This window comes from Globicephala melas, chromosome 17, assembly GCF_963455315.2.
Source record: "Globicephala melas chromosome 17, mGloMel1.2, whole genome shotgun sequence".
NCBI lineage: Eukaryota > Metazoa > Chordata > Mammalia > Artiodactyla > Delphinidae > Globicephala > Globicephala melas.
Window position 1 is genome coordinate 44,248,242 of NC_083330.1, and position 72,089 is coordinate 44,320,330.

Genomic DNA, 72,089 nt, shown 5'->3' on the forward strand with positions numbered 1-72,089 from the left:
TACAAAGGGAAAAATAGCTACTTTACAGGGTCAGATACCAACTTAATCAAGTGTTCAAAATAAACATCATCAGTCATGGGACAAATGGAAACTGTGGGCCACCTGACAGGATGTGATGAGAAGAAAGCACCCGTTCCGTGACCCACCAAAAATGTGTATACTCTCAACCTCATAATGAGGAGACATCAGACAAACCCAAACTGAAGGATATGCTACGGAAGAACTGGTCCATCATGCCCCACAGTGTCCAGCTCAGGAAGTTGAGAATAGACTGAGGATTGCCCCAAATCGAAGAAGACAAAAAGGCATGACAACTAAATGTAACACGTGCTTTTAAACTAGACCCTTTTGCTATAAAGGACATCACTGAAACAATTAGAGAAACTTACATGGGGTTCGAGGATGGTGGTATTATGGTTCTGCAGGAAAATGTCCTAAACTTTTAAGAAAACAGGCACTGAAGTATTTAGGGTAAGGGGCATCCGGTTGGCAACTAACTCTCAAATGGTTAAGAAAAAAAAAATTCTTTGTACTATATTTCCAACTTTTCTATAACTTGTGATTGTTTCAAAGTATAAAACATTTAAATTTGATTTAAAAAACAATATGCTCAGCAGTATAGCATACATTTCCTTCTAGCTACTCCATTGCAGGGCATATTTTGATTTGGAGGTTTTTCACGGACATGAGTGTTTTGATTTGGCCATGTCAATCTCTTGCTCAAAAATGTTAGAACCAGGGCTTCCCTGGTGGCGCAGTGGTTGAGAGTCCGCTTGCCGATGCAGCGGACTGCAAGCGTGTTCGTGCCCCGGTCCGGGAAGATCCCACGTGCCGCGGAGCGGCTGGGCCCGTGAGCCATGGCCACTGAGCCTGCGCTCCGCAAAGGGAGAGGCCACAACAGTGAGAGGCCCGTACAGGAAAAAAAAAAAAAAGTTAGAACCATTCTTTTAGGGTGTAAGAGACATTTTCGAAGTTTTCCTTCATAACTCCCCATCCCCAACACTCCTCCACCCCTCCTCCACCCAGTTATGAAAGGCTTTTACTTTCTGCTTTATTTTGAATAGTTTTTAAGAGGAGCTATTACTTTTAGAATAAGCAAAGGACAAAATAATACAGACACTTTTTAAAACACATACTATGGGCAAAGTGAGTGAATAGGATCAAAAGGTACAAATTTCCAGTTATAAAATAAGTCATGGGGATGTAATATACAGCATAGTGACTACAGTTAATAACAGTATATTGTATATTTGAAAGGGGCTAAGCGAGGAGATCTTAAAAGTTCTCTCCACAAGAAAAATTATAACTACCTGTGGTGATGGTTGTCAGCTAGACTTATTGTGATCAATTCATAGTACATACAAATGTTGAATCGTTGTACACTTGAAACTAATATGTTAATTACATCTCAATTTTTTAAATGCCGTAACTTATTGTCTTAGCCTCTAAGGTTTTGCCGCTTAGTGTCCCTCATCACCCTGCTCCAACAATCATACAGGAATTTAACAATATTAAGTATAATACCTTTACTGAGTATTGAGAGAGGACCTAAATAGGATGAAGCACATAAGAAAAAATTGATATACTGAACTTTATAAAAATTAAAACCTCTGATCATCAAAAGATACCACGAAAAGAAAGAATAGGCAAATCACAGAATGGGAAAAAATAATTGAGAGACACACACACACACACAAAGGACCTGTACTTAGAACATATAAGGAAACTTCTACATCTCAGTAATAAGGAGGAAAATAAGCCCAATTTTTAAAACTTGCGCAAAAGAGTTGAACAGATATTTCACAAAACAAGATATACATACAAGTGGCCAATAAGCAAGGAAAAAGTGCCTAGTATCACTAGTGCTCAGTAGGTAGGAACCTTTAAATCAAGAGAGGCTTAAGAGATATGTCAGAGACAAGTCAACCAAGACCAATAAATTGAACTTATTTAAATCCTGATTCAAACAGACAACCTGTTGCCAAACAAAACAAAACAAAACTGAAACAATTGGATAAATATGAACACTGACTAGATATTTTATGTATTAAAGAAATATTGTTAATTTCCTTTAGCTAGAATGATGGCATTGTGGTTATTTTAAGAGTTTTCTTTTATAGATACCCTCTGAAATAATTACAGATAAAGTGATATGCTGTTAGAAGTTTGCTTCAAAATAATCTGGGGGCATGTGGGTTCAGGGAAAGGTAGATGAAACAAAATTGACCAAGTGTTAGTAATTGTTGAAAGTGGGTGATGGGAACATTGGATTTATTATAATATTTTCTTTATTTTTGTATACATGTACAAATTTCCAAAGTAAAAATTAAAAAGGTCAAAATGACAAAAATTTAGAGAAGGGAAAGAGAAAAAAAAAGTAAAATAGGATAATTGACTGTAGGTGGCTAATACTTAGGAATCAAAGGATAGCCTTAAAAATTCAATTAAGGTAATCCATTACATCAATAGGCCAAAGAAAAATCACATGATCACATCATTAGATGCGGAAAAAGCATTTGACAAAATCCAACACGTATTCTTGATACAAAGCAAACTAGGAATAAAGGGGAACTACTTCAACTTGATAAAGCTTAATTACAAAAACCCTGTGGTTAACATATACTTACTGGTGAGACTCTCAAAGCTTTCCACCAGGTACAAGGCAAGGATGTCCCACCACTGCTTTTCAACATTATACTGGAATTCCTTGCTAACACAAGAAAGACAAGAAAAGGAAATAAAAGGTATACAGACTGAAAAGGAAGACATAAAACTGTCTTTGGTTGTAGATGACATGATTACCTATGTAGAAAAGAAAATTGACAAACTCCTGTAACTAATTAATTATAGCAAAGTTAAAGATACAAAGTTAACAGAAAAAACCAATTACTGGGACTTCCCTGGTGGCACGGTGGTTAAGAATCCACCTGCCAACGCAGGAGACCCACGTTTGATCCCGGGTGTGGGAAGATCCCATGTGTCGCAGAGCAACGAAGCCCATGTGCCACAGCTACTGAGCCCACACACCACAACTACTGAAGCTCATGCACCCTAGAGCCCACGCTCTGCAACAAGAGAAGCCACTGCAATGAGAAGCCTGCACCGCAACAGAGTAGCCCCTGCTCGCCGCAACTAGAGAAAGCCCATGCGCAGCAACGAAGACCCAATGCAGCCAAAAAAGAAAAAAACCAATTACTCTGCTGTACACCAATGATTAACAAGTGGAGTTTGAAATTAAAAACAGTACCATTTACATTAGAACAAAAAACTTAGGTACAAATCTAACAAAATATGTACAAAATATATGAGGAAAACTATAAAACTCTGAATTAAATCAGAGAACTAAATAATGGAAATTTCATGTTTATGGATAGGATGATATTGTCTATATCGTCAAAGGTGTCTGTTCTTCTCAACTTGGCTTATAGACTCAATGCAATCCCAATCAAATTCCCAGTGAGTATTTTGGGAATAACAACAAAATGATTGTGAAGATATGTGAAGAGACCAAAGACCCAAAATAGTCAATCCAATATTGAAGGAGAAAAGCAAAGTTAGAGGACTGATGCTATCTGACTTTAAGACTATGAAACTACAGTAATCGAGATAGTGTGGCACTGGTCAAAAGACAAATAGATCAATGGAACAGAATCAAGTACCCAGAAATAGACTCCCAGAAATATGGTCAGCTGTTCTTTGACAAAGAAGCAAAGGCAATAAAATGGAGCAAAATAGTCTCTTCAACAAATGGTGCTGGAACAGCTGAATATTTTCATGCAAAAGACAAAACAAAACAAAGCAAAAAGAACCTAGACACACAACTTACACCCTTCACAAAAATTAACTAAAAATGGATCACAGTCCTAAACGTAAAATGCAAAGCTATAAAACTTCTAGGAGATAACAGAGAGAACATAGGAGAAAACATAGATGACTTTGGATACGGTGGTGCCTTTAATTTTTTTTTAGTTCTATTTTTTTCTTCTTTGGGTTGCATTGCACAGCTTGTGGGATCTTTGTTCCCCAACCAGGGACTGAACATGGGCCCCTGGCAGTGGAAGCACTGAGTCCTAACCACTGGACTGCCAGGGAATTCCCTGGTGGTGCCTTTTGAGATACGACACCAAAGACACAATCCATGTAAAATAACTGGTAAGCTGGACTTCATGAAAATTAAAAAATCTGCTCTGTGAAAGACACTGTCCAAAGAATGCGAAGACAGGCCACACACTGGGAGAAAATATTTACAAAAGACATACCTGATAAAGGACTGTTACCAAAATGTACAAATAACTCTTTAAACCCAACAATAAGAAAACAAATAGTCTGATTTAAAAATGGGCAAAGATCTTAACAGACACTTCACCCAAGAAGATATACAGATGACAAGTGATTATATGGAAAGATGCTTACATCATATATAATCAGGGAAATGCAAAGTCAAACAACGAGATACCACTACACACCTATTAGAATGGCCAAAATCCAGAACACTGACACCACCAAATGCTGACGGAGATGTGGAGCAACAGGAGCTCTCATACATTATTGGGGATGTAAAATAGTTTGGTCATTTTGGAAGAGTTTGGTCATTTCTTACAAAATTAAACATATTCTTACCATATGATTCAGCAATCATGCTCATTGGTATTTACCCAAATGAGTTGTAAACTTATGTCCACACAAAAACCTGCACACGGATGTTTATAGCAGCTTTATTCACAATTGCCAAAACTTGTAACCAAGGTGTCCCTCAGTAGGTGAATGGATGAGTGAATTGTGGTACATCCAGACAATGGAATATGATTCAGTGATAAAAAGAAATGAGCTATCAAGCTATGAAAAGACATGGAGGAAAGTTACACGCATGTTACTAAGTGAAAGAAGTCAATGTGAGAAGCCTACATACTGTATGATTCCAACTGTGTGACATTCTAGAAAAGGCAAAACTATGGAGGCAGTAACAAGATTAATGGTTGCCAGGGATGTGTGTGTGGGGGGGAGAGATGAATAGGCAGAGCACAGTGGATTTTTAGGGCAGTGAAAATTCTCTGTATGACATTATAATGATGGATATACGTCCTTGTACATTTGTCCAAACCCATTGAATATAAACCCAAGAACATACCATGTGAATCCTAAGGTAAACTGTGGACTTCAGGTGATTATAATGTGTCAATATAGGTTTATCCTTGATTAAAAAGTGTACCATTCTGATGAGCAATGTTGGTAACGAGGGAGGCTGTGCATGTGTGAGGCCACAGCAATTTTGTTATAAACCTAAAACTGCTCTAAGACAAAAAATCTTTAAAAAAAAAAAAAGTAAATGAGGTAAAATATTAAATTTCAGTGAATATGAGTATGTGAAAATTCTCAATACTCTTCTTGCAACTTCTCTGTAAGTTTGGGATTATTTCAATGAAAAGTAAAAACTAAAAGTATGCCATCCTTCAAGTAATTAGTTTCTCATTTTAGAAAGTAATAACCTGAGAAGAAAGAGTATTTGATGTTTGAACCATTGATTCAGCAAGTATTTACTGAATACCCACTATGTGTCAGGCACTAAAGCTAGAGAGAACACTTGGTAAGGACCCTCCCCTTAAGTGCCCTAGCAGAGAGGGAAATCCAGCTCTGTTATCTACTTGTATCTATTTTGCTGAAGTCACCTTCATCCAGGATCTTAGCAGTAGGGTCGGATTTCAATGCAAATCCCTGAATCGTCATCATTGCCTTTGTTATTATCATCGTTGTTGCAGTCCACTTCTTCAAAGAGCAAAAGCCCTTCCCAACAGTTGAGAAAAGGGGAATAAAGAGAAAGGAAATTATATGTAGGTTTGTTTGAAAGTCATAACAGTAAATATACACTTCAAGACATCTCATTTTATTAAGACACTAATAGTACATATTTTAAGATTTGCTTTGATTTTGCAGCACCTTGAAGACATTTTTCCCTTTGTTTTGGGGATCACCATGTAAACAATGATTATATTGCAATGAACAATGAATTTATATTGTCTCTGGAGTTTGGGGCTTGTTCTAGAGCCCTAAATCAAGTTGTAGTTTGCTGGTGGCCTTAGCAGAGCAATTGTCACTACAGTGTATGATATCCCACTTGTTGGGTTTTCTGTAGTTCAAAGGCCTGGTCACAAGCTTGTTTTTTTGTAACAGCCAAAGACTGAAAACCCAAGTTTCCATCAACAATGGGATGAATAAATTACGGCATAATCATACAGTGGAATACTATACAGCAAAGTAAGCAAACTACTGCTACACACAATATGGATAAATCTCACAGACATAATGTTGGACAAAAGAAGCCAAGCACAAGAGTCCATTTTGTGTGAATTCCTTTCTATGAAGTTCAAAAGCAGCTAACACAAATATACGGTGAGAGAGGTAGGAAAAGTGTTTACCTTTGGAAAGGGTGTGGGGGTGAATATTAACCGAGTGGGGTTGCAGGGGACCCTCCTAGGGTATTGAAAGTGTTCTGTTTCCTGGTGTGGGTGGTGATTACACGGTGATTATAAACATTGGCTAAAAATCATAAAGCTGTACTCTTTAGATTTTTGCACCCAAATGAATATAAATACCTCAGTATAAAAAAACAGAATTCATGTAAAAATGAAATCTGGTTGTAGTAAAAACAAACAACAAAAACCCTCAAGGCAGGGCATGGGGTAATGTTCCCAAATTGCCATGTATCAGAGATGTTATTAGAAGGAAATACACCAAGGATACCTCGTTTACAGTATGCTAAAAGTCTCCTGGCTACACTCACACATGATAAATACACCATCTCTCCATAAATCCACTGGTTTGTTTCTTCATAGGGAGAGCTGGGATGAGATCTATGTTTTACACTCAAATGTCACAAAACATATATATTGGTCATCTATAAGTTTTTAAATTGAAATTTATTTGGCATATAACATTGTATAAATTTAAGGTGTACAATGTGTTAATTTAATACATTTATATATTATGATTGCCATTGTGATAATTAGCACCCCTATCATATTACATAATTACCATTTCTTTTTAGTGATTGGAAACATTAAGTTCTAGCCTCTTAGCAAGTTTTATGATTATAATACATTATTGTTGACTACGTTTGCTACCCTGTACATTAGATCTCTAGGACTTACTTACCTCTAGTTGCAAGTTTTTACCCTTAAACAATATCCGTCCTATCCCCCCAACCCCCAACCCCTGGTAACCACACCATTGGTGGCTACATGAGATTGGCTTTTTAAGAACATTATTTAATTTCATATTGATGTATAATTGGCATGTAACATTATATTAGTTCCAGATGGAGAACATAATCACTTGATATTTGTATCTATTTTGAAGTGATCATAAGTCTAGATAATATCCATCACCGCATATAGTTAAAAATTTTTTTCTTGTGATGAGAACTTTTAAGATCTACTCTCAGCAATGTTCAAATATGCAATATAGTATTACTAACAATAGTCGCCATGCTGTATATTACATCCTCAGAACTTATTTATTTTATAACTGGAAGTTTGTACCTTTTGATCCCCTTCATCCATTTCACCCACTCCACACCTGACTCTGGCACCTGCCACATGTTCTCAGAATCTGTGAGCTCAGGTTTTTTATTTGCTTTTGTTTTTTAGATTCCACATATAAGGTGAGATCCTATGGTATTTGTCTCTGTCTGACTTATTTCACTTGGCATAATGCCCTCAGGGTCCATCCACGTTGTTGCAAATGGCAGGATTTCCTTCTTTTTTATGGCTGAATAATTTCCCATTTTATATATGTGGGAAATTATATATATATGCATATTTATATTGAATATATACACATACACACAGTCAGACCTCCATATCTGCAGATTCCACATGCATGAATTCAACTGAGACAGAAAAAAAGTTTTTTTTTAATTCTAGAAGGTTTAAAAAAGCAAAACTTGAATTTGCTGCATGCTGGTTGCTATTTACAAAGCACTTACATTGTGTTAGGTATTGTAAGTAATCTAGAGACGATTTAAAGAATATGGGAGGATGTGCATGGGTTATAAGCAAATACTATGCCATTTTATATAAGGGGCTTGAGCATTGGAGCTTTTGGTATCTGTGGGGGGGTCCAGAAACCAATCCCCCTCAGGTAAGAGGGATGACTGTACTACATTTTCTTTATCCATTCATCCATATCTCAGCTACTGTAAATAATGCTGCAGCGAGCATGGGGGTACGTGTATCTATTCAAGTTAGCATTTTCATTTCTTTTGGATAAATAACCAGAAGTGGAATTGCTGGATCATATGGTAGTTGTATTTTTAATCTTTCAAGGAACTTCCATACTGTTTTCTGTGGTGGGAATGTAAATTGGTGCAGCCATTAACAGTGCACAAGTTTTTCCTTTTCTCTACATCCTTGTCAACACTTGTCATTTCTTGTTTTTTTGATAGTAGCCATTCTAACAGGAGTGAGGTGATATCTCATTGTGGTTTTGACTAGCATTTCCCTCATAATTGGTGATGAGCACCTTTTCATGTACCTGTTGGCCATCTATATGTCTGCTTTGGGTCTTTAAGATCCTCTGCCCAATAATTAATAGAATTGTTTATATTTTTACTATTGAGTTGTATGAGTTCTTTATATATTTTGAGTATTAACCCCTTATCAGATATATGATTTGCAAATATTCTCTCTCATTTTATAGGTTGCCTTTTCATTTTGTTAGTTATTTCCTTTGATGTACAGAAGGAAGACTAAAGTCAAGGAGCTTACCACTTGTTTTCCTTTAGGAGTTTTATGATTTCCGTCTTACATTTAAGTCTTTAACTCATTTTGTGTTAATTTGGGGGGTATGCTGTAAGATAGTTGTCCAGTTTTATTCTTTTGCATGGAGCTGTCCAGTTTTCTCAACACTATTTATTGAAGAGACTGTCCTTTCCCCCACTGTATATTCTTGACTCCATTGTCCTAAATTAATTGGTCATATATGCATGAGTGTATTTCTGGGCTCTCAGTTCTGTTCTGTTGATCTCTGGTTTTGGCATAAAGAGAAACACATACTGTTTTGATTATAGACCTTTGTGATATAGTTTGAAATCAGAGTACATGATGCCTCTAGCTTTATTCTTCTTTCTCAATATTGCTTTGGCTATTTGGGGTGTGTGTGTGTGTGTTTTAGTTCCATACAAATTTTTGAATTGTTTTTTTCTATTTCTGTGAAAAATGCCTTTAAAATTTTTATAGGGATTGCATTGAATATGTAGGTTGTTTTGGGTAGTATAGACATCTTAATCAATGAGCGTGGAATATCTTTCCATTTATTTGTGTCTTCTTCAGTTTCTTTCCTCAATGTCTTATAGTTTTCAGTATACAGGTTTTTCACCTCCATAGTTAAATTTATTCCTAGTTATTTTATTATTTTTGATGGCAGTCATAAATGGGACTATTTTCTTAATTTCTCTTATAGTTCATTATTAGTGTATAGAATCTTGTATTAGTTCCAACAGGTATTCTGTGGTGTCTTTAAGTTTTTCTATATATAATATCATGTCATCTGCAAATAGTGACACTTTAACTTCTTCCTTTCCAATTTGGATGTCTTTTATTTCTTTTTCTTCCCTAATTGCTGCGGCTAGAACTTCCAATACTACGCTGAACAAAAGTGGGGATAGTGGGCATTCTTATATTGTCCCTGACCTTAGAAGAAAAGCTTTCATGTTTTCTCTGTTGAATATGATGTTAGTTGTGGGCTTGTCATTTATGGCCTTCATTATGTTTAGGTATGTTTCCTCTATACCCACTTTGTTGAGAGTTTTTATCATAAATAGATGTTGAATTTTGTCGAATGTTTTTCTGTATCTATTGAAATGATCATATAATTTTTATCCTTCATATTGTAAATGTGATGTATTACACTGATTATATTATGTTGAGCCACCCTTGCATACCTGGAATAAAACCCATTTCATCATGGTGTATGATCCTTGTAATGTATTGTTGAAGTTGGTTTACTGATATTTTGTTGAAGATTATTGCATCTTTGTTCATCAGGGATATTGGCCTGTAATTATTTTTTCTTCTTGCGTCCTTGTTTTGGTATCAGGGTAATGCTGTCTTTGTAAATGAGTTTCAAAGTGTTTCTTCTTCTCATTTTGGAAGAGCCTGAGAAGGATTGCTGTTAATTTTTCTTTAAATGTTTGGTATAATTCATAAGTTAACTCATGTGGCCTGGACTTTTGTTTTTTGAGAGGTTTTTGATTAGTGATTCAATCTCCTTACTAGTAAGCAGTCTGTTCAGATTTCCTACTTCTTCATTTAGTCTTGCTAAGTCGTATGTCTCTAGGAATCTATCAATTTATTCTAGGTTATGTAAGTTGTTGATATATATAATTGATCATGTTTCATGATCCTTTGTATCTCTGTGGTATCAGCTGTAACATGTCCTCTTTCACTTCTGATTTTGAGTCTTCACTCTTTTTAACTTAGTGAGTCTAGCTAAAGGTTGTGAATTTTTTCTTTTTAAAAAAATCAGCTCTTAGTTTCATTAATCTTTTCTATTTCCTTTATCATCTCTATTTTATTTTTTTCTACTTCCTTGAGATATAAAGTTAGGTTGTTTATTTGAGATCTTTCTTGTTTCTTGATGTGTAAGCATCTATTGCTGCGAACTTCCCTCTTATAAATGCTTTTACTGCATCCCATAAGTTTTAGTTTGTTGTATTTCCATTTTCATTCATCTCAAGGTTTTTTGTTTTTTTTTTTTTTTTTTTTTGCGGTATGCGGGCCTCTCACTGTTGTGCCCTCTCCCATTGTGGAGCACAGGCTCCGGATGCACAGGCTCAGCGGCCATGGCTCATGGGCCCAGCCGCTCCGCGGCATGTGGGATCTTCCCAGACTGGGGCACAAACCCATGTCCCCTGCATCGGCAGGCAGACTCTCAACCACTGCGCCACGAGGGAAGCCCCTCAAGGTATTTTTTGATCTCTTTTGATTTCTTCTTTGACCTATTAGTTGCTCAGTAGCATGTTGTTTAATCTTCACATATTAGTGAATTTTCCGGTTTTTTTCTTGTAATTAATTTCTAGTTTCATGCCACTGTGGCCGGAAAAGATGCTTGGTATGATTTCAGTCTTCTTAAATTTATTAAGACTTATTTTCTAGCCTAACATATATCTAACCCAGAGAATGTTGCATGTGCACTTGAGAAGAATGTGTATTCTGTTGCTTGTGGATAGAATGAATTCTGTAACAGTTTTTATCTGTTAGGTCCTTCTGCTTTAATATGTTGTTTAAGGCAATGTGGGTTTTTGTTGTTGTTGTTGTTGTTTTTTGCGGTATGCGGGCCTCTCACTGCTGCGGCCTCTCCTGTTGCGGAGTACAGTCTCCGGATGTGCAGGCTCAGGGGCCATGGCTTACAGGCCCAGCCACTCCGCAGCATGTGGGATCTTCCCGGACCGGGGCACGAACCCGTGTCCCCTGCATCAGGAGGCAGACTCTCAACCACTGCGCCACCAGGGAATCCCCGTTTTTTTTTTTTTTTTCTGTCTGGATGATCTATCCATTGATGAAAGCAAATTATTAAAATCTCCTACTATTATTATTATTACATTACTATCTATTTCTCCCTTCATGTCTGTCAATAAATATAAAATATATGCTCCTATGTTGAGTGCATAAATATTTACAAATGTTATATCCTCTTGTTGGACTGATCCCTTTATCATTATGTAATTCCTTTTTTGTCTTTTATTACAATCTTTGTCTTAAACTTTATTTTGTCTGATATAACTACCCCAGTTCTTTTGGTTCCCATTGCATGAAATATCTTTTTTCATCCCATCACTTTCAGTCTGTGTGTGTTCTTACTTCTGAAATGAGTCTCTTGTAGGCAGCATATATTGAGTCTTGGGTTTTTTGTTTTGTTTTTGTCTTTTTGTCCATTCAGCCACTCTGTTTTATGATTGGAGAATTCAATCCATTTACATTTAATTATTGATAGGTATGTACTTATTTCCATTTTGTTAATTGTTGTGTGTCTGTTTTGTAGTGTTTCTGTTCCTTTCTTCTCTTGATTTCTTTTGTGATTTGATGATTTTTCTGTGGTGGTATGCTTAGATTCTCTTTCCTCTTTTGTGTATTTACTATAAGTTTTTGCTTTGTGGCTACCGTGATGCTTATAAATAACAACTTACAACAGGCCATTTTAAGCTGATAACAACTTACATTTGAACACATTCTGGAGGTCTACATTCTGATTCTATGCCCCTCCCCCCCCATCGTTTTATGTTTTGATGTCACATTTTACATTTTTTATCTTGTGTTTCCCTTTAAAAAGTATTGTATTTTTGTATTTTATTTGTATTTTATTTGTATTTTTTATTTTATTTTGTATCTTATTTTGTATTTTAACCTTCATAGTAGCTTTATTAGTAACTAATCTACCACCTTTACAACATTAGATTTTCTGAATATTGCTGTATATTTACCTATACCAGTGAAATTTATACTTTCGTAGATTTTCCTGTTGCTCATTAGCACCATTTTGTTTCACCTTAATGAAGTCCCTTTAACATTACTCATAAGGCCAGTCTAGTAATGATAAATTCCTTTAGCTTTTGCTTTTGTGGAGCTGAGTAGAGTATTACTGGTTGGCAGTTTTTTTTCTTTCACACCTGAATATATTGTGCTACTCTTTTCTGGCCTGCAGTTTCTATTAAAATCTACTGATGGTCTTACGGGGGTTCCCTTGAATATAACAAGTTGTTTTTCTCTTGCCGCTTTTAAGACTCTTTCTTTGTTTAACTTTGATACTTTAATTATACTGCATCTTGGTGTTGCTCTCTTGGGTTCATCTTTTTTGGAACTCTCTGGGCTTCCTAGATCTAGATTTCTGTTTCCTTTTCCAGGAGTGGGAAGTTTCCAGCCATTATTTCTTCAGATAAGTTTTCTTCCCCCTTTTCTCTCCCTTTCTTCTGGGACCCCTATAATGTAAATACTGGTCTGATTGATATTGTCCCATAAGTCCCTTAAGCTATCTTAACTTTTTTTCTTTTCTGCTTTGCTTGGGTAAGTTCCACTTTCCTGTCTTTGAGTTCATTGATTCTTTCTTCTTCATCTAGTCTGCTGTTGAACCCCTCTACCTCTAGTGTATTTTTCAGTCCAGTTATTATATTCTTCAGCCCCATGATTTCTATTTGATACTATCATATGTTTTATTTTAATGATTTTTTTCTTCAGCTAAGACAGCAAAAGATTTCATTTATTGTATATGTGTTATATTCAGCCACAACTGAGAACAGAACTAGTCCAGAATGTCACGGGTCTGGGGCAAAGGACCAAAAGGGACAATTTTGATGTGAGCAAGGTGGGTCTCTCAAAGGTGGGAGAGGTGACCAGACTGGCCATAGATGTTCTAGATCCACTGAGACAAGTTCTAGACGGTAGGCATGCAGTCCAACAATTTGCACCAGCATCCCTGGCCTCTGGTTGCCCTTGTTTCTGCTCCTGTGGCTTCCATGGGTGTACAAGTTTTCTTGGCCCTCTGTCTCATCTTTCTTCTTTTGCGCTTCAGCCTGTGCATTTGCTTCTTCCTCCACTTCACCCTAATGGTGTGGAGGTTTCTCAGAAGATGGCACTAAGGCCAAGAGCTATATTTTTTATCTCTGTTGACATTCTCACTGTGTTCATCCATTCTTCTCCAGAATTTGGTGAACACTTTTATAACCATTATTTTGAACTCTTTATAAATCACTTATTCTTATTTCATTAATGGATTTTTCTGAGGTTTTGTCTTGTTCTTTCTTTTGGAACATATTCCTGTTTCTTCATTTTCCTTGACACTCTGTGTTAGTTTCTATGTATTAGATAAAACAGCCACCTCTTCTTGTCTTAAGGAAGCAGTCTTGTGTAGGAGATGAGCCTTATCATTCAACCTAGCCCTATCTTTTATTTGTCTCTCAAACGTTTGTGATTGTCCAAGGAGCCTATTTTATTTTTCGTGGCTCCCAGTAGTTGAGGGTATGTCAAGACCTGTCAGTACTCCGAAGGGAACGACCTCATTCAGTACCTAGATTCAGGCTGATTGAAAGCTAGAGACCCAGGCAGCACCTTTTAAACTATGCAGATATATACAGACCTGTGGAACTGCAAGCATAAGTCCTGCTGGCCACCAGATCCAGGTGATCTTGAGATGTCCCCTGGGTGGGAGTCACAAAAATTGAGGCAACATGTGAGTATACTATTGGGTTGGCCAAAAAGTTCATTCGGGTTTTTCTGTAACATCTGATGGAAAAACCCAAACGAACTTTTTGACCAACCCAATAGTTCCTTTCAGGAGACACTGGTGACCTGGAGCAAGGTAAAGAGAATGGAAAATGTTATCCACTGGCTTCCATCCCTGGAGCTGAGCAGGCTCCTAGTTGTGTCAAACCAGAAGCCTGCCCATCAGGTTGAAGCTCCAGAATAAGCAGACCGGTCTGTCTCACAGAAAGTGTGTGTGTTGGGGGGGTGTTTCAGTCCACTTGTCTGAACAGTGCCCTGGGTATGGTAGCCAGCCATGATCTGTGTCTCCATTTGTTTCAATCCCATGGGACTCAGGAACACAAGCCCTGCTGGCCATCAGAGCTAGGCAATCAAGTGGCATCCCCTAGGCAACAGCCACAAAAACCAGGGCACCAGATATGTGTACAGGCTCCTCTCCAGGAGACATGGGCACTCTGGAGCATAGCAGAGGGAGAGCATGAAGATAGTGCCCACACTTGGGGTCTCTGGAGAGGAGTACAGTGGACCCTCACATGTGTGTTTAATTAGAAGCCTGCCCTTTAGGCCACAGCTAAGAAGATAAGCCAATAGGCTTCTTTCACAGTAGGACTGGGTGCCTCAGTCTGTTGCTTCTTGTGCTCTGGGGGTGTTAGCCAGTTAAGAACACTTTCTCCATTGGTTACATGCCTATGGGACCTGCCAGTGTAAGCCTGATTGGTCACCAAAGCCAGTCAATCTCAAAGGTATCCCTGGTGGCAGCCACAAAAATCAGTGTTCGAGGAGGGTACAAGCTCCTTTCCCAGATACCAGCAAGCTGACATGAGGCAGAGGGAGAGAGCAAAGATAGCACCCATGAGCGCCATCTCCAGAGGGTACCCCAGCAGGTCCCTAGATGTGTGTTAAATCAGGTGCCTGCCCCTTAAGTCAGTGCTTTAAGGTAAGCAAATAAACCTTTATCACAGGACGTCTCAGTGCCTCTCAATTGGCTCCCTCTGTGCTGGTCCCTGCAGTGGGTGAGTCTGAGCACACAAGCCCTTTAGGAGTCATTTCTCAGTTCACTGTATTCTTGTATTTATTATGGATATGAACCCCATTGGTTTTTCAAAGCTAGATGTTTGGGGGGCTCGTCTATAAAGTGCAGGTCTTAAAAGTTGAGGTGTCTGATACAGGGTTCAAACCCTTCATTCTTCAAGAACCAGCTCCAGATTTTGGGTTTCCTCCCAATTCAGGGTTCTCTGTGCCAGGGGTGGGGTTTACGGTAATATTGTGTCTCAACCCCTCCTACATGCTTCAGTATGGGTTTTTTTCTCATTTGCCTGATGTGTAGGAATTGCTCAGCCTAGTTTTAGGTAATTTCCCAGAGGAAATTGTTCCATTTGTAGCTGTAGGTTTGGTATATCCGTGGGATAAGGTGAATTCAGGATCTTCCTACATTGCCATCTTGAACTGGAACCCTATGAGTTTGGCTTTTGTAGATTCCACATATAAGTGAGATCATATAGTATTTGTCTTTCTCTGTCTGACTTACCTCACTTAGCATAATGTCCTCAAGGCCCATATATGTGGTTACAAATTGCACGGTTTCCTTTTCTAAAAAAGGCTGAATAATATTCCATTGTATATATGCCACATTTTCTTTATCCATCCATCTGTTGATGGACATTTAGGTTGTTTCCATATCTTGACTATTGTGAACAAGGCTGTAGTAAACATGCGAGTGCATATATCTTTTCAATATCCTGTTTTCATTTCCTTTGGGTATATACTCAGAAGTGGAATTGCTGGGTCATAGGGTTTTTGTCTTCAAAGGATGTTGTATTTTGTCAAGTGTTTTTTCTGTATCTTTTGGGATGAACATGTGATTTTCATCTTTCATTCTTTTAATATGATGTATTACTTATTGTTTTACCTATGTTGAACCATTCTTGCCTCTCAGTGATAAATCCTACTTGCTCGTCTTGTGTAATCCTTTTAGTATGTTCTTGAATTCAGTTTGCAAAATATTTTGTTGAGAATTTTTGCATCTATATTTATCAGGGATATTGACCTAGAGTTTTCTTGTAGTGTCCTTATCTGGCTTTGGTGTCAGGGTAATGTTGGCCTTGTAGAATGAGTTTGGAAGTATTCCCTCCTCTTCAATGTTTTGGAAGAGTTTGAAAAAGATTGGCATTAATTCTTCTTTAAATGTTTGGTAGAATTTGCCATTGAAGCTGTCTAGTTCTGGGGTTTTCTGTGTTGGGAGGTTTTGATTACTGATTCAATCTCTTCACTCATTATTGGTCTGTTCAGATTTTCTATTTCTTCCTGATTCAGTCTTGGTAGGTTGTGTGTTTATAGAAATTTATCCATTTCTTCTAGGTTATCTAACTTGTTGGCATATAATTTTTCATAGTAGTCTCTTATGATCCCGTGTATTTCTGTAGCAATCAGTTGTAATGTCTCCTCTTTCATTTCTAATTTTATTTGAGTCTGCTCTCATGTTCTTATTCTAGCTGAAGATTTGTTGATCTTGTTTATCTTTCGGAAAAACCAGCACTTAGTTGTGTTGATCCTTTCTATTTTTATCTGGTCTCTATTTCACTTATTACCACTCTGATATTATTATTTCCTTCCTTTTGCTTATTTCAGGCTTAATTTGTTCTTCTTCTGAAGTTGTTCCTTAAGTTGTCAAGTTAGGTTGTTTATTGGAGATCTTTCTAATTTATTAATATATGCATTATTGCTTTAACCCTTCCTCTCAGAACTATTGCAGCACAGGATTTGATATGCTGTGTTTTCATTTTATTTAAGATAATTTTTTATTTCCCTTTTGATTTCTTCTTTGACTCATTGGTTATTCAGAAATATGTTGTTTACTTTTCACATGTTGATTTTCCAGCTTTCCTCTTGTTTTTAGTTTACTGTTGTGATCACAAAAGTTAGATGATTTAGATCTTCTCAAGTTTATAAAGACTTGTTTTGTGGCCTAATATATGATCTATCCTGGAGAATGTTCCGTGTGCACTTATAACAAAATGTATTCTGCTGCTGTTGGATGAAATGTTCTATATGTCTGTTAATCAATTTGGTTGAAAGTATGGTTCCAGTGTTTTCTTAACATTTGTGGGGATGATCTGTCAATTGCTGATGGTGGGGTACTGAAGTCCCCTACTATTATTGTATTGTTGTCTATTTCTCCCTTCAGATCTGTTAGTATTTGCTTAATATATATAAGGTGCTCCAATGTTGGGTGCATATAGTTTTATGATTATTATATCTTCTTGATGTATTGACTTTATCATCATATAATGACCATTTTTGTCTCATTACTGGTTTTGGCTTAGTCTATTTTGTCTGATATAAGTATGATTGCCCTTGCTTTCTTTTGGTCTCCACTTACATGGAATATCTTTTTCCATCCCTTCAACTTTGAGCCTATGTGTCTTTAGGGCTGAGATGAGTCTCCTTCAGGCAGTACATATAGTGGGTCTTTTTTTTTTTTTTTTTAATCCATCCAGCCATTTGGTCTTTTGATTGGTGAATTCAATGCATTTACATTTAGAGTGATTATTGATATGTAAGGACCTACTACTGCCATCTTATTGTTAGACTTCTGGTTGTTTTGTATCTCCATTGTTTATTTTTCCCTCCCTTTCTGCCTACCTTTGTCAGTTTTCCATGGTGGTATGCTCTGCCTCCTCTCCCCTGCTTTTGTTTCCTGAATCTACTCTAGATTTTTTGCTTTGTGTTTACCATAAGGCTTACTTAAAACATCTCATAAACAGTCCTTTTTATGCTGATAGCAACTTATCTTCATGTCTTCATATATGTCTTTATATATAAGGCTCTACCCTTTTGTTCCTCCCCTTTTATATTTCTGATGTTATAATTTACCTCTTTTATGCTGTGTATTCATTAACAAATGATAGTAGCTATTTTTTAATACTCTTTTCCTTTAACCTTTATACTATAGTTAAATGGTTAACACACCATTCTGAGTTAGTTTTCTATTTTTCACCTTTCCCAGAGTATTGTATACTTTCATGTTTTCATGTCTCTGATTAGCATGTTAATTTCAACTTAAAAAAACTCCTTTGAGCATTTCTTGCAAGGCAGGTCTAGTGGTGGTGAAGTCCCTCAGCTTTTGTCTGAGAGAGTATTTTTCCTTCATATCTGAAGGATAACTTTGCCTGATGTATTCTTGGCTGGTATTTTTTTAATCTTTCCACACTTTGAATATGTCATTTCACTCACTCCTGGCCTGTAGTTTTTGCTGAGAAATCCACTGCTTGACTAATGGGGGTTCCTTTGTAGGTTATTTTTCTCCTCCTTGTCTGCCTTTAAGATTCTTTATCATTGATTTTTAACAGTTTCATTATGTGTGTTGGAGAAGGTCTTTTTGCATTGAAGTAACAGGCTATTCTATTAGCTTTATGGTATGTATGTCCAGGTTCTGGGAAGTTCTCAGCTTTTCTTTAAATAATGTCTTCTTATCTCTCTCTTCTCTTTCTGGTACACCAATTAATCTTGTCTTTCATATTGAATTCAATTAACTCTCATAAGATTTTTTTCACTCTTTTTAGATCTTAGTTCTCTTTCCTCTTCTAACTGAATTATTTCTATATTCTTATTCTCCAAGTCACTTTTTCTCTTTTCCATCTGGTCTGTCCTGTTACTGATGCTCTCTATTGCATTCTTCATCTATTTATTTAATTCTTCAGCTCCAGAATTTGTTTTTTTCATAATTTAAATCTCTTTGTTAAAGAATTCCTTCCATAACTGAACTACTTTGCTGTACATCTGAAACTAACACAACATTGTAGATCAACTATACCCCAATATAAAATAAAAATTAATTTTAAAAAACCTCCTTCTGTTCATTCTATTCCCTAGTTCATTGAATTATCTTATTCTTGTAGCTCAGTGAATTTCTTCATCAAAGCTATTTTGAATTCTTTAACAGTTAGATTGCAATCTACCATGCCTTGTGTTCAGTTGGTGGAGATTTTTCTTTTTGTGACACCATACTTTGATTATTCATGTTTGTAGGTATGAACTCCTGCTTTCACATTTGAAGCAGCAGTCACCTTAACAAAGGTTTTATGTCCTCTTTGGTTCTTACAGTTCAACAGGCTGGCTATTGGAATCCTTTCTTTTGTATTTCAGACTGTGGTTCTAAAGCTCAAGTTTGTGGCTTTCTCCCTTGCTCACCGAGCTTGACCTGTTATCTGGGCATCCTCTGTGTCTACTGGAGCTAGCTCTTGGGATGCATTCAGGAGTGTGCACAAGGAATTGGCAGTAGAGTGGGGTGGAGATGAGTCTGGCACTTGAGGCAATGGTGGTGCCCACAGCCTGGTGGGAGGATCCTTGAGTGGAATACTCCCAGAGGTTTGTTGGTGGACTTTCTGTTAAAGTCCTGAAGCAGACACCAGGAAATGCTCCTTTAATGCCCTTTGATATCCTTACCTTTCTCTTTCCTCTCCAGTCATGGATGTCTGTTCTCAGAAAACTTGGTGCTGCTGGACAGAGATGGGTTTCTCGAGGCACTCTGCTCAACTGTGGTAGTCAGGCATTCATTCACCACTTTTGCTCTCCACCTACCTTCTCCATGGGCGAGGTCCCCACTTTCCACTTCCTCTACCTTAGAGGTTGCCACTGCTGCCACCAAAAGCCCAGCCCCTTGCAGTGCACTCTTGGGGAAGGCAGCTGCCTGTGTGAGTTCTTCCCTCTTCTCTGCATCCAATCTCATCTCTGTGTCTATGCTGTTCTGATGGTGTGCTGTAGTCTCCCAAGGCGGGCTGGACTTCCACCAATTCTCTCTCACCTGTGAATATCTGCCCAGTTTTGCACTCTCCAGGCTTTTTTCCCCCATCATGGCAAGTGGTGGTGGGTAGGGCAGGTTCACCAAACCCCATGGATCCACAGCCGTTACTGCGGGCCTGTTATTTTTGCACAGGTGGGCTGGTGTGTCCCTTGGTGTAATGTGCAGAGGCACTTCTGTTCTATTATGGAAGTCTAGTTAGTTGTTATTATAAAAGGAGAGAGAAAAGAAGAATGACTAAGACTGCCATGATTCTGACATCACTTCAGTGATCTCTGAGACCAGGTGAAAACTAAGTTTAAATGATGACCAAAAAAAAAAAAAATCTGTCTTTACAAGTTGTTATCCATTAAAATAATTGGTAAAGAAAATACAAAGAATTCCTGTCAAAGTTTTTTCACCTTAAAGGATTAGCAAGAGAAATAAAAACTAAACCAAAACAAAATGAAAGTTAATAGCACAGACTCGAGTCAGAAAGCCTGGAGTTCTAGATTTGGCTTTGCCACTCACTGGCAGTACGTTACTTAAATAAACATACCTAATTTGTTCGAAATATCTTCCTTAGCAGCAGCCAGTGGCATTTTATCTATTTGCTAATAACTGTTGAGAAAAGGTTGACATCTTCCTAACTGGCACAGAAGTACAATACAGAGCCAGAAGTTTATTCCACGAATTTTATAAAAACTCTGGATAATTTAAAGGTTTTGGTTAAGTCCATTTACAATTCCAAGGAAACCTAGAATGAGAATATGAACAAGCTCAGAAAAATGATCACAGGGTTGATAAAGGAAATGTCTGCTATTCCCAGGCAGTCCAACATGCTCAGAAGGAAAATATTCTGATTTAGAATTTTAGGCTCAGCTTGGTCAAAGACCTCTTTTTTAACTTTCTAAATAATGACTCTCTTTCCCTGTTTTTTGACTGCCCTAAAATGTGAAAACAAAAAAGCACCTTTATGTTTTGGCTTACTCTCATGTGCTCCGATATACCTGTATCATCCCATCTCCCACACCCAGGCTGAAGGTAGCCCGAGCATCTGAGATTTTACGGAACTTTACTTTTTCGTAGTTCATAGGCAGTTTACAGAGAACCTGAGAGCATGAACTGTAGGTCTGGATTCTAATCCTAGCTTCACTACAACTTACTATGTGACTCTGGGCAAGTCACAAAACTTCTTGGAGCTTTAGTTTCCTCATCTGTAGAATGAGAATATGATTGAATCAAACTTATAGGATGGTAATAGGAATTAGATATAGTGCATGTAAAGAGTTCACTTGATAAGTGAACATGTAGCACATGCTCAATATTCAAAAGCAAGCTTTTCAATGTTTAAAGAAATTCTGATTTTCAAACAATGACCCACCCATCTTAAGAATCCCTGCTCTACAGAGGTGCCCATAACCGCCATCACTTAGTGCACATGATCTCCATTCCTCAGACACTTATTTCACGATTTTTGTTGCTGCCCATAATTATGGTACCACCAAATTATCATTGTATCATAATTGGTATTGTAAATAATCACCAACATTTACAAATGATTACTTACAAAAAATGAGATTTAACAAGTTTAAAAATTGAAAGGATGTTTTTAGTATACAATTGAGGATCTGAGTCATTTTTTTACATCACTATAACTTTTTATGCTATTACAAGAAAATGGTCAAAATGTCTTCAGTAGTTTGGGAAATATTAACTTTTTGGATGTCAGTCTGGCATGTTTACTTAGCAATTTGAAAATCAAAATAAAATATTCCAAGTACCACATTTTACTTGGGGCTGGGGGTACACAGAAACAGAACCCCATCACCAATCACAAATCCATCTGCTCATGTTTACCTTATCAACTTATCATTTTGTGGATCTAAAAGAGATTCTTGATTTCCAATGTAAAGAGCTTTTTCTCTACAGAGGGAATGTTAGTTTAGGCTAATGAATAACCTGTTTCACGTTTTCTGGGGAATATGTCAGTAACGTCAGTAAATAAACTGCATGTTTTTCTGCCTTTGCAGATAAGACAATTCCCCCCCACACAAACTTGCAATTGTGGACAGATAAAAAGGTAAATAAGGTAACATGTAAAATCTGAAATAGTTACCTTCTTATTCTGCCACGTTTACACATAGTACTTGCAACCAGGTGGCTGAGAAGACACAGCAACATCCAAGATGTATCAAAGTAACTAAAAAACCCTTCAATTTAACTAGATTGTCTCATTGAAGATATGTTATATTCACAGAAGAGAGTCAATGTGAAGCCTAGAAAAAGGGAGGCCAGAACTCATCAGTGTAGCACTGGTCTCCAGCAAAGCTGCATGCGTCAGACCATCACGGCTGGTCAGAAGTGGCCAGCTCTACCCACTTTGCTTCCAACTTGAACCAAACTTATTTTGTTTCCATGAGAACTGGTCTTACAGGGAGAATGCACTTATTAAGCACAACTATCCAGGTCCTCCTCTTCAGTCATTTACTCACTGCAAATGAATAGGGACCATGGTTTTACGTCATGAGTAAGAAAATTTCAAAGTACTCTCCAAAACGTCACCCATTCACTTGTGATCCATTAGTCTGACAGGAGAGAAGTAAGTATAATCAAAGGTAGCATTCTGTAAAGTCACATTACGTTAGCTTGTTTTATCCATGCAAGTCTTACTGTACATGAATTGGAGAAAAGGAGATTCTAGGCTAAAAAAGCAGTTTCCAAATAGCCATAATACATCTACTACCCACAGAAAAACGTAATCAATTTAGTTTATCTCAGACCTTCCAACAGAAGCAGCCGTACATATGCCTTACGTATGGTATAGTGTCAGCTGCCTTCTTCTGCTTCACCTCAAATCCTGCATGAAGTTAGGCGGTTTAAAATAACTTGTCGATGATGAGCCATACATTTATCAGACACTAGTCCTCATTAATTGTGGAGATTGTTTTGTGAAGTCTTGCTAACACTGAAATTAGTTAATATTGAATCACTGCTCCTAGGGGAAATAACAGGGTTAGATACCTGTGAGCCTGTCACACTTTCATCAACTGATACATAGCTTTGTTTTATGTGTCATTTAAAACACACACACACACACACACACACACACACACACACACACACGAATGACCTTGAAAAGGATACTTGTTTATGAGAGCTGAAACAAGAAGGCAGACTTTTTTGACCTCAGCTGGGAACGTGTGCATTTCAGGTGACTCAAAATTTGATGCTCTGTGCATGTCTGCAAATGACTGAAATCTATTGTTTGCACAAGTAGACTTTTGGGGTTACAAGTAACTTTTAGTGAATTTGCAAATACAAAATCATCAAATAATGAAGACTTTTTTTGATGTCAATTCCTGCAAGTAGATCATAGACAATTACTTGAGTTTTGCGGCCTCCTCTAAGAAAATAGACATTTCAAAAATAGAAATGAGTTATCTTCCTATCACACAAGAAATACCGAATTCCAGCTATCCAATGTATAAAGCAAACTACTGTCTGTGCAAACCCTATCTGTAACTCTAGATTTGGAATGGTTTCCAACTGTGAGAACTTTAGCTTGAGGCATCTTAGAAGTTGCTCCTTTAAAACCTACAGGCTTGAACCATTTTGTAGTCAAATTTTGAGAAACATAGTATATATTCCTCTGCCTTCCTAAAACACTGAGGAACGCGTTCATGATGACTCCAAGATTGTTTTCATCTCAGCAAACTGTCAGAATAGGACAATGGCTAGGCAAAATACAAAATCATCACTGTAATGCCTACTAGGTGCACTGATTTAAGCCATGGGATAGGAGGTGGGGTTTGGGTATATCCGGTTCCAAATGAAGCCAAGGTGAAAAGCAATCCAGGTACAGAAGCATCATAATGCTTCAACATGCAGGGAGGGCTGCCATTGTCACAGCCAAGGTTTTATTTGGATTTATTTATTTGCTCCCAAAGGTGAGAGAGCTTAGAGTTGAGATCATTCTGGCATGGTGATGAGATAATCAGATATGCAACTTAGAAAGCTAACTCTGGCAGCAATATGTAGAGAATGGAATAGAGTTAAAACTAGGCCGTTCTCCAAAGTGCATTGAAATGGCCAGGAATATCTGGTTTAATGCATATATCCTGGGCCCCATTCCTGATCTTCTACATCTGTTCTCTAGATGTAGAAGCCCTGTATCTTTGTTATTCGCAAGTACTTTGGATGATAAGGTATTACATTGAGATAAGTCACAATCATCAAATTAAAGGACTTCTAAAAAGAAGGCTTAAAAAAACGAATCCTAAACTTTGTACACTTAATATGTCTAGTCTTCAGTGTAATTTTTCTGTTATCTATACCCTATCCAACGAATACAGTAGTTGTTACTGTTTTATACCACATAAATGAGAGTTTAAGCTAGTTATCTGCCAGCCTAGAACGCTTAACGTAGTCAGTCATATACTGGCATCATCTCAAAAGACGTTTAGGTCATTTAACAAATAAAATATATGCCTCGATTCAAGAACTCACATGGAAATCTAAATTCATAAACTGCATTACAGACATTGTCTTATGCCTCTTTTACATAAAACTAAGAAACCTCTGAAGTACTTTCTCATGAAAGAGGTTCTTACACCAATGCCAGCTTATCACCTATTTACCCAAGCCAATTAATTACAAAGAGAAATAAAATAGCATAACATCACTGTGCACTGTTTAAGGAATTTTTATTAAAGCAAGAATTTTATAATCCAAATTACGTTTCCTTGCTCAGTTATCAATTCTGTTATTTAAAACAGAAGTGACATTCTGAGATATGCCACAGTAAAGAATTACAAAATTAAAGAAAGGAATGCTTTAAATTTTTGTACTTTGCTGAAAATTCTTTTTCCCAGGGTCTATAAAACATTAATTTGTTTTTATATTTTACTATTTTTTTGTTTTTTTTGTTGTTTTTAAATCAATAAGTAATCTAGGACTAGCATTATGTTGCTAGACCTGGCATTTGCTCGGTACATAAGGTTCAAAGTTTCCTTTCCTTTTTTTATTTATTTTATATTTTGCAATGTTTTTTTTCCATAATATTTAAGTTTTTCGATGTTTAGGTATTTTTCTTCGGTGAAGCACGAGTTTCTTTTCATGGTCCCTGATCATCTGTAAATGTGGGGGGAAAAAAGGTTATAATCATCAAATCTACGAGACAGAATTTAATGATTCCAACCACTAAAAAGAAAGGATCTTTACCTAAGTGACAGAGGTGCTAACTATAGCTATAATGGCAGTCATATTACAATATATAAATGTATCCAATTAACATGTTACACACCTTAAATTTACACACTGTTATATGTCAAATATTTTAACAAAACAAAAATAACAGGACCAATACTGACACTTATGTAAAGCCCTCGGCCAAATTCAGCCTGTTTACAGGCTGCTTCTGTAAAGCTCCACTGGACCACAGCCATACCCACTGGTTTACATGTTGTCTGTGGCTGTTCTCACACTAACGGTGGAGCAGAGTAGCTTCAACATGTACCACGGCCCCCAAAGCCCCAACTATTTCCTATTTTACAGAAAAGCTTTGCCCATCCCTGGCTCTGGCTACACAGCTACATCAGCCCATTTCCTGGGGCTAATGAAAGGCAACAGCAGAGGCCAAAAGGCAACCGTCATCGCTGCCACCCAAGAAAATGTATTAAGCTATGAAAAGACCTCCAAGAACAGCTATACAGGGCCAACCCCTATTACAGCCATTTAATACAAATTACTATACAAAATGCTTGAAAGGGCTCTGATCTTAAAAATTCAAGTCAATACCAGGGTAACAGGTAAAGTTTCCTTTAATTCCTCTGTATCTCTACTTCTCTTCGAAAAATTTTAAATGCATTTGAATTAATGGTAAAATGAGTTTTTGCTATGTTTCAAAATATGGTCAAACTGTTAAAATAAAATAAGAAACGAACATAGGGGGGCAGGCTCACTTTAAACAGTTGGAACCCCAGTGGCACTGTTAACTGCTTTCTGGGCAGCCTCTTTTGCTTGGTGGGCTTGTAGTACAGCTACAGCTTCATCAACCTGAAAAAAAGAGAAACTGGTTCTGAAAAATAATAATTAGACGATAATTTCAAATGGACAACACACAGATGTCCAACAAAGGCAAATTCCTTTCCTCAGGTGAAAGTGGAAACAACTGTTATCGAAAAACATTTCAACTATATCCGTATCTTTTGGGTTCCATTCCACCACTGTTCTAGAATTATGAACCTCTTGCACTTCTTAACTCTCTCCCCACCAAAAATCCCCCGAAGTTGAGAAATATCAGCAAACATCCCTTTAAGATGCAGCACAGTTAAGACACCATGAACGCTGGAGTTACAGAGACTGGATTTGAAACCAAGCTCTGCCATTCCCTAGCTGCTTTGTGAGCACTGGGCAAATTACTTAACCTCTCTATGCTTCAGTTTCCCCGTGTATAAAATGGTGATAACAGCACCATAGGTTATTATTAGGATTTTCAATTAATATTTATAAAACTCTTAGAACTGTGCATGACTTGTATAAAGCACTTATAAATGTCCTAGAAAAATTAAGTTCCTACAAAACATCCTGGAATATGTACTATAAGAAGCTACTAGATAAATGATAAAATTTAAATTACTTTAGAACGGAGAGACTCTGGAGACTCAAGCATATGAAGAAGTTCTGAATTATCAATCTCCAACAACATGCCAGTGATTTTACCAGCAAGAGTAGGGTGCATGGCTTGAATTAGAGGAAAGAGCCGTTCACCTAGGAACAAAAACATTCAAACAAACACTCCAATCAAAGGCATCTACCATATTAAAACTGGGGTTTAAGAATCTTTTGTATACAGCAAATAAATGCTAACCCATAACCCACCCCTTCAGTATCTTTCATGAGAAGATTGCTATAAAACGGATTAAGATCTACCACAAGGCAATTACTTCTTGGCAGCTGTCAGTTTGCCAAAAAAAAAAGAGGAACTGAAGCTATGTTTACTATTAAAATGTTAAATCTGTACTCAGGCAAAATCAAAGTGGTTACTCATTTGGTTCAAATTCCTTCTTCCAAAAATGTGGCGGGGTACATGGCAAGCAATGCCCTATTATGCTGTCCACCAAAGGCAACATTTTAATAGCTTTTCCAGGCAGACAAACTGTGCCATCATAACCATTCATGCCAATGCACATCCTGCCACCCTGGCTGTCATTTTTAGGTACAGAGGAGGTCTAAATGTCTTCCTATTCTCTAGTGTCTCTGTAACTGACTAGGTGGGACAAAGGTACTTACCCAACATTTGCTTCTGTTCTTGAGGAGGGGCAGATGCCAACATGGAAGCAGTCAAAGGTTCCTGACCTTGTACATGAACAGCAGGCTAGAAAGAAAACGGGAGAATTCCTAAGTTTAAAAAGTACAGAAGTAATGGCAAGTACAAATACAGCCATCATTGGAAATTAACTGGATAAAGACTATAATCTAAACATAAATAGAAGCTGAGTGATTCGGAAACACAGCCTAAGGTAGCTATACTAACACCTAAGTGCTCAAGTAATGTAAGCACAGGGGATGTTGAATTTTCTTTTTTATCTGGAGTATTCTTTGGAATCATACTTCTATGATTAACAACGATTTTGGTCCTAGGGTCAAAAAGAAAAAGGTAAGCCAAATCTCACAAACTAAACTTTATTTCACCCTTTCTTACAACTATGCCAGACAAAACTCTCACATAATTAATTCAGGATGAGGGACTGCTGAACGCTTATCTAGTTCCTAGAGTATAGCACACAGAAGACATTTTTACATACTATCAATTACATACTATCAATTAGTGGCACCTCAACAAGATATTCTACATAGCTTAAGCTCTCATATATCATACAGTTGTCTTCAATGTCTTTGACTGAGATCAAGGACTGTCATCTTTATAAAGAAATCATTAAATCCACACCTGCTGCATGGTAACTTGTGGCTGTGCGTTAAGATGTTGTTGAGGATTGCGAACTCCCGCAGCGTATTTATACTGTGGAACGGTGCGAACAGCAGGAGTAGCTGCAGCTGCAGCAGCTGCAGGACGTGGACCCATTGTCTGTGTTGATGTGTTAGCTAAAAAAATAAAAAGATTTTCGTATTTATCTTGCTATTTAAAATTGGAGACCAACTTTTACAGGAAGGGTTAAGACTCACCAACACGCTGTGTCGACATGACTCGTGGAACCTGTGAAGAAGCTGGTCTCATAGTACTAAATGGTGGTCTAGGAGCGGCTGGGCGGATAGCACCGGGCATATTTTGGAATGCTATGTTTAAAGATACGAACACACATTAACTGGGAGAAACTCACCAAGTGTTCATGCCGCTTTTTCAGAGCTGAGGTTTGCACAAAAGGCTATAGATGACCAAACATAAACCATTTTTAAAAGCTTAGGCTCCTATATGCCATTTCTCCAGACTTAATCATATCAGAGCATCAGTAAATAAAAAGTTTTCATTCATACAAGAACAAGTACTTATTAATATCTGAATATGATACATGAACCTGATTCTAAGTGTTCCTGCAATACAGCACTATTCCACAGGATAAGGCTGAAAATGCCTGGACCCTGGTCCTCATACATGGAACAAGATCTTTTAAAACTACTGCCTAACCAAATATGAAATTGAGTTGGATGCATTCCCAAACTTGTCATAAAGGAAAATCAAAACGGCATAGATATTGCTGTCTTAAGGAATGGTGAAACATTTTACAATGTTGTTTTAAAAACAAAATGCTAGGATCCCCAAAATGAACACCCATAAAAATAAACTATAAAAAGCAAGAGCTAATATACCATTGGGATATAACAGCTAATTCGCCTCATTTATGTTTTTAGTTCAAATACTTTGCAACCTTAAAAAAAAAAAGCTTACGATGAGGTCTGGCACCCTGAGCAGTCCAGCGAGGACTTGGTCTTAGTTGAGCAATTTGGCTAGGAGGATAGTATGCAGCACGGTTCTGAGTCTGTAGAAAGCAAGCAAATGTATCAGCTAAAGAAAAAAGCAAATAATGCAACTAGTTATGCACTCAAAACATTTAGCAGGTCCTCACACTCTAAGCATTTTTCAGATCCAATCATAATTAACATCTCTTCATCTTAGGGCTTTATTTATTTTTTAGTGGGGCACAAAACATTAAAGATGACTGAAGAGGAAAACCTTCATGAGGTTTTTGTTCTCTTCTAAAACCTACCTGTGGGATAGCTGCCATGAAGTAACCTGAAGGAGGTGCTGGCTGGTAGGGGTTGATTACAGGGTTGGGCACAGCTCTTACACTTGCCATTCTCTGCATATACTGATTAGTGAGGTGAGCCTGGCGCTCTTCTTTGCGCTGAGCTAAAGCTACATACAATGGCTTGGTGGCCACAATTCTACCATTCATTTCCGTAACTGCTTTAGTGGCTTCTTCTGGGGAGGAGAAACACACAAATCCAAACCCTTTGCTGCGACCACCCTCCATCATAACCTATTAAAAGAAAATGGAAGAAAACACATGATTAATGCAATGGTAGATGAGGCACAAAAAGCAGAGTATCAACTATAGCCACCGACTCACATTTAACTAAACCCTGTCAATGCTTTCATCACTTTTTCCCACAATTTTTCCCTTGATATCCAAATATTAAGGGTAAACTACGTGCATGCATTATCCCAGCCAAGCAAAAGAAGTAAAGGGGTGGAGGTCCAATAGCAACTTTGTTCAAGTTTTAGATTTTCAATATTAAGGTTTAATTTCTAAATACAATCAAGGCCTACTAAATTTTAGCACCACTAAAAACATGCACAATTAAAATTTGACTATTCTAGCAATTCGAGCTGACAAGATGCTTTCATTACTTGTTAGAGGGGAGGAAAAAGCAGTTGAATATCACAGTATCCACATTTTAAAATTAAACTTTCACATTCAAGACCATAAGGGCCATAAATATTGGAGTATAAACAATATTCAGGAAGCTCACAATGACTCAAAGTCTTTTAAACAAGCAACGAGGAGATGCAAAGAACTTCTCAGTAGCCTTGCAATACACATAAGCGTGCTATACAGCTACATTAAACAGCATGCTGGTGGCACAGAACAAACAAAACAGCAATCAGAGACCAATGATCTTACATAAATGCAGAATCAAAACAACAAAACAAACAACTGGGCTCAAGGATACAGAGAACAGACTGGTGGTTGCCAGAGAGGTACAGGGTGAGTAGCTAAAAAGTACAAACTCCCACGTATAAAGCAAGTCATGGGGTCGTATTGTACAGCATGGGGACTACAGATAATACTGTATTATACATCTGAAAGTTGCTGAGAGTAGATCTTTACAGTTACTATTACAAGAAAAAAAATGTTTCGTAATGAATGTTAACTAGACTTATTGTGATCACTTTGCAGTATATACAAATATCAAACAATTATGTTATATACTTGAATATGTTTATGTCAATTATATCTCAAAAAAGAGTCCAGAAACATACCCATGCAATTATGGGAACTTCATATGTTAAAGCTTACATTTTAAAACAGTGGGGGAAAGACGGACTTTGGACTATCTAGTACGTGGTACAAAGGGATAATTCTGAATTAACTTACAGCTCTTATTCACATCACATTGAAAAACATCAAACTGCCAGATAAGATTCTATATCTGAACATAAGATGCAAAAATACAGGGAAACTAAGATGACACAAGACCCCCAAAGTCCTAAGTGGAAGACTTAGAGAAAATACTTGCAACATAAAACAAAGCGCTGACATGAAATTTCCCCTAAATCAGTAAAGATAACCAACGCAGTATAAAAATATGCAAAGAATAGGCTAAACAAGTAAACACATAAAAAGTACATCTCATTTAAAAAGATGCATACCACTTTCTACTAAATTGACAAGACTAGTAGTAATTTAATTTGTTCAGCCTTTTTGGGACAATTCAGTTGTATGAATTTTAAATACACACACCCACTAACCAGAAACTTCAATTCTTGAACTCCAGAAATACTGGTGTGTGTGCAAAAATATATGTATAAAGATGTTTATCAGAGTGGTGGGTCTAACAGTGTTAGCATGCAAAGCAAACCAAACGACCAATAATACCAATAATACAGGCACAGTAGAATAAGTTATGGTACATCTGTACCATGAATATTCAGCCCTTAGCAAAAAATGAGCAAATGCCTGCAATAAATATGTACCTAGATCTGTTAAGTAAAAAGACAAGTTGCAGAATAGGTATACTATGATCCTGTTTTATAAAAACTGTTTATATGTATACAAAATGTATACAAGCATGGAAAATTATCTGGAAAGGCCAACCAAACTCCTTTTGAAGACTGAAAATGAAAAATGGAGGGGTCACCTTTTTACACTTCTGTCTTGACCAATTTGTTTTTCAGCAAGCATTATCAAATTAACATAATGACCTCCTCTCCCAGAATTCCTGCGAAACCTTTTCACCTCCTTGCTAACAGCGATATGATCCACAAAGGACTTTTTGAAAAGGACTTAAAAAAGACCCTCCTTTGTAAAACATGCATGCTTCTTCATACATTCAAAATAAACTGATGCACAATGTTCAATTTAAATGATTTTCAGGGAACATACTGAGGATAAACAAACTCAGGAATAGATTCTACCATACTCCAGGTTCTTCTACAAAAGCACAGGCTGAATGAAACAGAAGACAACTACATCACCTGCATTTTTATGTGTATTCCTCTACTATGCTCCTTAACATTCTATCGTAGAAGTTCCCTTGGTCAATGGGGTTGCAGAATAGAAAGATCAGCCAGGAGGTCACTCCAGAGCACTCAGTTTTCATTTTTCCTGTACTCTTTTGAGAATCTGTTTAAAGTTTTAGCTACTCTTCCCACCCCTCAAGGTACATACATACAGAACTTTAAATACAGAAGGATTCTTGGGGCCATGGACACCAGAAAAAACACCTGAAGCAGAGGCTCTTATATCAAAATTCCAGAATTTAAACTAGAATCTTACTGTTGTATTTCTTAATTTCTGATTTCAAGTAAAAGCAAACATGATCTCTACCTTTACTGTTAGGGGGCTTTAAGTTTGACTCCCCAGAGTGAATTCTGTAAGCAAATATAGATTAGCTCAAATAGTAACAATTACAGTTCCCTAATAAATTGCTTTCTTTAACCAGTAAAATAACTAGTTTAACAGAGTACAGAACAGTGCATATCATGTGATGATCAATCACTATGGTCATCAAATGCAGCCTTTCCAGCCACTTCAAATCTGAATATGTTTTTTTTTTTTTTTTCCCCCCGGTATGCGGGCCTCTCACTGTTGTGGCCTCTCCTGTTGCAGAGCACAGGCTCCGGATGCGCAGGCTCAGCGGCCATGGCTCACGGGCCCAGCCGCTCCGTGGAATGTGGGATCTTCCCGGACCGGGGCACGAACCCGTGTCCCCTGCATCGGCAGGCGGACTCTCAACCACTGCGCCACCAGGGAAGCCCTGAATATAAGTTTTTGAAGTAATGAAGCAAAGATATGATTTTCTGAAAAATGAAAGGCTGATATTTTAGAGAAAAGCAAAAACTATTTGACCATTCATTTATAAAGAAAAACACTCCATATGAAATATAAAATTTATATACATATATCCATGGGCATGGATTTTTCCCAATTCTTAAAAAAAAAAAAGTGCATCAGGCTTCCCTGGTAGCGCAGTGGTTAAGAGTCCACCTGCCGATGCAGGGGACACGGGTTCGTGCCCTGGTCCGGGAAGATCCCACATGCTGCGGAGCAGCTGGGCCCATGAGCCATGGCCACTGAGCCTGCGCGTCCGGAGCCTGTGCTCCACAACGGGAGAGGCCACAACAGTGAGAGGCCCGTGCACCGCCAAAAAAAAAAAAAAAAAGAAAAGTGCATCATATGCTTTACCTTTGCACTAGTGATTGTACCGAACGGAGAAAACTCTTTCCGGAGACGTTCATCATCAATACCATCATCGAGATTTTTCACATAAAGGTTTACACCCTAAAATAAAAATAAAATAAAGAAAAAAAAATTTAGAAAAAGAAAACCGTAGTGGTACTTAAGCATACTTCCTATTATCTTATCCCATGTTTCCTCTCCTTTTCCCCTCTCAAACCCTCCAGTTACCTGTCAGTAACTGAAATGAACATAAAATAGGTTTCCTCATCCCTGTCTTATTTTTGCTCGTTCAGTTAAATAATGAACCTGGTATCTGGTGATCCTATCTTGCTTCATCTGTTCAAATTTGCGCTTAAGTTCCGTCTGTCTTTCCACTTTTTTCTGGGCTCGACCAACGTAAATTTGTTTTCCATTGAGCTCCTTTCCGTTCATCTCATCCACAGCCTTACAAAGACCACAAAATTTTAATTACTAACTTGCAATATATAAATTCATTTTTTAACAATAAAGAAAATTTGTTAGATTATAAAAGCTAAAGATGTACCCACCATAAAAACTAAACTGTGAGGTTTTAAGACAACAGAGGTTTTCAATCTATACCCTCAAAATATATAAAATGCAAGTAATTCAAAACAATATATGTGGAGATGAACATGTAGACTAGCCGTTGGTATGCATGTGTATTTCAATGCAAGAACAACTCAACTTTATACCCCCACATCTTACTATAAAATACAGAAAAACCCACACTGCCTTTGGTTAGTATATTTTAAGTCTTACTTTCTGTGCATCTTCATGCCTTTCAAAGCTTACAAATCCAAAACCTTTGGATTTTCCACTCTCATCAGTCATTACTTTCACACTTAAGGCAGGTCCTAAAAAAAATTTTTTTAATGATTCAAAGATATTCCATACAACATTTAGTTTATACATTTCAAGTTTCAATACACAAACAAAGCCATGAAAAAAAATATAAAAATGGGGATTAAAAAAAACTCCAAGCCTCCAGAAATTTATTCCTCCTATAACCACCCTCTTCTCTCCCACCATGGGCACTAAATATTCTCTTTATTTCTACTAAGAAGCTAAGTTAATACTCTATTCCCTGAAACACTCCTCCTTCCATTTAAGGAGATACGTTTTAGACAAATGTAAATGATGATGAAGTTTTATTCTTAGCATTAGTACAAAACAGATGCATTATTTTAAAACAATTTGTTTTTCTTTAAGAATTTTTAAGCCTTGGTCCACTTGATTTTCAACAAGGAGCAGAGGAAACACGGGGTTTGACCTTTGACATAGCAGAAGCACCTGGAGGAGGTGGCATGTTTCTGAAGACACATATTCCCCCACCACTCCCTCAAATAAAACAGACTTAACAGAAGTGCTAAGTATTATCTCAGGTAGGTGGGGAAAAAAGATTACAAATGACATCTGATTACAGGCAATCTGCAAGATGTATGGGCACACATCAACTGTTTAGAGGGTTCAATGTGGCATGCCAGCTTGGCAATAGTAAAGTATTAGATGTCCTCATTCTTTATGATTTGAGATGCTTTTAAAAAGGGACACCTATTTAAGTTAAACAAAAAGGAAAGCAAAGGTAAGGGGCAAGTAAATCACCTTCAAGGGTACAATTTAAAGTTCATTTTCTGATCAGCTACACAACTATCTAAAGTGAGACCGGTTACACACTTCATGGGAAAATCTGGATCTTTGTCTGTAAAAGTCATTATTTTAAATTGGTCAAACATGATGCTGAGAATGGCCAAATATCCCAAAGCTGGCCAGCTTTCCTGTCCCATAATTAAAGACTACACTCCAACCTAAGTTGGCTGTGTCTCATGCAATGCCTCTGATGAAATGGGATCTGTCAGTACATAAATCCAGCACAATTTCTTAACATAGCAAAAGCTTTTAAGATCTGTTCCAATTACACAGTCACACCTTACAGTGCTAATACAATGCTATTAACCTTTAAACTGGATAGAATTCTATTTATATGCTAGTATAATGGACTATCAGTCGCTTAACCCAAGTAACTACAATATTTTAAAATATGTGAAGTCTCATTTACTTTTTTAGTATAAAATATTAGCCAAAACTAACATTGAACAATTACTCAGAACTGAGTATAAAAATTTAATTCAGACACATTACCAAACTTGCCAAAGAGATCCTTAAGGCGCTCATCATCCATGTCTTCTCCAAAATTCTTGATGTAAACATTGGTGAACTCTTTTGCCCTAGCTCCGAGTTCTGCTTCTCGTTCCTTACGAGACTTAAATCGTCCAACAAATCTAATAAAATAGATAAGAACTATAAAATTAGGTTGTATTTTATGAAGTTCAGGTTAATTAAGCCTGACGGTTGACTCTGTAATAGTTACTGATAATTTCAGAATCTCTAATAAAAAGCAAACTATAAAACAGAATAGGGCCTTAAGTGAAATGTGAGAACAAACCTCTTAACTATAATCACGAAAAAGAACATTTTTCTTAATACACACTCCTCTCCCTTCCTTCTAGCTAACCTAGAGTTAAGAAGATTACGTCCAGCAATACAAACTAGTGGAGTATGCCTGCACCACGCCAGTGAAAAAACAGAAAAGCTTTTATCGTTGCTGTTTCAACATGGCTCTTGCACTTCGTTTGCAATCTCCTAAAATATAAATTTAAGCTACCGAATTCTGTACTCTAACATACAACAGCCTGGAACAAATTTCTTTGCAGCATTGTCAACAAAATGTGTTTTAAAAATTGAGGTTTTCCCTAAAAGTAGTACATGTGTCATTAAACAATATAATATACATCACAAAACCATCACCCAGGGGCTTCCCTGGTGGTGCAGTGGTTTGAGAGTCTGCCTGCCAATGCAGGGGACACAGGTTCGAGCCCTGGTCTGGGAGGATCCCACATCCCGCGGAGCAACTAGGTCCGTGAGCCACAACTACTGAGCCTGCGCTTCTGGAGGTTATGCTCCGCAACAAGAGAGGCCGTGATACTGAGAGGCCCCCGCTTGCCACACCTAGAGAAAGCCTTCCCACAGAAACAAAGACCCAACACAGCAAAAATAAATTAACAAACTCCTGCCCCCAACATCTTCTTAAAAAAAAAAAAAACCATCGCCCATAATCCCACCCAATCATGACTGACTTTTCGTAGGCCTTTTTGTTCTCTGTGCTTAAGAACGTTAGTCCAGCACAATTCCTTTCCATAGGAGACACCTACATTTTATTCCCTTAGCCGCACCCCACACCTCCCCCCACCCATATGGTGCTGCTTCTCCATGCAATTAGTTTTATAAATGTTCTCAGTGGGAACATGATATTCCATTGTGGACAACAAAACTTTCTTTTGTAAATAATGCCGCAACGTTCTGAAACTTTATTTGTTCTTAGGATAGAGTTGCAGAAATCATGGCAGCTCGAAAGGTATATAAATGATCTTAAGTTTATACCTACAAACTGCTTTCCAAAAAGGGTTATATCATTTTATACTCAAAAAACAGCAATAAATCAAGTTCTTTGTTTAATCTAGACCTCCACCAGGGGTAGCCATTCTTTTTTTTCCCCTAAAGCACTGCTGACAGGCAAAAGATAGCTTCATCTCTGAATACTAATGATGCTGAACATTTTTCTCATTTAAAGATGTATTATTTTTAAGAATTAGCCTTTGTAAACATTGTTCCCATTGAGGAGTTGCCAGTTTTCTTAAGACTTGTATGGGGTTCTTTACATACTACAAAGTCTTTCCTTAATCATGTAATTGATGGAACTCAAACAGGTAACACCATGTGCATGACTCCTCCATGTAAGGACTGACCATCCCACTTAATGCAGATTTATGAGAACCACACCTTAAGAGTGATGCAGTTGACCTGTAAGAACCAAACCCAATTTGCGTGCCATCACTGCAGTTTACATGAGCTCACAGCTCACTTACAATGTGACCTCACAGCTAAATTTACCTAATTAAGCAAAATCCACTGGCATTGAAGATAAAATTGAGATTTGTAATGTCTTTAGGCTCACAAAATCTGTATTTTTACAACTTGTAGCAGAAAGTCTTATAGAGGTTTTATCAGTGTCATTATTTTAAAAGTTTGCAACTTTTAAGAACAAGTTTATTTCAGAAAAGATTAATCATGAAGACTTCTGGTTTAATTACGATTTATCTTTACATGGGGAAGGGAGCCAAAAGGTGTTGAAACAACAATTATGACAATCTTTAAACTCCATCAATAAACTGTGGGAGTAAAGCCAAGCAGAGAGTCACCCTGGGCTCTGAATTTAGACCACTGGGTTTGTATCACAGTTTATGTCATACCAGCATGTAAATACAGGCAAGTTATCTTAGCTTCAGCTTTGAACGTAAAAGGGGCTAATTACTACCTTGGGAATTATGCTTAAGTTTCTGCCTGGATTTCTAGTTTTTCAACTAATATGCACTTATTTTTGAAAAAGCTTTATATTCCAGCACACCTATCTTCTGCTGTTTCTTTTCTGTTTGAATGCTGACCAGCTGTATTAATTCACTGTTACTTGTATGTTACACTGAATGTGGAGAAAAGACAATTATAAAATCTACCAAGATGTGGTTTATTAATCTTCACTTTAGCTGTATCTCTTCTAAGAGCACAAATATATTACTTGTAAAATGCATGAATTGAACTATTAAAAGCATTTGAAGAATGATTAACTAAACATGTATACTTACACTTTGCGATCATTTAGAAGCATCCCATTCATTTTTTCAATAGCTCTTTCAGCTGCTTCTTGTGTCTCAAAATGCACAAATCCATAACCCTTGGAACCATTTTCATCACAAACCACCTAGGGAAAAATATGTAATAATTTTTCATTACTTGCTATTGATTTAGCATTTTTCCAGTACTCAGAGATAACTTGTCAGCTACCTAACCTGGGCATTTGGGAAATAAAGATATCCATTAACAGAGAGCATGGTTGCTATCTTAAGGAATAAACTACAAGTAACTAAAACACTGTAAGTATGTTTACCTGTCATATTTTTGCTTACCTTACATGAAAGGATGTTACCAAAAGCAGAAAATGTATCATACAGTGCTTTATTATCAATGGATTTGTCCAAATTTTTAATGAATATGTTGCCCACTCCACTTTTGCGAAGTGATGGATCACGCTGAGACCACATAATGCGTACTGGCTTGCCCTTTATAACATCAAAATTCATGGTGTCCAAAGCACGCTCCGCTGCAGGAAGGACATTTTCAAAATAAATATTATTTCAAAACTTTTATAGCCCACTTAAAATTATATAAACTATTGTGGAGGGAACAGTAGAGCACATGGTCCCTCCACCTCTTTAAACTTCAAGATGGCTGGATCTTACCTCATACCAGTCTAGATTTAAACTGTACAACGCAAAAAGAGAAGACAAATATCAAAAAACCCCAAATTTCCCACGTTAATTTGTTAACGGATGACGTATCATTAAGAACTAACTTATTTCTGCAACAACCTCTTCCTTTAATTGCCATGAAATTTAAAAGCACCTTTTCCTAGTCAACTGTAAAACCGAGATTCCCCTTCACAATCTGCTTAAAAGCAATATAAAGGACAGTAAGCAATTGTAGATTATCCACAAGTAGAACAGTTTATGGATTTTAAAGCATTTTAACTTCTCTACTACTTGTCAAAATTGTTTCTTGCTTATCACTGTCAGTACTGTACAAAAATTAGTCCATTTTCTAAAAAAAATTCCTGACTTATTGGGGGGATTTCAGTGATTCATGGCACAATTCCTATGGCCATGTTTTAAAAAAAAAAGGCTTTATCCATTCAGAAAGACTTGAATCAGGCTTTCAAAACTAAAGTGAAGTTGGACGTACTTAGCTATGTAACACAAAACTTTTGAAATACCAGGTCTATGATAGTCACAATTCACTTTTAATGCTTTATTTACATATAAAACCAATTTTATCTTAGATCATTCATTTACTTAATAACTGATGATTAACCAATTATTTCTGAATAGTGCTAGAAAATTTCAAAATCTACCCTATGATTACATCTATGAAGGATCAAATTATGTGCACCCGTACCATTAAAGAAACACTTATACAGAAGTTTAGACGCTAAATGGAAAAATACATCCTTAAGTAGAAAAGACTAGTCCCTAAAGAGTGGGAACACAGTCCATTTGAAGTCCTGAAACACCAATTTTCACAAATTCCATGCTAGTGTTAACTGTAAAATTAGTGAGAGGACAAATTTTCCAGCCACTTCTTTCTATAAATGAAAGTTTTAGTTTCTAGAAGATAGTGACAAACAACTGTCAGCTCATTTATCAATTGACCACGCCTACTCAGCTCCCCTGTTTTTTAGCTGACTTTGCTTGAGCTTCTTTTGAATGAGTCACCTCTTCCTGTTAAATTGGAAACTGGTCACTTTCAGAAGCTATTCTACAAATACATCAATGTAGCAATACATAAGGGGGAAAAATAAACGGAAACCACTGAAAATAATATTTGGAAAAACAATAATTTGTATATATAGAAATGAAATAAATGGAAGATGGAAACATGCTACCTTCTTTTGAGTAGTTACAATACTGGTCTACTGCAATAGATGGGCAATACACAGTGAGTGTTCTGTAACCTCGGTAACCTGAAGTTCAACTTTCTAACCCCAAGAAATTTTAAAAATTGTTTTTTTCGGATTTAAAATTGTTAAATTTAGAAGTTTACATTTCATGCTGTCTAGAATTTGTCCAAGTTTTCTCTATCAGCTCTTCAGTTTGTGATTACCTGCCCCAAAATTATCTTCCCTGATCTTTCATTCAGCGATAAATCTTGCCCAGAGTTGGGAAGAACCGTTATGGAGTGACATTTGGAGCTACTGCCTACAGAGCAAAAGGGCAGAAAACCTGCAGTGCAGTTTTACAACTTCGGGCTTGCTGTCACTCAATAGCCTGCCTACCCAAAAATCTCAGCAGTAACTTTACCTAGTGAAAAGCCGATCACTAAATAACTCCAGATCTGTTAATGAAATAAAGTTTCAATTCCACCTTTAAGAACTTTCCTACAAAAATAAAAATAAATTCCTTATATTTCATAACACTTGACATATATTCAAGTAGCCAGGGGAAAAAAAGGGCAAAAGTGGACCATAAAATCAAGTGAAAATGACTTCTGCAAGTCAATTGATCCAGATATAAAGAAAAATCCTGGCAAGTTATCAGGTCACATATCTGTTTGCCAAATTCTGGATTTTTTGCAAACTGTTTAACTTTTTAAAAATACAAGGTTAGCTGCATCTTTTTCCCCATAAATTTCAAGCTGACTCTAGTGCTCAATCATTCCCCATGATGTATGGATATTCTGGACTACTTTAAAAAAAAGGAAACCACCATTAGAATGCCACATAAGTATAATAGTCCAGTCCACACGACACTCACAAGTAACATTTTCTAGTCAAAATTGGTGACGGCATTTTTAAGTAAAATCCCTCAAAACCACAGAAACTATTTCAGAGGGAAAAAAATATTCCGAATAAATGACCAGTACTACGAAACTAACTCGATTAAAAAAATCACAACTACTTAACTAGCCTGAGAAAATGATGGCCTCCAAAAGGGTTCTCTTCCACATCCCCTCCCTCCTAACCTGCTGTTAAGAGTGAGAAATGTCTGAACTAAAGGAAAAACCCCAATGCACGTCTCATTGGTAGTTTATACTTCCAGAGCCATCAGTCACTGACAAGTTATTAAGAACGGAATCAGAAGCCTGATACCACCACCAGACCACCATATTAACTTTATTCTAAGTCCCCGTGGCTCCCCCAGGCGATTGGGCCAGTAGCCGGAACAGGCCTCGGGCCTGTGAGGTTACAGGGTTCAACACGTGGTATTTTTCGAGCAACGAAATGCACTTCCTGGGGCGTCCTGGGGCGCCGGCAAGAGCCTCGGGTGGTGGGAGCGCCTTCACCTATTACCGGAAACGGGGGCTCGGCGCTCAACACCCCAGAATCCCGCAGCTACTGGCGGGAGCGTCGTGTTAGAACCCATTCTCACCCACCCTCCCGGCGCGTCATCACCCTAAAGTTTGAGAGCGGCTGAGGCCGAGAAAATGGTCGCAAAGGAGGAAGTGGCCCGGCGTACGAGGGGCGTGCGGCTGCCGGCAGCGCGGGTCCCTGCGGGCACGGGGAACCGGGGTACTGGCGCCCAAGCCTCGCCCCGCTGGCCCCGGGGAGGGCTGGTGACATGCCCTCCTGCCCCCTCCCCCCGGGCCGCCGGCCTAACCAGCCCGCCGCCGCCGCCTGAGCCTCATGGCCGCCCGCCCGCCGTCGGGCCCGGCTCTCACCGTCTGCCGGCTGCTGGAAGTTCACATACGCGTAGCCCAAGGAGCGGCGGGTGATCATGTCCCTACAGACCCGGATGGAGAGGATGGGCCCGGCCGGGCTGAACTTCTCATAGAGCATCGCCTCGGTCACGTCGGGGTGTAGGTCCCCCACGTAGAGCGAGGCCATGGGGTAGCTGGGGGCGCTGGGGTTCATCTCGGCACGGCTGCCCGCAGGGCCACAGGCCGCGACCTTTCCGTAAGAGAAGAGCGAGTGCTGGGGTCGCGGGCCGGAGCCGGGGGGAGGGGAGCGGGGGCAAGCGCAGAGGGACAAAAATCAACCGGAATCGAAAACTACTCAACAGCCGCAGAACGGAGTCGATCCGCTGCCGCTGGCTGCTGGCTGCTGGCTGCTGGCTGCCGGCTGCCGGCTGGGGAGAGAGGGTGGCGGTGTCGGGTCCGGGCAGCGGGAAGGCCTCGGTCTCTTGGTTCCTCCTTGGAGCTGCTGCGGGGCCGCGGGCGGGCGGGTCGGTCTCGGTTGCTTCACCGGGTTATTTTATAAAACAGGAAGAAAAAAAAATAAAAGTCTCCGGCGGGGGAGACGCGGATTTTTTGTAAATTTTTTTTTGGTTTTTTAAAAGATTTTTTAAGATTTTTTTGGATTTTTTTAATAATAAATGTGTGTTCCGAGGCCGGAGCACACACTCCGCACTCTCAGCACTAACCGCCGGGGAGAAGGGGAAGCACCGCCTCCTGCACCCTCTACTTATACCCCGCGCCGCACTCACCCTGCCCCCGCGCGTCTGACGCCAGGGCCCTACGCGAGCGTCAGCGCCGGAGGAGGAGGAGAAAAGGAGGCGAGGGGGAGGAGGGAAAAGAAAACAGGAGGAGGAAAGAGCAAAGAGGAAGGGAGAGGTGGCGGCGGCGGCCGCTGCGGGGGTGGGGGTGGGGCTGGGGCGGGGCTTATGCGCACGCGCCGCGGCCGGGGGGCGGGGCCCACGCGCTGTAGGGCCCGTGGGGGAAGGGAGGGCCGGCTCGCAGGCTGGTCTCGGAGGAGTCGGGTGGGACGGCCCCTCCTCCCACACATCCCGCCCCACCTCCACCCGGGAGAAGCGTTAAACCGTCACCTAGGCGGTGGGCGGCGCGAGGGGCTTTCGGGTTTCTCGTCTCTAACCACCCCCCACGTGCACGGCCACCCGGGCCTCCGCGCGGCAGCCAGGTCTGCTCCATTCGCACCCGCCCCGAGGGACGCTGGGCACGAGTGGACCGGCATGATCCCTTCCAGGCCCAGTTTCCGAAACGTGGGTGAAAGGAGCCAGGACTGACTCCCCAGTTCTCCTACCGGACCGCACTACGAGTCCCAGCGGGCAGCGCCGCCACGCGCCTCGGCCGCAGAAGCGGTGCCTGCTGGGAGCTGGAGTTCCCAACGGCCGCGGCGCTCGCTGACCCCAGCTGGCCGCGGATCCTGGCCGCCCGCTCGGGAACCCTCAACCGTCCTGGCGCTGGACCCTGGTCGCCGCCCCGCGGTGCTTCCAATAGAGGAAGGGGGGGAGGAGGGGCCCTCGTACTACCGGTCTTCTCGGTTCCGAGCCCTAGACTCTCCCCGGTCTCCCCACTGGGTGCTGTCGTTGGTCAAAGTGATTTTAATTGGGGGAAACTATCTTGAGGTCTTTGTCCGCTTCCCTTTTTAAAGTATCGTGATCGCTGTTCACTTAAGGTAATAGGTTGGAATCTGATTCGTGCTCTTTCTGCCAGAAATTTCTTTGAGGTAGAAAACAGGACTCCAGAAAAATAAATGTTTTTCTTTAAAGTATGAGTCTGTCACAGACATACGTGGCACCACAGACCTGCAACCAGGCAAAATTAGAAATAGTCTAAACGCGGTATTAAAAATGTTTAAAACAATTTTGTGGTTAGTTGGGGTCTTTAATAGGACTGGTAGCTGTAATGAATCAATAGTAAAAATACCAGTTAATAGGAATGACATTAAGTCAGCATACAAATCCCACTTTAACGTAGTAATGTACGTTACAGTTTTTAAAGCACTTGCATAAACATCCTATCATTTGTTCCCTACAGCAATCTTGTGTGGGAGGTGGAGCAAGTAGTAATAATTTTATTTTACTGTTAAGGGAATGGTCTCAAGTTAAATGATTGCCCAATTCATTCTTTTACTCAATAAACTTTAATGCATGTCAAATATCTTGCCAGGTGTGGACTGGGTACTTTATTCTCATTTAATTCAAACTTAAACCTGCAGAATCCCACATAAGTGCTATTTGGTCCCTGTCTTGGTAGGAAGAGGATAATATTTTGGAAAACATGTTGCCTTATGTGCTTTATTAGGCAAAAAAGCAAGACTGAGGGCTGTGCATTAGGAAGACACACCTATTACTAGATGACAAATCACCATTCAATCTATTAGAACTCTGTGGTTAAAATCAATCCATTCATATGTTTATTGAGTACCTACCAAGTGTATCTGTATGTAGGGAAAGTACGTGACAGACACAAATTGCTGTCCTCAAGAGGCTGCTGCTGAGCTCTCTGGTAATCATATAAGCATTACAGCGAGTACAATAAACATCCAATCCCAGTGTTTAATCTGGCTGTGACGATTTTCTATTAGATTCTAAATTTGTTTCCTTAAAAAGAAAAAGAGGATGGAAATTCCATTATTGGACTTTAAAAGAAAACCTGACTTCATTTTAGTGTTTTCATTAAATTGCTGAACAGAGACTATGAAAAAACAAAAAGGGATAAATAAAAGAAGAGGTGCACTCATTAAAAGAAATGTGAAAGGGGGTCACCTCCAATAACTTGAAAATTACACCAAGAGCTAAAACTACCAAAAACCATACATAATTACTAAGATTATATATACCTCTGTTAGAGAAAGATGAGGGTGCGGTTTCTGGTGAACCTCACTAAAACATCATTGTAAATAACAAAGTTGGGGAAAAGATGGTCTGCTTGGAGTCTAGAAAATTTTGTCAGAGAGCAGGAGTTTGGCAAGCACCCTCTAGGGTGGATTTGGGTACTCCAGCCACTAGAAAGACCTTACTCTCGGGTTTCACCAGAGGCTGGATTAAATCACTCTCAAAAGATTTCTCTTTATGATAATCCAGTTTGAACAAGCAACCTCCCAATTGATAAGTTCAGTTAATAGTTGAACCACCACGGCACCCTGACACAGGGAAGGATGCTCTAGATGGCAGACGAAAGTATTCTAGTCACTGAAAAGGTATATCAGCTCTTTGTAGATTAATAAATACTGTGGGAAGCAAGTTGGTCAGGATTTCTATGCAGCTGCGATTCTTGACATTCAGTGGGTGTCACTCTCACATTTCAAGGAGGTACAGCTGAGTCTGAACAAGAGACACTAGAAGCAAAGTCCACCCCTGGGGGGAGGGAGCTAGTAGAATCAGAAGTGGGAGTCAGAGCCCATCTCAGCAGGAAACAGGAATGGGATCTGGAACTGGAATCAAGAACCTGTTCCCTTGATCCATCATTCACCTCTTTCTCTTTCTCTTCCACCAGCTCCTTTCTCTCTGATTAGAAACCTGTTTTTCTGATCAGAAGTCAAGACAAACTCCCTTAATGATATATTCCTCTCTAATTTACTCTTTTCACAGCCACGATTTTATTTTCCACTTCTCGCCTCCCCTTAATTCCTCAACATGAACACGACACTGACATCTCATACCCCCACCTCCCCAATAACTGTCCTGTCAACAGGCATCAATGATCCCTCTTCTATTTGTCAAATCCAATGGACTTTCTTCAAGTCCATCTTGTTCAATATCTGAAGAATCTGACTGTTTTCCTCTTCCTTCTCTCTCTCTCTGTCTCTTTATTTTTAACACACTCTCTTGGCTTCTGGGCTGCAACTCTCCTGGTTCTGTCCTGCTCTCAGACTATCCCCTGTCTCCTGTCACCTTCCCTGACCACCAGATTGGGCTGGGTACCCTTCCTCTGGCCTTTACCCACACCACCCCTCTGCCACTACATTTACCACATTATACTGAACTTGAGCTGTCTCCCCAAATAAGCTGTAAGCTCCAAAACAGAGCCTAGGTCCTATTTGTCTGTATTCCTATCACGGAGCATGAAACCTGGCACACTGCAGGTGCTTTTTTCTTTTTCAACCTAACTTCAGGGAGAGGGCCAGCCAGGCTTGTAGCCTGACCACACAGAATAGGGGTCAATAGGGAGATCTCAACCTGAAGTTCACAAGGGCAGCTAGGGCTGTGTTCAAGTCCAGACCACGTGGACTGCTGCAGTGCACTACTTCCGAACTCCACCAGCTACCGGAGGGGGTATTTCCTAACATATTGGCTTGGCACTCATTTCCAGTGCTGGGCTTGGAGGTAGACTTTAGTACCCAGAGTCAGGCAAGCAGGGACAAACAGGGCTGCCGGACAAAAGGAGTTTCTGGACCTCCAAAGCTGAGGACACTATACCATGGCAATCCCATTAGAGTTCTGTCACCCTTCAGAGGCTATCAGACAGCCTAGCTGTCTGACTTTAACAGTGTGATCACTTCTGTAGAGCAAATTAAGGCTACAAGTAAAAGGCAGAAGATAGAATATGTGTCAATTCCCTTGGACTTGATTCACCACTCTCATTTTTCCCTCCATCATTTCTTTTTGGTCTTAAAAGAATGTGCTGTCTATGTTTATCTGGCTTGCCTGTGTATTTCTAATTTTAGATTGCAAGCTGTGGGACAGAATAATGTCTTGATATGTGCAGCATCTCTGTGGGTGCCTAAGAATGTCTAATGACATCAACATCATTCAATTAACCTGTTTTTATCTTAGCAAATAAAATGTAAAGTTCTCCAGAGAACTTGTTCACTTGAAGCTCACTAGAGATTTATAAATAATTTTCAGGCTATATCCAGTGTATATTCAAAATATATCCAGAATAATTTATAACATTCCATGTAATGTACGACAACATAAAGTTGACTGGTCTTATAAGATCTTAGGTAATCCTGAGATATATTTGAGCTGAATAATAAGGGAATATTATAGCCTCCACCCAACTGAAGGGATATACTTTCTGTAGATCCTTGAAATAGAAAAATATTAATGTCCATGATAAGACCCAAATTATACAATGTTTAAGAATATTAGCTATCTGCTTCATTGGTTTAATGGTTGGTGAGGAAAACAGCACCTACTCAAATTTGTAAATTGTCGTGCTCATGATCAGAAAGATGTCCTATAAGAGTCCCATTCAAATTTTATGTTTTCTTCCATACACGTTACATATTTTCCTCATACCAAAAGAACAAGGAAAGGGATTCATGAAAGAGTTTGAAATTGGTTCTGACATTGTGTGTCAGATGATGTAACCGTAGTTCTGAGAAAATGGCTGCCAAGTAAGAAGACATAGATCTTGAGACATAGACCCACTTAGAGTCATAAACATAGACTCATAGACAGAGAAACAATCTTGGGAGAAAAAGATAATTAATGGCTTTGCTGTGGAAGAGAATAAGAAACTCAAAGAAATCTCAGCACACTTAGGTTTCTTACAAGATGCTCTTCTAATGACATAGCCATCTGTGTTAAATCAGTGTGTATGTCATAATGATAAGAGGGATACTGCTACAATAGGTATATTACCACCTACCTAACAGGATTATTGTGAGACCTGAATAAGATACTATATGTAAACATAAGTTACATAATGCACAGTGCTACCATTTACTGAGCAGCTCCTATTTCTGTGAATATAACCTACACACGGCAATTTGGCAGATACTAAATTCAAATTCATGGCAGAAATATTACATAGAGTCATACACAAACAGACATACAAAAGATATAACTGTCACTGTCCTAAGCATTAGCTTTGGAGGATAGAAAATTGCAATGGCTACATTAAGACAGTGTTAAATATTAGATGAATAACAACAGCAATAACAAAACTAACATCAATTTCTATCTAGGGTGTGGATTATGTGGGGAGGGGGTCAACATGAGAACTTTGAAATGTATTCTACTCTAGGACCATAGTTCCTAAGGCACAAATAATCTAAGTATATAAGTTAAGGTATAAGGAATAACAAAAATATATTTCAGGTAAATAGAAGAAATTTTATTAATACTAAGAGCTAATATTTATTGAGTACTTAAAACAACCCTATCAGACAGGAAACTACAGTACTGCCGGTGAGGAAACCAAGGCTTAAAGAAGTCAAATAAGCTTGATTCAATCACAGGCAGTGAAAGATCAAAGGATGAGATCTTTGATCTGGGAATTAAGGGGGCTAATACTTGGAATAATGAGAGGAAAGGGCATTGGAAGGTGGAGGAAATAACATCAGGAATGTCATGGAGGTGGGAATAAACAAGATGTGTTGAGGGTATGAGAAAATCATATGGCTGAAACATGACAGACAAACAGGGGTAAAGGTAAGTGAGAGTGTGAAAGAGGGGGGCAAGTGCAAAGAGAAATAGATTAGGGCTTTAATACTGGAAAAAATAGATTGGGGCATGGGATCTCATCTTGTGACCCTGTGTTTTATCAGAAGGTAATTCTGGTGGCAGTGTAAAAGTATTCGTTCGAAAGAGGAGAGACAGAGACCAATTAAGGTATTCTTAGAATGGTCCCACTTTGCTCTTCCTGGAAGTGAATTCAAAGAAAACAAGTTCTAACTGTCTAGTGAAAAGAAGCACACAAGTTTTTTTTCAGGAAGACAAACTTTTCTCCTGTAATAAATCTTAAAAAGGAATTATTATGTAACTCTTTATATGAAGGATACTGAAGTATAGAATTCATTCATTTGTTCACTACAAATCAAATATTCATTTAGGCCTACAGTATATGCTTGCTTAAGGGCCTACATATAAAATATTAAAACCAGTGAAGTCTCTACCCTTGTGGAGCTTACTTTCTAGAAAATTGGGCAACTGTCTTAGTGATTTTACAAAAAAAAAAAATGCAGGAACAATTTTCATGTGGGTGCTTTTCTATTGTCAACTTTTAGTAATGGCTAGTTATAATCCAGAAAAAGTTCTTCTGTTGAGAGCTGAATTTGACATAAAGCTTACCAAATCTATAGAAAATGATGGCCGTGTAGCCTTTAGGCAACACACTTCAGATATCCGTTGGCTTTTTAAAAAAAGGTAGATTGAAGTCACTTTCAAACTGAGGTCTCTGGTAGGTGACTAAAGGACACCTATTCTGGATTGGTGATTAAAAAGAGGTATATATATTTACATGTATACCTAACTCATTCAATATATATTTACTGAGTGTTATATTAAGTACCTTGAAACACTGCAGATACAGAAATGGACAAGAGAATCTCTACCTTAAAGAATGTATAATGACATTAACACCATTTAATTCACCTCTGGTGTGGATGTTTATTTAATCTTAGTGAATGGATTGCAAAATTCTCTAGAAAACTTGACTATTGGACTTCCTTAGAGATTTGTAAATAATTTTCAAGCTATTGCTCTCTAGGATACACCTAAAAAAACTTACAATACACTTTATTATGTAAGATAAATCAGGGTTTCATGAGGTATTTAAGTCTAAGATTAAGAAGCGTATTTGATATGAATAAAGAGGGAATATAGCAACTCCCAATTGGAAAGGTAAATTTTCTGGAGACCTCTATAATGGTAAAATATTACATGAAGGAAATATAGTTGAGTGGGGTGACAGACATGATTGCCACCAATCACAATGCTACACAGTAAGTGGTATAGTAGTAGGTGAGCACAGAGTATTCTGGGTACACAAGCAGGTGCATTGAACTTAGCTTTGGGCATTTGGGCCCGGGGGCATGAGAGAAGCAATCAGGCTGAGTTTCTCTAATTTAATAACAGCCACCATTTACCAAGCTCCTTTACTCAATACACAGCTCAAGGGAGGAGCAAAGAGAGGCCCAGGGAAGGTCAGCACAGAGCTACCCTCTAGCCCACTAGTAATGCATTCAGTGATGGTACCACCTCCTCTGGGTTAAGCCCTGACAGAGCACTGCAGCTGCTCTCGTGAGTCAGTAGTGACCTACCCGCCAGATTAAATGTAGAAAATCAGTTCCGGTTCTGTATCACTAATGATTAGGCAGCTCCGTAACTGTGGTTCACTGGTTTATTTTGTTTTTTCTTCTAGGAAACCAACCAGGTATGATTAACTTCCTTTTAGAAATCTTCCTTTGAGCTCATTCAAAGGTTAAGCAAGAAAATCTGTTTATGCTAAATGATGGATAACTGCCTCTGTCCTCACAGGAGTATGTTGAATGATTGTAGTGACAAAATTATGTGTGTAGGTACCTGTCCAGTATGTCCCTGACTTGCAAAACTATAGCTGTATAGTTTGGATTTTAAGCCTATTTTCAATTGGTTAGAATTACTTCAGGTTTACCCAGTGATATCATTTCCTTTTCACTAATAATTTTGGAACATTGTCCATTTCTTTCCATATAAAAATCTATATGTAAGGTGAAACTAGCCTATCTGCCATTAACTATTGATGAGATAATTTGCATTTGAAAAACAAAATCCTAGTTTCTCGAGAGGAAAAAGTGAGCTGAAAGCCACTTCATCCAAGAACTCAGGTGTCAGTTGTCTGCCTACTGATGCCCTCAGATGGACCAAGACAAAAGGACTAGAGCCTATACTTGTAAGTATAATATAAGCATGCAAAATGAAGACTTACTGAGTGGCAAAATAGTTAGTCTGGACATCCTTAGTGAGATGCATTCTAAGACAAAAGCAAAGAAAAATTTGAATGTTATGTAGTAGTTTCACTGTTAGTATTACTATTTCTAAATATTACTGTATTATGCTTTTATCATCAAAGAAATGAGTGATTGTGGTAACTTTGTTAGGAATCCAACATTTTTATTGAGAGTGATAATTGAATGTTTCATTGAATTATAAAAAAAGGAAATATAATTTGGATGAAGAATAAAAAATTGGGGTAGGCATACTGTAATGTGAGGACTAATTTGGAAATATTAATATAAACTAACACCATTTAATAAAATACATCTTTTCTAGCTCTGTTCAATGAAATGGCCAAGGAACAATATTACTCCATCATCACGAGGCTGACGCTATGCAATCCTAATTTCTAAAAGTTGGGGTCTGATGCTACTTTTCACTTAAAACAACATGCCAGAAAAAAAAAAAAAAACATGCCTAAGAAGAATGACTGATTCATGTCTGGGTCTGGGAAGGTACAGGTGAGTCTTAAAACATTTTATTAGTCCAGAAAGCAAGAAAGCTTTAAAAGATAATGGTGTTGGGTGGAAGAACACAGAAGCCAGTTTAAAGGGACACTCATTGGCTAACTTCTGTCAATTTGAGTATCAGAAGGAAAATGATGACTATGGTCAGTTAAATTGTGTTAAAAAAAATAAATAAAATGTGTTAATTTGTGAAAAGCTGTGGTCATAAATGACAGCAAAAATGAGAAGAGTTGACAAATTGTACTATAGAAGTTGAATATAATTGAGTCTCATTACTCGCCCTTATCATGTTAGTACTGTTGACTCATTTATTGAATCAGTGCAGAATATCAAATTCAGTAAATATCAAGTATGTTAGTTTTACTTAATCTAAGTTTACATTTAGAAAAATAAAACTGCCAGTGTTTATACTAGTGCAAACTGATTTGTTTGTAGTGACAAAATTACATCCTTGCCTGCCTTAGAAATCTAGTGGTGGGAGTTTTGATTATACCTCAAAGTACCAGTCCAGTGAGTCATCTTGGGGGAATTAGCATTGGAATATATTAAAATTACTGTACTTCTGAGTCTCTATGTATTAATCAGTTAAGTCTTGAGAGCTAGATCAGAACCCTGGTGGTATTTTGCATCAGTCTATATAGCAGGCTATCTGAAAGAACTTTCCATGATATGGAAATGTTCCATCGATATATCTGTGCTATACAGCATGGTAGCCATTAGTCACATGCAGCTAATGGCTATTAAGCCCTTGAAATGCGGCTAGTGTGACCAAAGGACTGAATTTTAAATTTAACTTTGTTTAAATTAATTTACAGTTAAATAGACACATGGCTCACAACTACGGTATTGAAGAGCATAGGTCTAGATTTTAAACTTCCTTTTAATTATATAGAATAACTTTAGGCTTACTCAGCAATGCAAATTCCTTCTCATCAGTTTTGAGACGTTGTCCGTTTTTTTTTAAGATAAGGATCTTTTTTTGAGAAACTAACAGAACATTGTGAATCAACTATCCTTCAACTATACTATAAAAAATTTTTTTGGAAAAGGTAATATGTTTACATTATTTAAAACGTTAAAAAATATAACAAGGTATACAGTAAGAATTCTCTCCCACCGTATTCCCCAGCTACCCAGGTCTCTTCACCGTTGGTGTGACCAATGTTATCAGTGTCTTATGTATCCCAGAGATACTTTATGCATGTACAAAGAATGACAGCACACCTTTGTGTTGCACAAGGCTTTTTCTTCCTAACATAGTTTAGGGATATTTCATATTAGAGCATCAGCATTCTCCTTTGTTATGACTGCATAGCTTTAAGAATCTAATAAAGGATCCCTGAAGGTGACCTCTCTGCTGATGAGATAGCTTGCATCTGGAATGTGAAGAATCCTAATTTCACAAGACAGGTAAGGGTAACAGCAGGCAGAACCTATGACAGCTCCTACCCAGTGCACCCACCCATATGGAGGAGGCCCAAATTTTAAAATGCCTAGTACTTTTTCTTTTAAATGTACATTTTGAAGCAGATCATGCTAAGCTTTGTGAAATGGCCCAAGGTATTTATAAAACTGACTATGATTTAAAAAAATAGTATAATTATAATTTCAATGATATGTAACCTCCATTAGTGGCTTTCTGTTGCATGTAGGATAAGATCCAAATTCCTCACCAAGACCCACTGGGCTTTGCATGATCTGGCTCCAGATTTCTTAATCACTAGGCTCCAACCACATAGGCCTCTTAACACAGCCAGCCCTTTCCTGCCTCAGGGCCTTTGCACTCACTCTTCTCTCAGTCTGGCAGGCTCTTTCCTGGGCTCTTTCTGTGGCTCTCTACTTCATCCTCCAATTTCGGCTTAAATGTCACCTCCTTTTTGATGTCTTTCCTGAATGTGCCATCTATAGTGCTCCCTCACCCTGCCCCCTCACTACTACTTTCTCTGTAGCCTTTATTATAATCTATAGTTAATTTACATGTTCTCTCCCTTCCATTGGAATGTAAGATCCCTGAGAACAGGAACTTGAACTGTCTTCACTAATATAACTCCAGGACCTAAAGCAGTGCTTGGTATACAGATGGGGTACAATTAATATTTGCTAAAACAAAAAAATGTTGAATGAGCAAATATTGAACGCATTTCAAATATAGTGCCCAGAACTTGCGAGAATTTGGTCAAGTGCTATGCCTTTCAAATAGTCCTGCATAATTAATAAACACAGTAAATTACTCTAAAAAATACACTGTTTTTGTATGAGGTCTTTGATTCCATTAATATTTGTCTGGAGTCCTATTTACCTCTTTTGTAAGTCAGAGATGTTCAGTATGCTTGAATCATTAAAGCTACCTGCATCTGCTATGATATGCCATCTATGAAGTGATGCTGCTTATGCCATAATGGTATGTGCTCTTCATCTTGTAATCTTTCTGAGTCACTAAGTCAACATGCACTGGTCATTATGTCAACATTTATTAGTACACGTGCTTACCTCGCATCATTACTGAAAAACATACATTTATATGGTGCTTTAAAGTCTGTAAAAAAGTCTGATATCAATTTACTTGAGCTTCAAAGCCCCTTCTACCCTGTAAGGCATCTTATGGTCATTTCACTGGTGAGGTTACTAGAAACTCAGGAAAGATTAAATGTTGCTTAAAACAACATAACTGGTAAAAGAGGAAGCTAGTAAGTGAACTCAACTCTTCCAACTTCCAAGTTCAAGTCCTTGTCTTTTTCAGCCACCCCACAGTGCTACTCCAACACTATACTTGAATAAAACTTGGTCGTTTACAAAGTACTTCCACATAAACTATCTCATTTCATCTCTTTACAACCCTTGTGATTGACAAGGATGGTAAAATTCCTTCCCTCAAGAATTTATATAGTTTTTTGAAGGAAACAATACATGTGGAAAACACGACATTGTTACAGAGTTATGTAAACACATGGAAATTAATTACTGGAATGTATACAGATACCAAGGAGATTATGAACTGTATACAGCTAAATGAGATCTATTATAAAGCCTAGAAAGAGGTGAATCCTAACAGGATTCAGGAGAGGAAGAAACTAGGTTCAAGGCATCAGAAACGAGAGGGATCCCAGGCTTCCACACAGAGGCAATGGGCCAAGCAGAGGTGTGCTTGTGGGCACAGTGTCGTGTGGAGAGCAAAGCCAGCAAATTAGCCTGACAAAAATAGAGGGGCTCCATCGAGAAATAATGAAAGCTGAGAATGCTAAGATGAGGAGCACTTCTAGTTGACAGAAGACCTTAGATGCCAAGGGGAGCTTAGATTTTATTCAACAGACATTGGGGAGTTGGTAGAAGCTCAGGCAGATAAAACATTAGAGATGAAAACAAAGTTTGATGACTCTCTGGCAGCTCTGTGTAGAACTAACTGCAGCAGAGGAGACTGACCCAAGGCTGGTACAGTAATCCTGGTGTAAGGCCACGTGGTCATAGACTGCAGCGGTGACTGAGAAAATGGGAAGCAAAGTGGACCTTGCAGAGAAAGGCCCATCAGGACTGGGTGATGGATTTAGAGTGGGAGAGGAGAGAAAAAGTGAAAATCGGCTACGAGGTTTCCAGCCCATTGATCTGGGCTTATTGTGGTGCGATAAACACGTTATTTTTACAGGGAAGCAGTTGGCTGAGGCCAAGAGTAGACAGCTAGGGATAGAGAAGAATGAGCTAAGTTTTTAAAATACAAAGTTGAAGGTGGTGCAGGATATTTAGTTGAAGACAACAGAGAAACAAGTCTGGAAAGAAGGCGAGTTTATATTTTGTCATTTTTATTAACCTCTGTCTCTCTTTCCCAAACTGCACACTCGCCACCTACTCACACAGCCTCAAATGCTCCTTTCTTGGCAATTCACTATTGAGCAAAATTCACATTTATAGATTTGTATATTTCCTTGTGAACTTTCTCTATGGTAGCATTAAAAAAATAGAAGAAAGAATTTTAAAAATGCATTAAGACTTTTCACCCTGAAACATTTATTAAGAAGTTACTTTGGTTTTTAAAATTAATATTACTTCCAAAATCAAAATTTGTGCATCAGTTTTTACATTAAGTATATCCATTTATTCTATTTATAAATCTAACTGATGTCTGATCCACTTGGTTAATCATTTTAAACTGCATTTGTTCATTTAATAATTTGATTATGTTTTTCAAACACATCAATTTTCCGATTAACACACCTTCCCAAGTTCTTAAGTAATTCTCATAAAATTAATAAATCAAACAAATATAGGGCTTCCCTGGTGGCACAGTGGTTAAGAATCCGCCTGCCAATGCAGGGGACACGGGTTCAAGCCCTGGTCTGGGAAGATCCCACATGCCGCGGAGCAATGAAGCCCGTGCACCACAACTACTGAGCCCGCGTGCCACAACTACTGAGCTCATGAGCCACAACTACTGAGCCCGCGCGCCTGGAGCCTGTGCTCTGCAATGAGAGAAGCCACCGCAATGAGAAGCCCGTGCACCACAACCAAGAGCAGCCCGCCGCTCGCTGCAACTAGAGAAAGCCCGCGAGCGGCAACGAAGACCCAACACAGCCAAAAATAAATAAGTAAATAAATAAATTAATTTTTTAAAAACGCCTGCTGCTTTTGGAATCTGCACTGGAATGGAGGTAGAAGAGGGAATCAATCTTTAAACTTCTCCCCATTCCCCTCACCTTGCCTCCCCTCCAAGGCCTTGGCCCCCTGTTTCTGACAATGACAGATAATGTTAGAGTTTCTGGTTTCTATTTGGCTGCTACAGAGAGGTCGCCATCAAGAACCTGGAAATAAGGTTGAGTTCTCAAACTATGAAATCCACACTTAAAGGATCAAAGCAAAAGCCAAAAGGATGGCCTTAGCTAACAAGCCTCTTCAGTAACTTCACTAATGAATTAATGACGGAGAGGAACACTCAGACCAGGGGGCGGGGGAAATACAACAGGAATGACAAAGACTAGGATTGGCAGTGACTATCCTGGCTTCGGCCAGGGAAAAGGGAACATTAGTTAACAGACTTCTAATGTTACAGTCCCATTGGCAAGCCCTTTCCTGATGTGGAGATAGAGGCATCGGATTTTTCAGCCTGATTCCGAGAGTTGTTTGATTCATCTAACTTCCATTGTTCTGATTCTCATTCACCTCTACAGGTGGGTCTTTCTGCAGGGAAAGAAGGCACTGGTCTCTGACGCTCCAGGATTACCATCCTGAGGAAAGTTATAATTCTTAGTATAATTAATTTTTGATATTCTGACTTTATACATTTTTCAAGAAGTGAGTCTGCCACTAAGAGATGGATCCATTTTCAATATGCTGATGGAATCAGTATTCTGAATCTGCCAGGTTGAGTACCAGACCCTGGACTGGTAAACTCACCGAGGGAAGAACTTAGGAGACTGAGTACTGGTCTTCCCAATTGCTCCCTAAGACACAGAGTCACAGGATAAATGACAGGGAGCCGCAAGCCACCTGAGGATTCAGAGGAGGGTTCTTGGACATGGTAACAGCTGAGTTGTATCTTAAAGGCTGAGTGAGAGTTTGCAGGTAAAGAGAGGTGGGCAGGGAGGTCCCAGCATAATCCAGGGCACAGAGAAGAGAATGAGCAAGTGTAAGTTGTGGGGTAGCTGGAGAAATAGAGGGGTCAAATCAAGGAGAGCCTCAAGTCTAATGGGCAGGAGGGAGTCATTCGAGTTTTTTAAGCAAGAGGATGACAGGGCAAATTTGGATTTATCACTCCTGCTCTAGGAGAATATGAATATGAAATCTATCAGTAGAATATGGTTTTAAGAAGCAGCTAGTCCAGAGGCAATTAAGAGGTCATAGCCCAGAAGAAAGATAGTTCTGAATTCTTACAGTGGAATTGGAACATTTCAGAAGCAAACACCAACAGGATTTAGTATTTGGACATTCAATGTCAAAAGGAAGAATCAGGGAGACAGGAGCCTAAGAGAATACCCAGGTTCTGGTTTGGGTGTCTGAGTGGATGGCAGTGCCACGAACTCATATATGGAATAGAGGTGGGAGGATCCCAGGGTTTGTTTCATAGAGTCTAGGGGGTGAGGGATTAAGTGGGGTGAAAATAATGAGGTTAGTTTTGAAAATGTTAATAGTGAGGTATCCGCGGGATCTCCAAGTAGAGATGCTCAGCATTTAGTAATATATAGTTTCTGGGTGCTCAGAGAGGAGGTCAGTGCTAGACGTAAAGACGTGAAAGTTCTCCACAGAGGTGGTATTTAAAGCCTGAAACTGGATGAAGTTGCCCAAGCAAGACAAAGAAGGACTACGGTCCAAGGGAAAATCCTTGGGAGAAACTTTTAGTGGGTAGGCAGAGGAAGAACCCATGCAGAGGAACAAAAGCCCTGATACCAAAGAGGAGAAGCAGAATGGAAGAGTTTCAGGAGCCAAGGGAACCGTTTGGAGGGGCGGCAACTCCCAAGAGAGATCCAGGAACTAAGGACTTAAAAGTGTCTCCTGGGGGGCTTCCCTGGTGGCGCAGTGGTTAAGAACCTGCCTGCCAATGCAGGGGACACGGGTTCGAGTCCTGGTCCGGGAAGATCCCACATGCCGCGGAGCAACTAAGCCTGTGTGCCGTAACTACTGAGCCTGAGCTCTAGAGCCCGTGAGCCACAACCACTGAGCCTGTGAGCCACAACTACTGAAGCCCATGCGCCTAGAGCCCGTGCTCCGCAACAAGAGAAGCCACCGCAATGAGAAGCCCGCGCACAGCAACGAAGAGTAGCCCCTGCTCGCTGCAACTAGAGAAAGCCTGCGGGCAGCAACAAAGACCCAACAAAAGGGAGTCTTCAGTAGCCCCAGGGGTGTGGCAGGAATGAATGGAAGTGGAGGAGGGCAGACAGTGAGCATGGATCCTTTGTTCATAAGGCTGGCTGAGCTTCTTAATCCTGAGATGCTGGTGTAGACCACAGTCATTTTGTTGGGCCCCCTTTCCTTTCTGCTTTCCCTCTTGCCTAAGAGTCAAGTGATTGGGAACAAGAACCCTAAAGTAAAGGAAGAACCCCTGAGGCCAATACTGGTAGAGGATTCAGGGGTGTTTTCTTTCCCCAAAATCACTCCACTTAACCTTCTCCATCTTTTGCTTCCCTCCACTGGTGGATAATGGATTCCAGTCTCCTATGCCAACAGAGACCCTTCTCATGGGGGAGCAGCAACTCACAGGGCTCCGCAGAAGTGATTACAGCTCTCAGGGACCCAACATGGCAGGAAGGAGAGAAAGACCATCTGTCAACCCTCAGAATCAGCACGCTTTCCTGAGCCCCTTTCCCTTTAGTTAGTGCCCCTGCTCTGATTTCCTCATACCTTACCCAGCCCCTCAATTTCCAGTGTCTAGAGAGCCGCCATATTATGGAGTAGCAGATTCCCAATTCCCATGGGACCCAGGCTCGTTCTGGAGGAGAAACTGAGGATGTGACTTGGGACTTATTTAACGTGCCTTCCTCTAACTTCCGGGGGAACGGGGAGCCCTAGGATGTCCTTCCCTCCCAGGTCAAACTTGAACTCAGTTAAAATGGTGTGTATGACCCTTCTGAAGGAAGGCTGGTCTGTCGCCTGGAATCTCTTAAAAGCAGGGAAGAATGAGGAGGAATTGGGCCCCTTCTCTTCATCACTGTTGGGTCCTTCTTGCCCTACTCCAGGCCTCAGCCAGACCCAAACGCTTCCTCATTTACCATCAACATGGAAACCAGCCCTGTAAGGAGGAGGGAGGCCTACTTAGCCTTGAGCAGACCCTGGCAGTTCTATTCCAGCCAGAGTGATCTGACCAGTCACCTGGGCTCTTCTTTAAGTTTATTAAAACTTTTCATTAAAAAAAAAAAAAAAGCTCGTTAGAAGAGTGGCAAAAGAGTAGGAGTTAGTGGACGGCACAAGATTCACTGATGGACCTTTTGTCTTAGCATAAAAGACTTGAGCAAGCTTGAGAACAGAGCCAATGGGCAAGAGACACTCAAGATATAGGAGAGAAAAAGTTAATGATGGAAGATGTTGGAGGAGACAGGATGAGGGATGCAATGGGATCACCTGTAGAGGATCTGACTCCAAACAGGAAGATAGAGACTCATCCTTGGAGACCAGCAGATGCTGATGCTACGTAGAGTCAGATGGGGCCAGTCACGTAAGACACTCTTGGGTGAGGTCAATTAAATTTTCAGTGGATCCTAAGTTTTTTAACAAACCAGGGAATGTCTACTTGGTGAGAGCCCATTTGCACATATCATTTCATTTCATCCTCACAACAGCCCTATGAGGTAGATACTGTTCTGATTTTACACTAGAGGAAAGAACCTCAGGGAAGTTAAGCAACATGGCCCAGGTCACACAGTTCATGGGAAGCAGATGCGGGCTCTGAATCCAGGCCTGTCTAGCACATGTTCTTTGTGTAACTCCACATTGTACCACGCTGCTTAGGGCAGATGAGAGGGCACTGTGCTGTCCCAGAAGGCCAGCGAATCTTTTCATCTCGGAAATCACCACATGGGTGTTATCTGCCTAGGTGTGGAGCTTGTCCTAGATTCCAGATTTCCTAGTTTGTCTGGAAATCTGTTCAACTACAGTAAACAGCATAGGCCCACCCGGGACCTTGAAAAGTCAGGTGATAGCCTGCTAAGAAGTTGAATTAAAAGTCAGCAAACAGCAGATGCAAACCATTATATACAGAATGGATAAACAACAAGGACCTACTGTACAGCACAGGGAACTATATTTAATATCTTGTAATAAACCATAATGGAAAAGAATATGAAAGAGTATATATGTGTGTGTGTGTGTGTGTGTATATATATATATATATATATAAAAAACTGAATAACTTTGCTGTACACCAGAAACTAACATAACATTGTAAATCAACTATACTTCAATAAAATACATTTAAAAAAGAAAAAAAGAATCAGCGGACTTCCCTGGTGGCGCAGTGGTTAAGAATCTGCCTGCCAATGCAGGGGACACAGGTTCGAGCCCTGGTCCGGGAAGATCCCACATGCCGTGGAGCAACTAAGCCCGTGTGCCACAACTACTGAGCCTGCTCTCTAGAGCCCGTGAGCCACAACCATTGAGCCTGTGAGCCACAACTACTGAAGCCCACGCCCCTAGAGCCCGTACTCCGCAACAAAAGAAGCCACCACAATGAGAAGCCCCGCACACCACAAAGAAGAGTAGCCCCCGCTCACCGCAACTAGAGAAAGCCCGCACGCGGCAACGAAGACCCCCGCATGCGGCAATGAAGACCCACCACAGCCAAAAAATTAAAAATAATAAATAAATAAATTACATAGTTATTTTTAAAAAAAGAATCGGCAAACAGTATCCTGATTTTGTGTCTGATATTCATTACATAGTGTCTTTGTGATCATCAAAAATGTAGGAAGGGCTGGAGAAAATATTTGCAGTCCCTAAGTTTCTTAACTGGTAACCTTATCTAAATCCTGTGAATTAAGTAACTGTCTATCAGATGGTCAAAGTGGTTGCATCTAGGACAAGGGACCTAGGAGACCGCCCAGGGCCTATGTACATACATTACTGTACCAAATACGTTCAAAATCATCCCTCTATAGGAAGGCATAAGCTGACTTATCAAATGCCAAGTAGTCAGGTAACTTCCCAAAGGCAGGCCTTTTGCTGCACTAGTTCTCCCTGAGCAGTTTCCACGAGAGGAGCCAGATGCCACGTGGGTCCCTGTGCTCCACTGCTCACAGCGTGCAGGGCCTTTGGATCTGCATTCAGAGACCCCCCAAAGCACCCTCTGCCAAAAACCTCTCTCCCGTTGCATCAGCGCATCCCATGCGGAGTGGCAGGGAAAGGTGGGCTAAGGAAGGAGTCTCTCTTTTGGAACCCTGTGTGTTCTGAGAATTAACACCAGCAGGAGGAACAGGTCCCTAGGCTGACATGGTTGTTATATAAACTTTCTCCTGGAGTTGGGCTAGAGATCAAATTGATGAGGGGGGCATGCAGGAATTTAGTGAGAGTAAGAGTAAGGATACTGTGAAGAAAGGTTTTAAAGAGTCTCGAAATACCAAAAAAGATGGTTACAAGTAGGTTGGGACCAGTCTGTGGGACTTGTGAACCTCCCCGAATCTCCTACCTTTTCCATGAAGCCTCTCAGAATTGGCCAGAGAAAAGAATTGTGCTTTCCTGTGCCTGGATGAGTTTAGACTTGGAATTACATTAGTTACCTTCCCCATAAACTCTAAAATATTGGGTATGTCTTATGTGCTGGGCTCTGTTCTAGGTTTTTAGGAATACCAGGGTGAATAAGAAGGACAAGGCTGCTCCTCTTTCTAATGCAAGCAGTTAGAAAATATCAGGTGTTATGAACATGCCATCAGAGTGATGAGCTAGAGGGGACTGGCAGGCTACTTTTTTTTTTTTTTTTTGCGGTACGCGGGCCTCTCACTGCTGCGGCCTCTCCCGTTGCGGAGCACAGGCTCCGGATGCGCAGGCCCAGCGGCCATGGCACACGGGCCCAGCCGTTCCGCGGCACGCGGGATCCCCCCCCGACCGGGGCACGAACCCGCGTCCCCTGCATCAGCAGGTGGACTCCCAACCACTGCGCCACCAGGGAAGCCCAGGCAGGCTACTTTAGATGAAGATAGTCATACAAGGCCTCTCTGAAGTTTAAGCTGAGACCTGAAAGAGAAGGAAGAAGTGGACTTTGGGGGCAGAGGGAACGGCAAAGGCAAGCTCTCCTAAGCTGAGAAACATAAAGAACAATGTGGTCAGAGCGAAGTGAGCAAGGGGAAGAGGTGGGAAAGAGGTGTAGAAGAGGAGGTTGGAGAGATAGGCTCCAGCTGGGGTGGGGAGCCTGGATTTATTGTAAGGGTAATGGGGAGCTATTGAAGGTTCTAGGCAGAGGACATACATGATCCTATTTATGAGTCAAAAGCTCTCTTTGGCTATGATGTGGAGAAGAGATTATACACGGCAGAGAATGGAATCAGAGAAATCAGGAGGTAATTACAGAATAATCCAGGTGATAGGCTTGAACCAAGGTGGAGATAAAGGTGGAAGAGGAGAAATGATGAGATTCTGAGTATGTTTTGGAGACAGAGTCAACCCAGCTTGCTGGTAAGTTAGGTGCAGGAGATAAGAGAAAGGAATCAGGGATCATTTTGAGGTTTGGAACAGGGCAACTATGAACTTTTCCTTATTTCCTACTGCTAATACATACCTTAAGAAAAAACTTAACATTTTAAATTATAAAAGCAATATACATTTCTGTAGAATATACAAGAAATAAAATTAAGAAATAGAAAAATTCATCAGCCTATAATTCATAGGTAACTACTGCTCATCTTTTGGTTCATTTACTTCTAATCTTTTCTCGTTTTTATAAGGAAAACGCTTTCCAGGTAATAAAATTATACATATTAATTAGAAACAATACAGAAAAAAGTAAACATAGAAATTAAAATCACCCAAGTATAACCAGAATTAATATTTTTATGAATGATATACGCATATGTATTCAACTAATTTTGAACATTCTCAACACATGGCTTGCATTTTGCTTTTTTAAAAAAAATTTGCCATGGGGACTTCCCTGGCGGTCCAGTGGTTAAGACTTCGCCTTCCAATGCAGGGGGTGCAGGTTCAATCCCTGGTTGGGGAGCTAAGACCCCACATGCCTTGCGGCCAAAAAAACCCAAAACATAAAACAGAAGCCATATGGTAACAAATTCAATAAAGACTTCAAAAAAAAATTTGCCATGAACTTTAACTCATTATCATCATAATTGTTTTAAAATATTATTTTATTGGTTTGTAGGCACTTATTCCTGATCTATATGAAACTGTCGCAACAGTTCTGCCTTACTAAAGGCCCCAGGTTGCTACATTTTGGAATTTTGCCTTCACATTAACTTCTGCCCCCCACCGCCCCAATCCCCCAAGTTAGAATCTTATAGTTGCCCAGAAGTCCCTAAGCTGAGGCAGGGTCTTCTCAATGACTTGTCTCAGCCCCCTCGCGCCACCACCTACCATCACTGCCACCAAGAAGCAGCGCCCTTGCTGGTGGCCTGCCTGGCATCATCTTTTGCAACATGAAAGGAAAACGTACCTGAATGTATTTCAGGTGAATTACTGCCTGATGCCCCCCGCCCCCCGCCGTCCCCCCTCTCCCCGGGGGTAACCTATTTTCCAGGAATGAATTCCAGGTGGCTAGTTTCGAGGCCCACCCTCCCCAAACTCCTGGGACCATCTGCTATGACACAGGCAGAGTCACCAGGTATAGCCACTTGGATCGTCACCCCTCCCTCCAAGAGGACATGTGTGTTTTCTCCCTGGTCTCAAGCCTGGCTCTGAGCTGCTTTCTGAACTGCTCTCACATCGACCCTGCTTCTAAGCCTGCCCTCCCTGTGTGAACCTCCCCACCTTCAATCAGGCAGGAGACGATAAGGCTGGTATCACTTGCTCATTTGGAGGAGGTAGATAAGAAAGCCCAGTGCCACCTGGAGAGAGGTACTCAGAACCTGCTTCTTGATTGATCGATTGATTGATTGAAAGATACACCATTTTCATTTACATCACTATAGTTAGTTTCTTACCATAGGCAGATAGAGCCATAGTAATTATCCCAAAGAGAATTTGGTTCAAATTCATATATGAATCTGAGTTTTATAATCATCAGAGTCTGAGCAACTGCCACAAGTAAACATACTTCAACTGCATAAATCTGAACTAATGCAGAGTGGAAAGCTGAAGGATAATAATGCTTTGTATTTGTAGCACACGATGCGTGTTTCCACGCTCTCCCCAATTATCACATTGGCTTGTTGCAACAACTTGTTGAGACAGGCAGAGTTGATATTTGTATTTCCACTTTATAGGCTTAGTTCATCAAACATTTATTGATTCCTTTTTATATACCTGGCCCTATGCTGGGTACCGGTGATACTGAGAGGAAGATAATACCGTTTCTATCCTCAAATTGCTCACAATCTGGCTGAAGACGCAGATATAGCAAGTAACTAAAGTACGTGTGGTGAGCATTATGCATTTTGTAGGAACAAAATGTTATAGGTGCAAAGAGGAAAGAGTAAAGCAGGGAGTGGGGAGAAGCAAACATCACTGAGTGCCTATTAAGTGCCAGGTATTGGGCTAGGGCCTTGCTACTCAAAGTGTGGTCCACGGGCCACCAGCAGCTACATCCCCTGGGTGCTTGTTCAAAATGCAGAATCTCAGGCCCTACTCCAGACCCACTGATTCAGAATCTGCATTTTAACAAGATGTTCAGGACATCTCTATGCCCGTTAAAGGTTGAAGAGCACTGGGCTAGGTGATTTACAGATTTTATTTAATTCACAGCCCAGCGAGGTAGTTTTTATTAGCCCTGTATTACATAAGATAGGAGATGGAGTTACAGAATTCTGCCTAAGTCTCACAGCTATGTCATGGAGCTGGAATTTGAACTAGGCCTACCCTGTGATGTTTCTTACTCTCTAGGTGTTTCAGAAAGGCCTCACGGACAAGATGATGTTTGTGCTGGACCTGGAAGGACCTCACTGGGAGGAGGGAGGGCCTTCCAGTCAAAATGCCCCTTGAGTGAATGTTTGGTATAGCAATGGAATAGGGCCTGTAGTGGGGAGTGTGGGAACTAAGGTGAGCAAAGAAGATTGGAATCAAATTATCCAGGGCCTTGAATGCCACCCTAAGGAACTTGAATCTATCCCATGAGTAGGTTTTGCAACCTGCTGTGGAATTGTGATTGTGGAGAGACTGCTTGCGTCAGAAGCCCAGCCTCGCCACTCACTAGTTCTATAACTTCAGGCAGGGTCGCTGGTGGGGTTCTCTGAGATGTACTTGGGAGTGAAAAATGGCTATTAGAAATCAAGGCCTGGGAGGAAGAGGGAAGAAACAGGGTTGGGCAGAGGAGGAAATCGAAGAGTGGCCCAAAAAAGTCTCGGCCAACCTGACAGGGAGCTAAGGAAGATGGCCAATCCAAGTTGTCCTGTATCAGGCCGAAACGGCCAGGGCTTTATCCCTCACCTCGCCCAGGCACCAGATGCCCCGGCAGGGCATGACCTCAGGTGATGGGGATCTCAATGGCTGGGGACCCTGAAGGAGGAAGCTGTCTGCTGACAGCTAGGCAGTATGTCCTCCTCCCTGGAGGGGCTGTGAGCAGGGCACCGTTGGGGTCTGCCACAAAGAGTTTCCTTACTTCTGTGTCTCTGTCCCTTCACTGGCAAAATGGAAATATTAGTAGTCGATCCCCCACGGGGCGTATAATTCCAGGGACGCTAGTTATTATTATTATCTGCCTTGACAAGATATTCACTGTCTACTTTCTCCCTCGGAGCACTTGGAGTTTGAAAATCTCTCACTGTGGCCTGAGGAATAAGAGGATCCTGCCCAATTCCCAGTGTGCCTGGATGTCTGCCCCTTTCTCACAATGTTCCAGGTCTCATCATTTGTCAGGATATCCTGGTTGAGGTAACCTGTGCTAGGCAAAAGGCAAAATTTGAGAAATTTAAAACGGGAATGCCAAGTCAGATCAGTGGTTTGAAAATATCATGTAAGTTGAATCATAAAGGATGGACTACAGGGTGCATTTTGGGGATATAGGCTAAGCTTCTGTACCATAGAGACTCAAAATAAGACCCAAACAGAAGTGTTTCCTTCTTTCTTATATAACAGTCTAAAAATGAGTGGTCAAGGGCCACAAAAATGGCACTATTCCATGAGGCCACTTGGGGACTGAGATTCCTTTTAATCTTGTTTCTCTACTATCCCCCAAGACAGTGGTTCTTAAAGTGTAGTCCCTGGGCCAGCAGCGTCAGAATCACCTGGGAACTTTATTAGAAATGCATATGGTGGACTTACCTGGTGGCGCAGGGGTTAAGAATCCACCTGCCAATGCAGGGGACACGGGTTCGAGCCCTGGTTCAGGAATATCCCACATGCCTCAGGGCAACTAAGCCCGTGTGCCACAACTACTGAGCCTGCACTCTAGAGCCCACGAGCCACAACTACTGAGCCCGCATGCCACAACTACTGAAGCCCGCGCGCCTAGACCCCGTGCTCCGCAACAAGAGAAGCCACTGCAGTGAGAAGGCCGCGCACCGCAACAAAGAGTAGCCCCGGCTCACGGCAACTAGAGAAAAGCCCGCGGGCAGCGACAAAGACCCAACACAGCCAAAAATAAATAAATAAATAAATTAGTTAATTACAAAAAAAAAAGGAAATGCATATGGTGGGGCCCGGCAATCTGTGTTTTAGCAAGCCCTCCGGGTGATTCTGAGGCACACCCAAGTTTGAGAAACACTCACCTAAGATTGTTTTCCTCATCTATCAGGTCAAAACTGTGGGATGAGCCTGCGGAAAGGTGGAAAAAAAGCAAAAAGAGGGCAAACTATTTCCTTTTCAAAGAAAGTGCCTGGAAGGTGAATGCATAACTTCCTCTGACATCCTATTGGCTGATACCTAGTCATGTGTCCATGTGGCCACCTAACTATGAGGGACCTTGGGAAATGTAGGCTCTAACTGAGCATCTGTGTCCAGCTAAAACTTGCAGTTCTGTACTAAAAGAAACATCAGGGAATGAATACTGGCAGAAAATTAGTAGCCTCCATCACTACTGCAACAGGACAGGCAAAAAGGTGAGGGGAACTACTATTAAAGTAGTGGTTATGTATTGGAGAGGAAGGGATGTATTTGGGAAGTAGGTTCTGTTTTGATCCTATGGTGAGGGAGAGGAAGGAGAAGTGACAACTCCTGCGTTTCTACGTGGGTAGATGGTGATGGTGTTGCCTGGGGTAGAGATTCTAGGGGAAGAGAAAAGAAAGGAGAATATGAAATTTGACATTAGACATAATGAATTTGGGCTGACCGAGGAATGTCCAGGTAGAAATATGCAGATCTGTAGGCAGTAGGAAACACTTGTTCAAGGACCCTGAGAAAGGTTGGTGCTAGAGGTAGAGACTGGCAAACGCCATGGTGATGGGAGCTTGGGCGTGAACTGGATTGCCCAGCGTGTGACACAGAAAGGGGCACTAAGGCGGAGGGACACTGATATTCAAGGTGAGTGCTGGAAGACAGGCTCATGAAGAGTGGTCATTGTGGTATTGGGGCCAAGACAAGGGGATTAGAGAACTCAGTGGAGGAAGGAAGGCACCTTAAGGTCAGGGTGGTACCAGTGTCCAATGCTGCAGTGGTGACATATGGGACAAAGCCTCAGAAGTGGTCTTTGGTGGCAAATCAGAAAAGCTGCGACTCAGACAGCTTAGGAGACATGCCGAAGGTTCCAGAGCCAGTAGGCCGCAGAGCCAGCCAGCATGTCTTCTGGCTCTAGCCTTCCCCTTACAAGGTGTTGAGGCAGCCACTGCTGCTCTCCTCCTAACACTGTCTGTGCAGGAGGCCTTAGCGTTCTCCCGACACTGAGCTGGGGTTTAGAAGCTGACTTCTGGTTTGTGGCTCTCTAGCCGTCTGTAGGACTGGTTTCCAAAACTGTCATGGTTCTTTCTGCCTCCCATTGGCTTGCACTGACCCACCCCGAGTCTAATTGTGACACCAGGCCGGGCTTTATGGGCTTCCCTTTCCTCCTAAGCATTCCACAGTCATGTCGCCGTTGTCCTTGTGTCGTGCCTCACCCTGCAACCCAGCTTCAGAGCAATGTGAAACAGTTGTCACACCCTTACCTACCATGCTCTGTCAGCCCAGTGCGAAAGAGGAGCTTGATGGCTAAAAAGGAGGACTCAAGTTCAAATCCACTGCACAGCGGATCCTACCTTCCATGCATTTTCAAGTGCAAACGTCTTGACTTGCTGAAGATGCTGGACACCTCTGTCAAGGACCAACCCCAGCAATATGACCTTATTCACTGCAGGTTGATCATGAACTTGGCACCATGCAAGGTTGCTTATCTCCAAAGTGTTCGATTTTTTTATCCTATGTTCCTAAGTGTTTGATAATTGTGTATCAGGGTACTTTCAAGGCAGCCGAATTCTATGGCAGCTTTCAGCATCCTGCTTCTGGTGAACGTTATTGCCTGTTGGAAGGACTTTGCAGCTACAGGCAGACTCCCACCACCCACCGACGGGCTCGTTATCAATCCATAGTTGTGTGCTGACGGCAAAGTGGTCCCAGGTTTCTGCATATATTGTGAGATCACTATGGGAACACAGTCATTATGATACAGCAGTTCCTGTCTTGAGTACTTTAGATAGCTTTCTTTTATGGTTTTCTTTCCTATTGATATGAAAGAGATTCTTGATAACCAAAGATAAATATATCCACAAATTTCAGGTTCCTTGTTTCATATATGAGCATGACTTCGAAATTGAATAAGCCCAGATCTGTGATGCCACTGCGTATTCTCGTAGCAGGTGAGTCACACAGGACTCCATCAACTCTGACATGTTGGATGACCTTGAGAATTCAGTGATTTCCTATGACGTAGAACAAACCAGGTGAGTAGCTGCCAGCAGAAACCAGGCATAAATACTGCTAGTAAATACTACTACTGGTTCTAAAATATATACCTTATCAGTTCATACTTCACTTTTTTCTCTTACCACCAGTCTCCCTGCTTTCATTCTGACCCCCTCCATCCATTTTCCACAATGAAGCTGGAGTCATCTTGTATGTAAAATGTATCATGTCACTCGTCTGCTTAAAACTCATCTGTGTTCCATCTCATCTCAGAATAAAGTCCAAGATTAACACCACGGTCTATGAGGCCCTATGTGATCTGACTGCTGCCTGACTCTCCCATCTCATATCACACCACTCTCTTCCCCTTTGTAATAATCTGCCTACATTGTCTCTCCTCCACCTCGTAATGATCTATCCACACTGGCTTTCCTGTTTCTTGCCCATAGGACCACCATGTACAGACGTGCAGGTTGTGCACTGCATAACTCTGGGAGGGGCATTCGGTAGGCTGCAGGGTGCATGATGGACCCGGAAATGCACAGCATGGTGGTCCAGCTCACACACACCAAGATTTCAGCATTTGCTGGTCATTTTGCCCAGTACATCCATCAGGTTCTTTGAACAGTTGGCTCCTTCTTGCCATCCATTCAACAAATATTCCACAAAGCACTATTCTCTACCAGGCAGAACTGGTTACATAATTTGCAGGGCCCAGTGCAAAATGAAAATCAGGGCCTCTTATTCCAAAATTATTCAGAATTTCAAGATGGTAACAGTAGAGCATTAAACCAAGCAGAGGGCCTTCTGAGTATGGCGCCCTCTGTGACCACACAGGTCTCGCCCCCATGAAGTTGGCACTGGCCTCGGTCTCAGTTTAAATGTCACTTTCCCCGGGGGCCCTTCCCAACCACCCAAGCCAAAGCCTTCTGATACTGTGCAAAGGCGAGCAAAGGACTCCCTTTCCTTTCCAGGAAAAATCACAGCATTTTGAATTACTGATGAAACAAGAATCCCGGGTTCCACTCGCACTGTGTTTTTAGGTTGAACATCCAATCAACCTAAAAGGTTTTGTGTTTCACTTTAATGAAGTCTTGGACAGGTTCTCATTTTTCTATAAATTGGCCCTGAAGGAGCTGACGGGCCTCATAGGCCAAGGAGAACTTTGCTGTACAAAGATCAAAAAGGACCCATTATAACATTAAAAATTTGAAAAGGATACTATGATTGGATTTTTTTTCTAATATAAAACAACAATGCACATTTTATGGAGCTAATGATTTCATGTGTAGTAATAAACTCAACGGTATTTTAAGGTTTAATAGAAATTGCACAGTTACTAATTGGCTAGCATATATTTCCCCCTGCCTTTGGAAATTAAAGTTTTTGCTTTTGATGAAATAAAAATTATTTAAGTACAATTTCATCCTCGAAAAGGCAAAGTTTTGTTGTTTTGTAGCACTGTGATACTTCTTATATAACATATGGTTAGTTCAAAATATACATTGCTATCATTCATAAGACATTTATAAATAATGGATTATGAAGTTCCACATATGGTATTTGACTCAGAAAAAAAGGATGCATAGAACAGTTTCTTTATAAGATCTTCTCATCTTGTTATGGTTTCTCTCCTACTCCTGGGAATCTAATACTCTCGGCCTAATAACAGGAGAAGCAAAAAGTTCAAGGCTCTGTGACGGTGAGATAAGGCAAGAACATGTAACTTTCAGAGAGACTGCCATTCCTGCCACCATCCTCTGGCTAGGCAATGCCATCTGGGGGTTTCAGATACGGTTTTCTGTAGTGGATTACCCTTGGGCTACTGCCAGGAGCAAAGCAGTTGTAAAAATGCAACTTCCTAAAAGCATTCACAACCAAGGGAGAAAACAAGTTTCTGCCCCAGTTTTTGCTAATTTTGTAAGCAACCATAAAAAAAAAAGAGAGAGAGAGAGAAAAAAAACCTAAGAACGATACGCGTTTACATTTGTGTAAGACAAAGAATGAAAGTAAAAGTAACCATGCATAAGGTACCTCACTCAAGAAGTCTAGTCCTAGACTGAATTACGAAGGAAAGAAACCCTGACTTCCTGCCTTCTTGCCCCATTTGCTCTCAGAAAAGTAGCTGATAAACTAATTTATACTAAGGTGTAAATGACTAATAAATGTTAATGGATTATCTTTTGCAGGAGTATTTGCTTTAGAGCAGGGAAAAAAGAGTCTTTGCCCAAGACCTGAAAGTTTTAGTGGTAGAATTTCAGCAGAGCCCAAAACTCATCCACAAATTGTTCCATCTTAAGAGAAGAGAGAGTTGTCTGTACTTACTAGTTCCTTTTTATCTTCTCTCATTTCTCTCTCTCTCTCTCTCAACTTTTTGTTTTTGTTTTGGAATAATTTCAGGTTTACAGAAAAGTTGCAAAGATAATACAGAGAGTTCCCATGTATCTCTCACCCAGTTACTCCTAATGTTAACATTTTATATTACTATGGTATGTTTGTCAAAATAAAGAAACTAACATTAGAACATTCTTATTCGCTGCACTCCAGACTTTGTTAGGGTTTCATCAGTTTTTCCACTAACGTACTTTTTCTGTTTGCTCCAATCCAGGACACCACACTGCATGTAGCCCACTCTTTTTTATTCCCAATCTAATCTTTTATCCCCAGAATTCCACATGTAAGTCTGGTTACGTTACTTCTTTATTCAAACACCCTGATGGCTTCCTTCTCACTCAAAGCAGAATCCAAAGCCATTACCAAGACTACAAGGCACTACATGATCTGCTCCCTCCTCCAACTCTCTGTCTTAACTGCCCACCAGCTCTCTCCCATTTATCCCATTCCAGCCACCCTTGCCTCCTCTTCCTTCGACCTACCAAGCGTGTTTTGCCTCAGGGGCTTGTACTCGCTATGGCCTCTACTTGGAATGTTTTGCCCCTGGGTATCTGACTGGCTTGTCAGGAAGGGATGTAAGGTCGAATGAGCAGGGTGGGGTGACCAACTCCTCCAGGTTTGCCAGGGACTATCCTGATTTTAAAACTGAAAAGCCGGGCTTCCCCGGTGGTTCAGTGGTTAAGAATCCGCCTGCCAATGCAGGGGACACTGGTTCGAGCCCTGGTCCCATTAGATCCCACGTGCCGCGGAGCAACTAAGCCTGTGTGCCACAATTACTGAAGCCCGCGTCCCTAGAGCCCGTGCTCCGCAACAAGAGAAGCCACCACAATGAGAAGCCTGCGCACCCCAATGGTGAGTATGCCCCGCTCTCGGCAACTAGAGAAAGCCCGCGTGCCACAACGAAGACCCAATGCAGGGTAGGGTCAAAGTTATTTGTGAAAACAAATAGCTTTTTTTTGTAAGTGTACAAAAAATTTTTTTAAAAACCCTGAAAAGCCATATACCCTGGGAGCCCCCTCAGTTCCTGGCAAACTAGGACAGCTGGTCACCTAGCAGGGGTAGGTTTGTGTAGGGGATTTGCTAACATTTAATATGGAGGTTAGAGAAGACGTCATGGACAAGGAGACATTTGGGCGAAGTCTTGATGGAGGCGAGGGACTGAGTTCGCCATTCCTTATTGTTGTATGGTTCCTGGGGGTCTGTCTACAGATCCCACTGAGCAGAGATAAAGAACACCCCAACGGTTGTCAAAAAATACGTTAAAATTTTTTTTCTTAAATGATACAAATGAACTTATTTTATTACAAAATTTATTACTTATTTACAAAAATTTGTGGCTACCAAAGGAGAAGGTGAGAGGGGGGAGGGATAAATTAGGAGTTTGGGATTAACAGATATAAACACCACTATATACAAAATAGATAAACAACAAGAACCTACTGTATAGCATAGGGAACTATCTTCAATATCTTGTAATAGCCTATAATAGAAAAGAATCTGAAAAAGAATATATATCACATGTATATCATATATACATATATAACTGAATCACTTTGCCGTACACCAGAAACTACCACAATATTGTAAATCAACTATGCTTCCATTTAAAAACAAAAAGAAAAAAATGTTTTTTCCTTCCATTTTTCTTGAGATATAATTGACAAATGGCACCGTATAGTGTAAGGTGTACAGCATATGATTTGACTTACATACGTCATGAAATGATGGTACAAAATTCCAGGTGTAAGATAATTACTAGGGATGTAATGTACAACACGATTAATATAATGAACACCGCTGTATCTTATATATGAAATTCGTTAACA

General features: G+C 40.0%; 1 protein-coding gene across 1 annotated transcript; it reads right to left on the reverse strand.

Annotated features, from left to right (window-relative positions):
* Positions 1 to 24,717: 24,717 nt before the first annotated feature.
* On the reverse strand, positions 24,718 to 42,016 carry PABPC1 (poly(A) binding protein cytoplasmic 1). The gene is made up of 15 exons (XM_030863015.3): positions 41,295 to 42,016; positions 37,991 to 38,184; positions 37,670 to 37,785; positions 35,112 to 35,251; positions 33,732 to 33,826; positions 33,258 to 33,395; positions 32,958 to 33,053; positions 29,256 to 29,528; positions 28,937 to 29,027; positions 28,216 to 28,326; positions 27,980 to 28,134; positions 27,322 to 27,406; positions 26,669 to 26,799; positions 25,992 to 26,085; positions 24,718 to 25,161 (listed from the first exon to the last, which is right to left on the reverse strand). Exons 1-14 carry the CDS (start codon positions 41,485 to 41,487, stop codon positions 25,993 to 25,995), a joined length of 1,911 nt encoding a protein of 636 aa, XP_030718875.1. The 5' UTR covers positions 41,488 to 42,016; the 3' UTR covers positions 24,718 to 25,161; position 25,992.
* Positions 42,017 to 72,089: the final 30,073 nt, after the last annotated feature.

Bases quoted from the DNA above. Each gene is read 5' to 3' on its own strand.
- PABPC1 (XM_030863015.3), bottom strand. From the start codon at position 41,487: ATGAACCCCAGCGCCCCCAGCTACCCCATGGCCTCGCTCTACGTGGGG. The intron at 29,028-29,255 runs GTAGGTTTTAGA...TGCTTTCTACAG, and splicing joins TCATGGCAGCTATCCCACAG to ACTCAGAACCGTGCTGCATA. The intron at 26,800-27,321 runs GTAAGTACCTTT...TTTTGTTCCTAG, and splicing joins AGAACAGAAGCAAATGTTGG to GTGAACGGCTCTTTCCTCTA.